Consider the following 72089-nt stretch of genomic DNA (forward strand, 5'->3'; position numbering starts at 1 on the left):
CCCTTTTTAATATAATCAGATTCCTGATTTTTAATGAGGATCGAAACATGAGGATGTTATAATTATCCTCACTGTTGAGCCTGCGCTGCCTCTGCCTGTGATGAACTGGACCCTCATGTTGTTGATTATGCTTTTGTGTTGCTTATAATTATGCTCATGTTATTATTATTATTATTATTATTATTATTATTATTATTATTGTTATTATTGTTATTTTTATTATTATTGTTATTTTTATTACTATTATTATTATTATTATTATTATTATTATTATTATTATTATTATTTTTATTATTATTATTATTATTACTATTATTGTTGTTGTTGTCGGTGTCGTCGCCGTTGTTGATGTTCTTCTTCTTCTTCTTCTTCTTGTTGTTGTTGTTGTTGTTGTTGTTGTTGTTGTTGTTGTTGTTGTTGTTGTTGTTGTTGTTGTTGTTATTGTTCTTCTTATTATTACTATTGTTAGTGTTATTGTTCTTGTTATTTATTATTATTATTAATTTCTCAAAAACAGACGAAGTCGTACAACCTATAAAAAATTAGTGAGAAGTCGAGATACAATCTGGGCCCCTACTCCTCTATCTATAGAAAATCCTACCCTAGTAATTATATGCGCAGAAGCACGCGCCCCAATGTCTTGCGTTGTTGAGAATTTATGAACCCGCTTAAGCAATGCAGCAACCTCCTTCTCTAATTCCCCAAGTGAAGAAAAGGAGAAGGGAATGAAACTATATCCAATTTCCTGATTACTGGATTAGTACTTGAGCCGCATCATCCATAATCCATTCAAGAGTAAAGTCAGATAGCCGAGATTGTGTGAAAGGAGAAAACCCTATCAAGTCAACACTAACATCGCGGCCATGATACCAGGAATAAAGTAATATATATGCAGGTCTGAGGGCCCCGTTATTCCCTCAGACAACCCAATGTCAACCTTCTTCTCACTGAAATCCCAGATCGATAGCAAAAATCAACAAGGGTATCCTGAATAACATTATGTCGATGCTTAATACCCACCATACCAGCACACGACATCGCGTGATCACCGAAAATATCCCCCAAAAAAACCCTTGAACAAGCTGAGCACGACGTCGATGCAGAGAACAATGGAACAGCCAACCGGTAGCATAACACACATCGGTAAGTCTTTGAGTTCATCGTCTGACACAACCCAGAAATATGGACCGCCTGAAGCTAAGCAGAGGTGTGATCTCCCTGCTGTGATTTCCGCAAGGCTAATTGTCGAGGAGATAAAGAAAAGGTGGATTATGCAGAAGCGGTAACCTTTGTGAAATATATATCTGCCAATTTCTTCATGAGTTTTGCGACAACGACCTCACTAGGATTACTCAATATGTCAGACTCCACCGTTCGATTAAATAGACTCAATGCATCCTCAAAAGCTCGACCAAGACCAACAATACCAACATGGCGTAGAAGCTTAGTCTACAACCTAGCAAACTAATCGAGATGCAAGAAAAGCATAATGACGAACAACTCATGCGGAATAAACACCAATCAAGGCCTCCAAATGCAAATGGTAAGGTGGTAAGCCACCACTGCCAATCGCCAAACCCAGGCCCCGAAGCAGTAATTATTATTATTATTATTATTATTATTATTATTATTATTATTATTATTATTATTATTATTATTATTATTATTATTATTATTATTATTATTATTATTATTATTATTATTATTACTACTACTATTATTATCATTACTATTATTTTATTTTTTTTTTAGAATAAGATTATTATTATTATTATTATTATTATTATTATTATTATTATTATTATTATTATTATTATTATATCTCAAAAACACACAAAGTCATACAACATATAAAAAATTAGTGGGGATCTGAGATACAATCTGGGCACACTTGTATTATTTTTCACACACCGCTAATAGTTGGGGTTATTTTAAACCATTTTTCCTTAAGAATATCAAATGCTAATAACTTGTGTGCATTGTACATCCTATTCGATTTGAAAACGTTTTCATGAAATATGATTTTTTTTTCCACTTTATTCTATTTTCCTTTGTTTGGTCTGTGAAGGAGTGGAAACAATTTTCCCAATGGTGGAAAATTGCATCCTTATGATGGAAGGCGTTTTCTCTTACAAGATATAGGAAGCCACATTTTCTTCCTTTTCCCTTATCTCCTCTATACTTTCACCTCATCCATCCTCATACTTTCACTTTTGTTTCAAATTCTGTATGACTTTTCTTGTAATGAATCAAACAAAAGAAAGTTAATTTGCAATTGTGATTTATTGGCCCTCCATGAAAACTTATTTTTCATTGTAAAGTACTTTTTTGTTCCAGAGCGATGTCTCAAATTGATTAAATTTTGAGACAAACTCTTTCATAAATTCTTATATGTGGCTGGCCACACAGTGTGGCTAGGCGGCCAACCATTAAAGGAGCAGTTATCTCGTTAGTCTAATAGTGGTTACTCGGTCTGTGTTATAGGGTTACTCGGTAAGTGTTATAGAGGTTACTCGATCAGTATTGCGCGAGTTACTCAGCTTAGTCGATGTTATAGGGATTACTTTGTTCTTTTATAAGTGGTTATCACACGTACGGTGCGGCCAGGCAGGCTAGCCACACAAAAGACAGGCTGAGACTTTTTGCAATTGAATGTTAAATTTTATCACATACGTAGTATAGGATATTTTAGACATATCATATCATTATAGACTCATAACAATATGAAGTACTTTAAAGAGGTAACTAATCTAATCCAATATATATATATCATATAACTAATATATAAAGCTAACTTTTATCCATGCGACGAGACAGCGATACTTGGCGTTTTAACTTTTTGCCAAGTGTCGCCACATGTAGGATAGAGTTATACATAATTCAATTTGTAGGATAAAAAGTTTGTTTAGAATTCTATTTTCAATCAAATTTAGATAGAATTTTAAGATAAAATTGTTAATTTAGACTTTTATTTTCGATAAAGTACCAATATTTACAAATTGAATTATAATTTTATTCAAAAAATAATTACATTATAACTCTCATAAATTATCACATAATTTTATTTTTTGTATCATAATATTTTTTTGGAGCGAAGGAATTAGTTCAAAATGTACCACATCTATTATTTATAATATATTCTAATCAATTAAAATAATAATACTTCAAAATCTAATATAATTTTATTACTGTGTGTAAACCTACCCGTCAATCGGGTCGGATCACGAGTCATTTCGGACAGGGTCATTATTTCAGGTTACGGGTCAAGAAATGTTTTCACCAATATTATTATTATTAGTCATTACATGCCTACTACATAGTTTAAATTGTCACAAAATTAAAACACATAATTTCCTAACTAAATTTGTATCAATGATATGTTTTAAAATTTGACTTATAGATTAAAAATTAATCTTAAAATTCAATAAACAACCCGGGCAACGCACGGGCACAAAACTAGTATATATAAAGAGGAGTTTTTTCCCGAGTTTTTAGAGAGCCACGTAGGATTTAATTTTCTTAGCGCGCCACGTAAGATTATAAATTTTTGTTGTAGCCAATAAAATAAGAGATTATTAATTTGTTTTAGAATTAAATAATTAAAATGCCACATACGCAAAATTGGCGAATGAAATTTTTAAGTTTTAATTAATTAAATATTATATATTATCTTTTAATATTAGGAATTTTATCTAAATATATAACAAAATTTAGCATCTTAATACAAAAAAAAATTATTTTAAAAAAATTAAACAAACCGTGCATTACACGGGCTTCATCTAGTTATTTATTATTGTGCTTATTTTTAATTTTTGTGTGCGTTAAGTTGGTAAATACTCGTATTTTTTTTTTTTGGACATTACATAACTATGGCTTATGCAAAGTTGAGTATTGTACATATATCAATATTCTATTTGGTTTAGGATTTTAACTTAGATGTATTAGTATCTAATCATGTTTAGAATTTTAAAGGTCGTAACAAATTTAGGTATATGTACGTAGTTAAAAATACATATATTACTTGGAATTTTAAAAATTATATTTATTTTAATAATTTTTATTTGTGTTTAATTAAAATAAAGTACTCATAAATGGTTAAGACATACCATAAATAGTCTTAGGTTGTTTAAAGCATTTTTAAAATGAATTTTAGGAAAAATTAGAAAATAACACCACCAAAAAAACTTTGATTATAACACCACCAAAAAACCAAAAATTTTGATTTCACCACCACCTGGTGGATGCCATCCAAAAAACCGTTTGTGGATCCCGCCAAGTACACATGTCATTTATATATTGGTTTTAAAAAAATTTAATAAAAAAAAAGAAAAAAAAAATAACTAGATCCTAAGGCAGCCACCAAGCCCACCACTAGCCCGCAACCCCCTAAACCCTAGCCACTACCAAAACTGGCCATTAACGGTTGAAATCGGCCGATTTAGGGCCTGAGAGGTCAAATTCGACACTAAATTGGCCGATCTCAACCGCGAGTAGAAGAAATATGGTGGTGGATGCGCTTTTGAGTGGAGAAAGGAGGGGAGTAATTTCGGTGGCTGGAGTGTGTCGAAGGAGGTTTTCGGGGGCTGGGGGTGTGTTAGAAGAGGGTTTCGGTGGCTGGAGAGGTGTCGAAAGGGGTTCGAAGTGGCGGGAACTCAAAGTCTGTAGTGGCGATGGTGGTTGCGGGGGTTGCTCGGCGCGAATTTGATGTTGTTGGAGCTGTAGGGCGGAGCTGGGGTGGTTTTCGGGGAGGGAGAAGGGAGGGTTTCGCCGGTTTTGGTGGGCAGGGGTACCGACGACCTGGGTAGGGTTGTCGGAGGTGGGGCACAGGTGGTGGCGGTGGTGGAATTGGGCTGTGTTTGGTTGTTTAGGGTTTTTTCTTTTTTCTTTTTAAATTTATCTTTTTTATTTTTTTTATTAAACCAATAGGTTAGTGACACATGTCTGTTTTGGGCCCCATTAACGGATTCTTGGATGGAATCCGTTAAGTGGTGGTGAAATCAAAATTTTGTATTTTTTGTGGTGTTATAATAAAAGTTTTCTTTTGGGGGGTGTTATTATCAAAATCGTGACAATTTTGTGGTATTATTTTCTAACTTTTCCTGAATTTATGATGCAAAAATTGCAATTTTACAAGCTATGTATTAAAAGGCTGTTTAAAAGCCATGTATTCTATTTTGTCCATTGTTTAAAAGTTACAATATGTATTAAAAGACGTTCAAATAAAGTATATGGGCCACATGGCGAATCTTCCATATGTTTTTCATTGCAAGTCAAATGTTATTGATGAATAAAAAAAATAGTTACCCACGATATTCGAACATGCAACATTTAATAATAAAACTATGATAATATTTTATGTATGTGAGAGATTAAAAGTTTATTGAATAAACAAACTTTTTATGCTTAAAAATCTGTTTGATATATCTTACCCAACATCAAATGTGGCTTGTTTATGCAAATTTATCATCTATATTTCGTGGAGGTGTTCCAAACAGAGGGTTGAGAGGGGTTTAGAAGTGTCTCGCAGGGGCTTAGTCATTTCATGCAGAATTTAAATTTTGTCATTGTAGATTCAGGGTACAAAATACACTCTCAGTGGTACAAGATATAATTTCAGTGGTATTTCAAAAAACTTTCAAATGTCTCATTAGACTGTCAAATAATACCGTAGAGCTCAGTGGTACAAAATACACTCATAGTGGCACTCAATACAGTTTATATGGTACTTACAAAAATCTCTAGTGATACAAAATATACTCTTAGTAGTTGTGGTCCCAATTTTTTTTGTCTTTTTTGCATGTAAAACTATTTCTGATAAAAAGGTGGGTCCCACCTCACCCTTTTTTCACTCTCTATTTTTCTTCCTTTCTCCCTCTTCTTAGTACATTTCTTATACTTTGTATTATGTTAACCTTCTAAATATACTTCCTCATATGACGCAACACTTGACAAAAAATTAAAACGTCAAGTGTCGGTGTCTCGTAGCCTGACGACAAAAGTAAACTTTATTTCATGATATGATATTAGATTAGTGGGCAAAGCTTACGTACAACTCATTATTTCATTAACCTCTTACGGAGTACTAGGTAGTAATTTTCTGTCAAAAACAGATTGTCCACCTACTTAACGAATTTACGCCTCGAACGAAATAAACATGTTAAGTTCAATTGTTCAAATCATATACTCTTTCTAGTTGACATGTATTCTTTTTTAGAAAGTTTTTTTTTTTGTAGTTGACACATTTCCTTTTAGGGTAAATTTTTTACCTTGCATTTACAAGGTACCCCACTTATTTTTTCACATCTCACTCTCTCTCCTCTCCTTAATATATATATATGTGACTAAATCAAACGCGTCTACTAAATAAAAACGGAAGAAGTATGTATTAATATGGAATCATGGTTTTAATGGGCTTAATTCACATTTTAATCAACTCTATATGAACAATTGTTACAAAAATTTCTCCTGTTTAAAACAGACCTAAAAAAACGAGATCAGCTGATCCAATAATTAATCTACAACAAGTATGCTACAAAATGTTAAGATTCAAGTGTAACTTGGGACTATATAACTGAGGAAGTCACTAATCTTTCTTTCTACGCTTCATTCTTTCAAGAGCACCTAGAGGAGCATCAGCCCCTTTCACCTCCTCCCCATCTTCAGCTTTCTCAGGGTCATCCCGCTTCTTAGCCAAGCCACCAAAAACAGCACTTGGCACATCCTTTTGAGCAATCTCGACCTTTTCCACATCTTCCTCATCATCATCACTCTCCTCCGGTAGTTCAATCTCCTCCTGGTTTACATTTCTTTTGCCAGTGTCACTTTGAGATTCAACTCCGGCACTGACAAAACCAACAGTCCTTGCTTTATCCTTAGCTAGAACATCATTGTCGACAGGAGCCAACTGCCTTTCAAGAGCAGCCATCTCATCAGCAGGAACCCCAGCTTTTTCAAGTGCATCAAGGCTGACCTCATCTTTTTGCATCAGTAATTCAGGAAGGATGAAATGGGTCTGCAGGGAATACAATGGTTAGAAATCCATCTCAGGCTCTCAGCAATGAAACTTACAGCAGATAATATAGCTCCAAATGAAAGAAAGGATGAAACTAACAGCAGATATAAAATAAAATTTGGTGTTTATTTTCATAAGAAACTACCAGCACTTCCTATTTTTAGTTTTCAAAAAAAAAAAAAAAACATCCAAGCCAAGATGAATGTTTTCACTTGATACGTAGCAGTCAAGAATTTTACAAATGCATAAATGTAAGGGGATTATTAATGTGGGAGAAAAGGAAGAAAAGACACAGAGGCAAAGGACTCATGTTTTGCTTTTATTAATTAAACCCTTGCAAAAAATTCATTGTTAGGATAAGGAAAGGACTCATGCTTTGCTTTTTTGGTGTTTGATCCATTGAGAATAAAACCAAACCCCACCCACAGTCCAAACCAACCTATCAGTAGCTTCTTTCCATCAATCGCCATTTTTCCCCAAGAGCTGCTCCCCAAACTTCCCACCCCCGAAAACACCAAGGTGGTGTAGTATCAATTTATTGTCCTAGAACATTATGTGATAACCATAAATATTGAAACTTAAAGCCCGTCAAGGAATGAATGGAAGATTAGAGAGTGATGAATCAGTACACCGAGTGGAGAGCTTGGGGCAATATCTAGAAGGATGTGGTAAAAGATTGAAATAAAGGTGAACCAAGCATGCAGTAATCAGCCAATGCAGACCGATATACTCAAAGGCTATACTAAATCAAATGAAGTGGGTAGCAAGTAAAATTATTGCACATTTGCACACGTGAACTACTTTACATGGGCTAAAGAAAATAATTGGTTTGGTCAATTGGCAAAGTAAAATGATTAAAGCACAGTAATGATGTGGAAACAAAAAGACACAGACAAAAACAAATTTACCATACTATACATTAACAGAGAAACAAGTGCTTATAATTTGGGAACTGACACAAATAGACTGAGCTATATAGGCCGTTACACAATAATAGATAGAACTAAAAAGTATAAACGGAGTACAAATAATCTTGAGCTAAATTAGAGGAAAACAATAACGAAGCATAACATTAGCAATATCAGACTTGAAATTTCAGAAATTTGAAAGAAAAAATTGCCAAATTTGATTCATTCGCCCAAAATAATCCCAACTTTTGATTATTTTTTAATAATCCGAACTTTAATGTGAATTGGCTTCTAATGGTCCAAAGTGACTAACAACTTGTTGAGTAGGTAAATTCTATTTAAAAGTTAAATTTACATGTGTCATCACATTATTGGTCAAAATTCAGTTTTAGTTTTATTTTTTTAAGAAATATTTATTAGTGTTACTAATTAACTAAGAGCAACTCCAATGACAAGCTAATTGTCAAATTAGCTAGCCATGCCACATAAACTTTTAAGCTAATTGTCATTTTAGCTACTTTGAGCTCCAATGGCTAGCAATTAGCTTACTATTTAAAACTAACCCCACCTCCTCAATTTACATTTTTATATTACAAAATATTTATTCTAATTTGTTGTATTTTGGCAAGTTCTTTTCCAAGCAAATTAGCTTGGCCAAGCTAATTGCATTTTTTTGCTCCAATGGCCAAGCTAGAAGCTAGGGATTATTTAATATTGCAAGCAACTCCCTAGCTACAACCATTGGAGTTGCTCTAATAACTTAAAACTAACTAATTTCATAAAAAAAAAATAATAATAACAAAATCAAATCAAATCAACCCCCGCCACCAACAGCAACCCAGCCACCTCCACCACCTTAACTCCCCTACCACAATCATCCGAAACACCAACCTCACCACAATCACCTGAACCGAAACATTATCCCCATTCCCGCCCTCTCAACCACCGAAACCTCACTATAATCACCAACCTGAACCGAAACCCTACCATAACCACCAGAAAACGGCAGAACTTCATACTTCTCTCTCCTCTCTCATGCGCCACAAGCCCACAACATGAACCGAAACCTCCCTCACTTGCCACCAGCTAAACCAAATCCACCCTCACCTGAAGCCCTAACCCCCCACCTAAACCAAAACCACCTTTACTTAGATCTAGGTAAGTGGGGTGGTTTCGAGTTTGATTGGGTGGAATCGAGACGAGGAAGGGGGTTTGTGATTCAGGTGAGGGAGGTCGGCACGACGCTAGTGCCGGCGCGGGCAAGTCTGGGTACGGCTAGAGGCGGGAGTCGGGCTAATGGAATGGGTGGCGGGAGAGTGTTTGGGATGGTGGGGTGGTTTTTCTAATTAATAGTTTTGTTTTATTTTTATTTTTTTAACCAATCACATGCCAACACGTGCTGACTGGTTAGAACCATTTGAAGCAGATACACATCAAAGTTTGGATTTTTATAATTATAAAAAAAAATAAAAAAAAAAAATAAAAAAAAAAAAAAAAAGGTTGGGATTATTTTGAGTTAATGAGGCAAAGTTCGGATTATTTAAAGCAATTTTCCAATTTAAAACACCAACATGAATAAAAATTAATTTCCTAGCAAAACCATAGGGAAAATATTACTCCCTCCGTCCCATAATACTTGGGACATTGGGGAAGACACGTAGTTTAAGAATATTACAAGAGGGTCTATTTATATATTACAAGAAAACAATAAGTGGGGTGGGAATGGGGTAGGTGATGAGAGAGAAAATGTGGGAAGATATTTTTTATTAGTGGTCCCCATTCCATATTTAGTAATGTGTCACAGTGTCAAGAATGGACAAAAATGAGAATTGTGTCAAGTATTATGAGGGAGTAAATTAGAAATATTCTTTTTAATTTTCTCCGGTTCTTTATAAGCTTGAATTTTAACACATCACAAAATCTTTTTTTTTTTTTTTTTTTTTGTTTAAGCATCCTCCAAAGTTTAATCACTTCTATACATTTCTCAAGTTCAAGCTATTTTAGTTTGATGGCCCATAATTAGGGATGTCAATGGGGCGGGGCGGGGCGGATGTTGGCCTTCCCATCCCCATCCCCACCTAATATTTTCATCCCCATCCCCATCCCCGCGGCGGGTCCAACTTTCATCCTCATCCCCGCCCCACCGGGTACAACTCCAAAACCATCCCCGCCCCCACCCTCACTTGGATATCCATCCCCACCTAATCCCCACCAAATACCCGCCTAATCCCCACCCAAGATCCACCTAATATCCGTATCTCAAATACACAATCTTATATAATTAATACGAATTATAAAATAAAACATTCTATACACATTTTTGTGTTATAATATAAGTGTCGTACAAAGTATTATAATTAATATTGTATTTCATGTAATTATTTAATAAATATAATAAAAGTATGTAATTTTGCTTTAAAAGATATATAGATGTGGGTATGAGGTGGGGATGGGGCGGGTACGAAGTGGGGGCGGGGATGGGGCGGGTACAACTTAAAATCCACCCTCGCCCCATCACCCATGGCGGGTATGGTTTTAATCCCCATCCCCGCCCCACCACCCGCCAAACCGAGACCCAATGGGGCGGGGATGGGGCGGGTCTCCTACTTGACCCGCCCCACTGACATCCCTACCCATAATTCATTCTACTCAATACAATTTTTCCTAAAAAAAACTCATAAGACATGTAAGTAGCTCTTCCTACATTAACAAAGATTTTTTTTTCTTTTTTCCTCTGTATTATTTATTATTTATTTTTGTTGTGAAAAAAAAAAGAATTGCTAGTGTTATACTTTCTTTTGTCTTATTATTCATGGCTATATAGATAACACTATGTTTGGATGACGGAAGGGAAAAGAAAGGGAAGGAAAAAGAGGGAAGAGAAAGGAAGGTGAGGGGGGAGGTGACCTTCCAATTTCCTTTCAAATTTCTCCACAATGGAGGGATTTGGTAAAAGGGAAGGAAAATGGATTCTCCCAATTCCCTCCCCTTCCCACCTTGCATTAGGTATCCAAACAAAGGATGATGTATCCTTTCTTTTCACTTCTCTTCCTTTCCCTCCATTTCTCACTATCCAAACATAGTGTAAATGAATTAAAGGTAAAAATATGGAAAGAAAGCAAAAGGAGGAAAAAAAAAAAACTCTTTTGCACAGTATAGGCGGGTCTAGTATGGGTTCAGAACCCATACGGGATCCCAAAAAACATAGATAAGTTTTTGTAAAAGTAAAAAAATTGTTTACAAGTATATATAAAATACAATGCTTCATATTTTGTTACTTATTGTAACAGCCAGCGGTTAAAACACTTCTTTCTAAATCAAAGGTTGCAAGTTTGAACGCGTCCAGCTACTTTTTTTATGTTTACTTTTTTCCCTTTTTCGAAAATTACTTGCCCAAAGACCCACAATACCCAATTACCCCCGACCTTCACACAATTCACATCATAGCTATTGTCTAATGAAGGTTTAAAACTTGTATAAAATTTCAAGGTTAAAAGACTAATATTTTTGGAGTTTTCTACATAGTAAGTAGTAACCCTGTGGTATATACTTTTGCTCTCCCCTTTTCAAACGTCCACGCTGAAACCTCAAGGTACATTAAATTAATTACGTTGTAGCCTTTAACCATCCGTTAGCTGTTGCATTTAGTGAGGCCCACTTTACACCTATGAAATTATTTTTTCTCGATTTACGTGCTAAAAAAATGTTCTGTTAGAGGTTTGAGGGGTCATTTTAACCATGAAGGATCCAAATTGAATAACATAGAAGCCCTGTTTTGTGAATTCGGATTTCCGTTATTAAAATTAGAATTCACAAAACGGGGCTTCTACATTTTGTTTTTGTCAAATCCGATCTCAATTTGGACCCTAAGGCCTTAAGGGTCAAAATGACCCCTAAAATCTTTCACGTGATATTTTTTTCAACACGCAAATTGAGAAAAAAATATTAAAAAGCACAAAGTGGGTCCCACTACCCGTTAACGATAGGATAATGGCAAAGTCACTATTGAGAAATAATTGCAAGTTAAAGGTAACAGTGTGTAATTTTCAAAAGAAGGGGGCACTGCTTGGAAAAGTCAATACTCGAAGGTTCTAGTGTAGAATTTCACAGTATTTTTTGTTTTTATCTAAGCAAAAATTGATTAAATATTATACTACGTACAAAGTATTTAATTTTATTATTTCAGATATTATCATTGTAGGGGTAGAACTAGAATGATAATTTACAATTTTACAAGTTTGTTGTCAATTTAGGAGACTAAGAGTTAAAATTTATATATATTTAAGTAAAATTGGTGTTTATTGAAATTAAGATATTGTTAATGTTGAATATGTTTACATTAGATTTAAGAATTTAATCAGTACATAATTAATGTGACCTATAATGATATGAATCAGAAATTTGTGTAGGTGAAGATAAATTAACATTTAGTGCAATCGAAATTTTTATAAACATGTGCACACCCAATTTATTATCTGTAATTTATTTATTTGATAGATTTATTATGTTATATACTTCCTCCGTTTTCTTTTTATTGCACTAGAAAGACTTTATACTATTATCTTATTTGACCATTTTTTGTGATTTATCTATAAGGATAAACATAATCATGTGGGATCTACTTAGATTTGCTCAAAATCTACTTTTCAAAAATCAACTTTTATAAATTTGTTTACAAAATTATAATTAAAGATATTAATAACCAAAGTAATGCATTGGCAAACGTGAAATCACTCATGGTGCAATAAATAAAAACCGGAGAAAGTATGTGTTTAGTGACTTTGAACCCTTACGGAGAAATTTTCTGGATCCGTTCCTGATGCACAGTCACTTGACCACTTCCCAATTCAAGCCTTCTTATGTCCAGTAAGAATTTCAAAACACCTATCTCCTTACATGTCCCATAACACCCCCCCTCCCTCTATCTCTCTCTTTTCTATCCATAAGAGGTGATTGAACGTCCCAAGATCTAAATAATTAATCCTCTATATTTGTTTCAACCCAAAATAAATGTTATAATTCTTGAGTTTATAAAAGAGAGTATGAGGTAAAGAGTTTGTTTGTACTTCTAAATTAGAGTCTCTCACCACTTGCATAATTTTTCAGATTGCAGCATTTGCAAATGAATGCGGGTAATTCTGACAGGTATAGTAGGCTTTTTTTTCGTCCATGGTCTACACATCTCTGCATAGGGAAGATGGATTTTGAAGTACTCCCGTTTCACAATGATATTCTCAGTAAATCTTTTTATTATTAAAAAATCTTCTTATTTTCTCTCATTCAATAATTTTTGATAGTGTGAGATTAAAGATATTTGCAATCAAATATTTGCAGCGATTTACGTAAACAGGAACATCATCATGAAACGGAGGGAGTAGTTCTTTTAATCTAAGGGTCTGTTATAGCTGAAGTGACTGGAGCTGAATAGAGCTGAAGTGAACTAAACTAAACTGACTGTAATGAATATTTTATGAGAGAAGGAAATAAGGAGGTGATTGGAGCTGAATTAAACTGAAAGAGAACATGGCCTAATACTTTGGATTTCTGAATTTCCGACTTTACATTTCTCAAGCAAAATTATGTGGGTGTATTATGTGAACCAACACACATGCCTTCTAACGGAAAATGGGGAACAAGCTTTGAGTTATCATTAATCAATTTAGTAGGTCTAACAATTTACTACTTGTATTTCTGAATTCTGACTTAACAATTCTCAAGCAAAATTATTTGGGTGTGTTCGTTAAGCTGACACACATGCCCGGGTCCAGATATTTCTAAAATTCAAATGGCTCACAGGCAAGCTTTGCGTTATCATTAATCAAGCTATATTTTTCAAGAATGGGCAATGGAAGATCTAAAGGATGCTGCATAGGAATAAGATATGATCACAATGCTTTGTTATCCTTCCAGCAAGATTTAATGCGATCTGAAATATTTACTTATAGGCTATGTGAGTGTCCGTGTCGACAAGACACAACGCGGATTCGGACACGAAATTTGTGTCAGATTCGGCATTGTGCACTCGGACACTTCAGAGAGAGGGGAAGGGGAGAAATAGAGCTGAATTTTAAAAAAAATGCCTAATTTTTCAAGCAAAGGAGAAATATAGCTATAGATAAGTAAGAAATCTGAGGGAGCGAGAGGTTGAAGAAGAAAGATAGTACAAAAAAAAAATCAGAAAGTCAAAGAGATAGTGCTTTACAGCTGTATTCCTCCCTTTTATTGGTTTTTATTAATTTTTAAAACCCCCTTTTTACTGTTGTGACAGTTGTGTCCATCACTTTTTTACCCCTTTATTTAATTTCTTGTGGTGAGTTACTAAGTTACTTAAGTACTTCATCTTTATCTTTATTTTTTAAAAAAAAAAACCCCAAATAATAAGTGTTATTATCATAGTTTTAGCATTATATGGTATAAATTTTTTGAATATTAATGAAATATTTAAATATTTTGTAATGTATAATTTTTTGCAAAAAATGAAAATGCCGTGTCCCCGCACCTGTGTCAAAATATAGGACAGAGTCCCCGTGTCCTAAAATTTTGGAAATTGGCGAATCGGACACTGTGTCCGACACACGTACCCGAGTCCACGTAACATAGCTTATAGGACAGGAAAATATATTCCTAATGCACCGTAAAACGAATACAACTACTAAAGCAAAACTTCTCTTTGATCAATGACTAAGTTCCAGGCTTGGAGAGGTCACGTTTAAGAGATCTTTAACCCAAAAACCGGAAAAAAAAACCCTTGAAATTCTTATACAATTAGATAACACTCGATAATATTTAACATTAGCAAGGAAACACACACACATACACCCTTGAGCTTCTTATGCAATTAGATCAATCAATCAATCAATCAATCAAAGCCTTAATCCCAAAAGTGGGGTCGGCTAACATGAACCAAATTTGATTATTCCGTGTAGTCATCAACATAAATCTTTCTCCTCCATCCCTTACGATCCAAAACTTCATCCTCACGTAAATCCATGCACTTCATATCCTTCCTCACTCCTTCCAACCAAGTCATCTTTGGTCTCCCTCTTCCTCGTTTAATCCCTCCATGGTCCCACTCTTCCACTCTTCGCACCGGTGCACCCTCGGGTCTCCGTCTTACATGTCCAAACCAACGCAGACGATTTTCCCTTAATTTATCTACAATGCCCGCCACACCTACTTTCTTGCGAATAACCTCATTTCTGATTCTATCTCTTAAAGTGTTTCCACACATCCACCTTAACATGCGCATTTCCGTAACCTCCATCTTTTTAATATGCTCTTTCTTAGAAGCCCAACATTCTGTACCATAGAGCAACACTGGTCTTATGGCAGTCCTGTAGAATTTTCCCTTCAACTTTAAGGGAATGCTGCGGTCGCATAACACTCCCGTGGCCGCTCTCCATTTAAGCCACCCTGACTTAATCCTGTGGGTCACGTCTTGATCAATGTCACCATTCTTCTGGATGATCGACCCTAGGTACTTAAAACATTCACTCATGGTCAGATCCTTTCCATCCAAACTCACCACTTCATTGCTTGTCCCCCTCTGAGTGCCAAAACGACATACCAAATATTCAGTCTTACTCCGACTTAGCTTAAACCCTCTAGATTCCAACCTTTGCCTCCATTGCTCCAACTTGACATTAACCCCATCCTTAGTCTCATCCACCAAAACGATATCATCTGCGAACAGCATACACCATGGAACCTCATCTTGAATTGGTCTAGTTAATTCATCTAGAACCGTTGCAAAAAGAAAAGGGCTTAATGCAGACCCTTGATGCAATCCGATTGTAATAGGGAAATCTTTTGTCAACCCTCCGCATGTCCTCACATTTGTTGACACATCCCGATACATATCCTTAACTAGGTCTACATACCTTCGTGGGATACCTTTCTTCAACATTGCCCACCAAAGTATCTCTCTTGGCACCTTGTCATATGCCTTCTCTAAATCAATAAAGACCATATGAAGATCTTTCTTCTTTACCCTATAAAACTCCATCATTTGTCTTATCAAATGGATTGCCTCCATAGTAGATCTCCCAGGCATAAAACCAAATTGGTTATCTGAAATGCTTGTGCATGCCCTCAACCTTTGTTCGATCACCCTTTCCCACAACTTCATAGTATGGCTCATAAGCTTAATTCCTCGATAGTTAGAACAATCTTGAGCGTCTCCTTTGTTTTTATAAACCGGGACCAAGGTGCTCTTCCTCCAATCTTGTGGGATCCTTGTAGCCGTCCATATCTTGTTGAAAAGGTTTGTTAACCAATCAATACCAATCTTACCCAAACACCTCCACACCTCTATCGGTACCCCATCAGGGCCAACCGCCTTCTTAGGTTTCATCTTCCTCAGTGCAATCTCCACCTCTACTCTCCTAATCCTTCGCACATACTCCATGTTGATTTCTTCATCACTCATAGATGTATCTCCTATCACAACTCCATTACTTCCATTAAATAATTCATCGAAGTACCCCTTCCACCTGTCCTTGATGCCCTCCTCTTGCACTAGGACCATTTGGTTCTTATCTTTGACACACTTCACCATGCCAATATCCTTCCTTGCCTCTTGTCTTCTCTTTGCCATCTTATAAATGATCCTTTCTCCCTCCTTGGAATCAAGCTTTTCATAAACCTCCTGATATGCCTTCTTATGCAATTAGATAAAACCCAATAATACTTAACATTGGTAAGGTCACACACACACACACACACACACACACACACACACACACACACACAAAAAGGTTAATAGCATCAATGGACACCAGCACTGCGCTACTACAAAATAACAATTATGGAGTTAGATTTAACACCAAATGAAGCGGGCTACAAGATGAACGTACCTGGCTGAAACTAGAAACAGCACTACGTTTTATGCGGAGCATTTCTCTGAAGGTGTCTTCATTTCCATGTTGGACCTCAAATTCATGCCACTGATTCCAGAAATCAGGAACAGTTCTTGGATCTGCAAAATTAGAGGCATATATGTAAACTGCACGAGCACGGTCAACTTCTCCGAGGCTTTTCTCAAGCTCAGCATACTTCATGCACATGGTTATCACATCTTTGTCAGGAAGACCAGATTGAATTGCTTGCTCATATATCTCCCTGGTTTTTGGCACACCAAACATTTCTGCTGCACGAGCTATGTAGATCTCGTACATGCTCAACTTCTCACTAGCTGGAACAGCTTTAGTAGCTTGATCATAAACCTTCATTGCACGCTTTGCTAAGCCATAGTCCTCCTCCAACTTAGCATATTGCAGGTATAAAGGCTTTACACATTCCCCAGGTGCCTAAAAAAATATCAAAAATGTCAGACAATCAAGCTTCAGTAAACGAAAATTTATGAGAACAAACATGAAAAATATCCATAATAGGAAAAACTGGACCAAACAACTTCCATCATGGGTATAAGCATTAGGAAACAGAAATGGGAGTAAAGAGTAAGAAAAGTAAAAAAGTTGAGTCCCTTAAATATAATTAAAAGTAATAATTTCCTTTCAAGCTGGATAAAAAAAAAAGGTTAGGATCTATCTCATTTCCTGAGAAGCCACACATCACATGTTTCGAGCTAGAGGCAACACAAAGAATAAATGAGATCCATCGAATCGTAGATTTCCAAGGAATAGAATCTCATGAAAGCATACCCTGAAAACACTTTTAGAGAAAGGCTATTCGAAACAATTTAAGAGATTACATAAATTAATACTAGGTGTTCATAATATAAACTCAGGCTATTTCAAAACAAAATCCTGTGTTTAAAAAATGAGGAATAGAATATAGGCTATCAGGTAGCACTGTTCCATAACAGATATCAATTGGTGTGCTGAACTAATAACATGGGCATACCGTTTCAACAGCATTCTCAAAGAGTTCTCTGGCTCGTTCCAACTTTGTCTTTCCATATCTCTTAACAAACTTGGATAAATATGTAACCCATATCTCTTTCACATGAGGATATTTAAAGATCTTCACACCTCTTTCATACACCCTAAAAGCATCTTCAAAATATTTATGCTCCTACAGCCACCAAAAAAAACGTAAAAAATCAGAACACAAAAACAGCAACAATAATAATAACAACATGGTGTCTTCAAATTATTTACAGAATGCCATACCTCTAGAAGCATTGCATAGTTTATAATAATTTGGGGAGTAGCAATTCTTATATCCAATATGCTCTCATACACAGCACGGGTGGACTCCAAAGTACCAAGGCTTTCCTCCAAATCTACATAGAATGTCCACAATTTTAATGATTTGTGCAGCTTCATCTGCACAGGTTCATAACCATCCGCAGCAACTGAATAAGAGAACAAAAAGTTAGCTCATAGTCCCCTTGGACAAGAAGAAAACAAACATCAGAATACTACACCTAATTAAGTGTCTGGTGAGTCTACAAAAAAAAGCAATTCAGCGTACTCTCCATGAACATAGCCCAACCACCCACCCTCTTCCCCACCTCCCACCCCAACAAGAGTGGGAGAGAGAGAGAAATCAAACTATAATTTATTCATACCAAGTGTAACACCACTCTGATGCCCAAAGATATAGCAAAAATCACAAATGCAAAGATATTCAGCCAAATTTCAATTACAGCCTTTCTAAACCGAATACATTTCTATCTGGTTAAGACTTCAGGGCAGCATAGGGTAGTTAGCATCTTAGTGATAATTTCACTGATACAATACATCAGAATGTCATACATTCCTTTTATGACAAGAAAATTTGCAAAAGTCAAGATACATGTACCATAGTAAGAAATTCAAGCTTCATAGAGGTAGCAGGAATCTCAAAAGAAAATACTACGTAACTAAATTAGAATGGAAACCTGCTACAAGTTGCAATGGCAAGACAGGCAAAATAAAGTACCAAATATAGGGAATAAAAATTACTACCTCGTCGCTTTACTTCGACAGAGGGCACTGCTGTTGCACGCCGCATCAGGTCCAGTGCTCCTTTAAAGTTTTTGTGCCTTAACTCCATCTCAGCCCATTCACACCAAATACTAGCAAGATGATCCACTGCTTTATAATTCACTTGTACTGCTTTGTCAAATATAACCCTAGCATTAGCAAGATCTTTGTGACTTTCATACAGCTTAGCAAAAGCTACCCACAAAGTGTGAGGCTTTCCTACTGCCTTCATAGGATCCACAGTCCTGACCGCCTCAGTGTAGGTCAGTATCTGCCTAGTTGGATTGCCCTCAAAGAGCTTGACTCTCCGATGCCATTGCTCCACATTATGTGGGTTTTGACGTAGAAGAACACTATTAGCTAGCTCAGGACGTCTATCCATCAAATGCTCCAACCTAGCGAGCCGCAAATCCACATCATTATCATCGTGCAGCCAAAAACCCTTTAAGATCTTCTTCTCAAACTTTCCCATAGAGAGGTCAACATCCCCCCTAATGTCAACCTCCTCCTCTTCCTCATCCCCACCACCATCCTCTCCTTCTTCATCACTCAAATCCAAACTCTCCATCTTATACGCCAGCATACTCTCCTCAAACTGTGAATACGCATCAAAAATCACACTAAAATCCCTGACAGTGACCACCGTCATCATACCCTCCTCAAACACATCCCTAGCCTTCTCCGGCAACTTCCTCCTGATATAATAATCCGCCAACGAAGTCCACAACCGCCCCACCTCATCCGTAAACTTCCTAATCCCACCCCTAATTATCGCATCCACATTCAACCCAGAAACCTCAGTAGCATGCTTAGTCAACAAATCACACAACTCAAGCCAAAGCCTATGCTTCGTCTTCCCCTTAATCGAAAAGAACTGATCATCATTCAAAACCCCAGCCAACCTCTCAGACGCCTCCTGCCACCGCTCCGAATTCACCAAAAACTCAATAAAATCCTCAATGTGAGATGGGTCATACTTCAAATACCTCCTATAAACCCTAAGCGAAGTCTCGATCGGAATCCCCTTCTGACTCACAAAAATCAAATAGGGTTCCCAAATTCGATCATGCTGAGTAACAGGCAAAGCACAAAGAGCCCGATCGAAAGTACGACGAGTACGAGTAACCAATTTCTGAACAATTAGGGTTTGCAAATACATAATCCAAATTCTGGGCATCTTATGCATAGTAACCAAAGCACGTTCAAAAGTATTATCTAGGGTTTCATACTGAGAATGTGTAATAGGAAGATTACGAACAAGTTCAAGGCGTTCACGAAGATAAGCATACCAGAGCTTGTAGCTTCCAGGTAAAGCTTTGAGAGCTCGTTCGTAGATGATTGCGCGTTTCTTGAATGGAGAAGAGGTTCTTGCGACGAGGTAGCGCCACCATAGACGGAGGCTGAAGGGGTTGCGCAGGATTTCTTCTTCGTATGGAAGGTCGTCTTCTGAAGGGTACAATTCTCGAGCTATAGCCATGGCAGAGCACTGCTTTACTCGCCGAGAATACGAGAAAAAGAGAAGGTGGAAACAAAGAGATGGGTGAGACTGTGAGAGTAGCCGCTAGTTGGGGGTCGAACGCCGCGTATCTTATAAAATGAAAGGGGTTATAAACTATTCCTCTCAATTTTGGTAAATGGAAAAGAAAAATCCAATCTTTGCACTTTTTCCTAATTAAAAATCCAACCTTCATTTTATTCCTCAAAAATCCAACATTTATATCCCTCTAAATTTAAAGGTACATTACCTGCCGATGACCGATTTCTTTAAGTTAGATGCCACATGTCAGCTATTAATAGGTTAATTCTTTTTTTATTATTATTAAAAAACAAAAATAATTTTTAAAAAAAAATAAAAATAAAAAAATAAAAAAAAAGATTTTTCGGCCACCATCCTCACCACCTCCATTAAATCCGGCCACCATTCCTCACCACCCTCATTAAATCGGCCACCATTCCTCACCACCTCCCTTTGCGACCATCCTCCCTTTCTAGCCACCCTGGTTTTCCAGCCACAACCAGCTACAGTTCTTTCCTCAACCCAAACAAACCACACCACCATTACCACCACCCTAAACCTTTAGCCGTAGCACCGACCCATCTCCACCTCAAATTGAACAAACTAAGTAGGAGAACGATGAACACCAAGAGACATCGGCGAAACCCTTGAACCCGAAATCGGCGGAAGTGTGGCGGCGGCAGAGCTAGGGAGTTGCGATAACCGAAATCAATGCTGATGATCAACATCAACATCATGAATATTATGATGATTATGATTATGATGATGGTAATGATTAGGAGGGATTACCCGAGTGGGAGATCGAAACCCATCTCGAGGGTCGTCTTCTAGAATACGACATGATGAAGATGAGGCTGTTGGTGAGGTGGGGAGTTGATGACGAAATTGAAGGGGGTTCAATGGAGGAATGGTGAGAAGGTGGTGGGGGTGGGGGTGGGGGTGGCGAGGAGAGAAAGGGTGGTGATAATGGTGGTGAGGTGGAGGAGGAGGAAGGAAGAGATGACGGTGTACTAGTGATACGGTTTTCAGGTGGTGTTGGTGGCGTATTGGTTGTACTGGTGGTATTGGTGGGTAATTGCAATAAGTTTCCATTTTTTAGGAGAAAGGAGAGAGAAAGAGGAGGAGTGAGAAGAAATTGAGAGAATTAAATAAAAAATATATATATATTTTTAACCTGTTTAACAGGTTAAAGGTAAAATGGATCTTTCAGAGAAGGAGGGGTATAAAGGTTGGATTTTTAGGAGGAAAAAGTGCATAGGTTGGATTTTTTTTTTCCATTAAAAAAAAAAAAAAAAAAAAAAAAAAAAAAAAAACTTTCATCCAAAGAAAAAGAATCTATCTATCTATCTATTTATTCTATAAATAAACTAAAGTAACAACCGCTGACGTCATTTTTCCCCCAAACCTGTACACGTGTCAACTTATTATGAAAAAATTTCCCGCCCAATTGTATGGGAAGATTTCCCTAAAAATTGTTGAAATGTAAAGTAGTTCCCTATTTACGTTGGTTTAAAAACTTATTCCCATAATATTGTCCACGTAGGTTTGGTAGATTATTATTGTTATTTTTTTTTTTGCAAAGAACCGCTAACGGTGATAGCGGTTCTATAATTATAAAACCGTTAATGTCGTTAACGGTTCTTGTATTAGGTTCTTGTATAAGAAAACATCACAAGTTAAAACTTAATATAAGAGCCGCTAACGACGTTAGCGGTTTTATAACAAGTATAGAACCGCTATCACCGTTAGCGGTTCTTTGTTAAAAAAAAAAAAAAATCAAACCTTTTTCCAATCCTACGTGGACAATATTGTGGGAATAAGTTTTTAAACCGACGTAAATAGGGAATTAATTTACAATTCAACAATTTTTATGGAAATCGTTCCAATTGTATGACTTATTTTAGAAAGAAAATAATAATAAAAAAATTATCATTTAAATTTACAGCGGTAAATTATTATTATTTCCTAAAATAATGGGATTTGAATAAGTGTAGAGATATTAACGGATAGTTGTTGATTAATCATATTGCTGGGGTTGCTTCCTAATACAAGAATTTGGAATTTTTTTTTTTTTTCAAATCAGAATATTTTCTTAATACAAAAATTGAAGGAGTTGTGTTTTCGATAAGTGCAATTACTAGATATATCAAGGATCACTATTATGGAGATAATAAGTTCGTTCTCTTGGGGCGTCATCATCTGTAGCTAGACTATGAGAGATGATCTTTGGGCTAGTCAAATGGTCCAAAGCCCGCTAGAATGGATCCTATGAGGTCACACACAAGGGTATTGGGTTAAGCAAGTTAGAGGCCCATTAATGGGCCTCATGAGCAATTAACTAATCATGAAATGGATTGGGCTAGCATAGTTAGATTGGAAATAAGTTTTGGGCTTTTAACATGGGCTCTTATTTAGAGATGAGATCTATAAATAAGATCCATGCCTAGGGTTGCAAGAAGCAGTCATAATTCACACACAGTGAATTTTGACATCAAGGCAACCAATTCCAAAACCCTTATTCCCTCTCTAATTCACGGCTCTCTCTCCTTCCCCTTTGGACTCACAGTCGGCCACCCTTGGTGGCGCGTGTGGTGGTTCGTGGTGGTTTATGGTGGTTCGTTGCTCGCACTTCTCCATAGAAGGTCAATTGAAGGGTTCAATTGCAACTAACTAGCATTAGTGGAGATCTTAATCTGTGCCCGTGGACCAAGTAGAGGAATCACGTTTGAGGTTCTTTGTCTCCCTTGTTCTTGCTCGATTGCTAGTGGAATCACGCTTCAAAGGTATAATTCTTACTCTTTATGTGTTATGCATGAGATCCTTGATTAGGTGCTATATGAATATGATTCATTATTATTTCCGCTGCGTAGTACCTATAATTCCCTACAGTGGTATCAGTTAGCCTATTGCATTTACGCATATTGACTATAATTCTTTGATAGTCCACAATTTTAATTCAATTAGGAGGGAGAATAATTAATTATGGTTCAATCTTTATATTAAATGGAGATTTAATTTTTGGGATATGATTAAATATGATTTAATTGCTCAATTGTTCTAGCAAAATCTGAATTTAGCCCTAGTTTTTTCGAAAATTTTTAATTGAAATAAAGCCCTAAATTTTGATTTTTGTGCTTAAATTTGATGATTTTTGAATAATTTATGCTTCATAATTTTAATTAGATTGATTTAATACATAAAATATGATTTTATTATAATCAATATTTTAATTTAAGAGTTAAATTAAAATTGAATTAATTTTGTGAAGAACCCTAGATTTGAAATTGAATTGTGAATTTGATTTCAAAATTGAATTAGGCATAAATGTTATGTTTTAATTCAATAGACCTAATTTAATTTAATTTTGCAAAAGTTGTTTAATTATATTAAACTCTAAAAAAAAAAAAAAAAAAAAGGAAAAGTTTTGTTGTTGGGAGGGGGCAGCCGTGGCTGGGTGGACGAACCACCGTCAGGTGGCCACGGCGGCTGCCCAGGTGGTCGAAGAGAAGGGCAAGGAGGGCGTGGCTGGAGGACAGACGGCAGCAGTGAGCCGCGGACTGACAGCAGCAACGAAGTGCAACGGTTGCACACTCAATTGATGGAAGTTGCGGTCTGCTCGTGGCTAGGCTCCGGCCTAGCTGCGGCGACGCGCGGCAGTCCTCAGATAGCAGCACCAACATTCGACTGGAATTTCCAGCTAGAGTGCTAGTGGCGCCGTGGCTGGGCTTTGCCTCTGGCTACGGCTGTGCGTTGGTTGGGGTTATCCCTGGCTGACGCACTCTGCTGTTCTGTTGCTGCGTTGGCTGGGTCTTCCTGGCTGACGTGGCAGCAGACCTCAATTAAAAAAAAAAAAATTTAAAAAATGTTTTGTTTTAAAGATATTTCAAAATAAAATCTGATTTTATTTTGGGATAAAATCAAATTCAAAAGTTGTTTTTTTTTATAATTATCCTTAATTAAAGTTGTTAATTTTGGATAGAGTTTGTTAGAATATTTTGAGCATATTCCAAAAGGATAAAGATTGATTTAAATAATGTGATTATCCCATAATTAATATTGGATATAATTGATTTAAAATTTTGTGATTGGCTAGTAATTAGGATAGAATTTCCTAACTTTGTTAGGATAATCTTTGAGGATAAATATGATTTATCTTTTAAGATTAAAATAAGATTTGATTCTATCTCATGACTAATTTAGAATATATGATATTTTATAATTGGTTATGAATAATATATGATATTATCTAATTACAGTAATTAATTAAATATGAGATATTTAGGAGCCATGTTTCCTTTACTGTGAACATTCGATGTTGTAGTTTAGGAAAGCATGATGAGTGATTTATTATATGGCATTTTATAATATATGATGTTATATATTGCTATATAGACTAGTATGGCCCATAGATTCTAAATACGATCTACGCATCGTTTCGTATTTTTGTAATCTAAATACGGTCTGCGTACCGTTAAGTATTTTTGTAATTTATTTTATTTTATTTAAGTAGTAGATAGAATAGAATAGTATTACAGGTTGCAGTTAATCCAAGAATCCATGGAGTGGAGGCCCAAAGGAGCAAGATGGATGAGATCCATGAAGGTTCAAGTGGGAGCTTTTTGCTTTATTAGTTTCTTAGGATTAGGGGTCATGCTATGTCTTGTTTATGCATTCAGTTTATTATGCATGTTAGATTTTATTGATGTTTTGTGATGATGCGTTAGAGTTCACTATTTAATCACAACATAATAAATCTAGGTCCCAGTAATATTGAGGTTGCTTTTCCAATTAAAAACCCGATGAAACCTTCGATATTTATGATAGGTCATGCCTCAGCTGGGTGTCATATTATATCTTAGGGGAGTGGGGGTAAATTACGTTTTACACTTTTAATTGGTTATGCTCAACAAGGTTACCTAAAGAGTTTAGAACCTTGAAGCTAAGGGTAATAATTAAACATGTGATGGTTAATTATTCAACCAAGAATTACAAAGAGTTGTAATCAGTAAAGAGTTTACTCACCTTGAAAATGCAATACTTGATGGTAGGGCTTCAGTCCGGTCAATTATTGCACAAATAAAGGATCTTGGAATCATTCTATTCAATAGGGATCAATTACAATTGAATAAATGCTTTAAAGTTGCCAATTTAATTCGCTTATGGCACTTTAAATTTTTATTAAACATAATTGAATTTTGCGTTTATTTACAAGTAACATGTCGTTCTAATTTTATTATTGTATATAATCTCCTCGATTGAAAAAATAAAGTTGAGAAACATTCTCAAAAGGTTAAAAGATAATCCATAAACATATATTCCAATTTTGCTAAGATGGTTCTAAAAGACAAGTTTTAGAAATCCATGTCACATGTCTAAGGTTGGTTTTATTCAAAATGTTTGAGTAAAATGCCAACACATCTTCATTTTGAAAAGTGTTTCAAGGGATATAATGAGATGGGAGGTACAAACTCTCTAAAAGACAAGTATAGAAGTTCAATAACATCTCTTATCTTCAATATGATTGAATATAAGAAAGTGATTGGAAATTTCTATGATCAAAAGTTGATCAAATGACGCTATTCTTCATCCACTTTATATAAGAGTTAAATAGTTGATTAAACTCTAATATGAATGATGATTGAATAGACTTAGCAAAATCATGAAATGTGCTTAAAGTAGTTAAGCAAAGCATCATTTTGAACCTAAGAGAAGTGTTCTAAATGGCTCAAATGGGAAAGGTTTAGGCATATATGAGGATTGCATTAAGAAGTTATAGGCCAAGAAATGCAAACAAGTTGCTACTTCTCAAACCTAGAACCGCTTACATGCTAAAAGTTGTTATGAACAGCAAATGTTTCAAATTAAATGGACCAATTCCAATTGATTAGAAACTACCTCATATAGTTGGAAGGTAAAAGAATGGAAATGTTCCAATTTATTAAGAAGTATATTATAGAAATTAATTTAGCACATTGCTACTTCTTGGACATATGATGTCTTGTTTAGTTCTCTCTTATTGAGAATGAGGTTAAACTAAATGAAGAAGTATGGCTAAAGGAGAAATAAATCTACAAGTTTAGAAGCAAATGTTGCTACTTCACAAGTAGAATTTACGAGTCTGGAAGCAAAAGTTGCAACTTTACAAGTAGAACCTATATTTCGTCTTACCTTGTTATTGGCTAGAATTAAATAAATGTTATTCATTCTTGCCATCATCAAAACACCATTCAATGTTAGTAATGACTAAGCATCGAAGATTCAAAAACATGGAATAAATGTTATTCTAAGCTTCATTGAGTCATAATGTGTTTTGAAATTACTAAACAGGTTTAAAGTTCTATATGATAGAAATAATTAAACCATTTCTATATATAAAAATTATCTCTAATATGTCAATTAATTCGAATGAAAAATGAACATTGCATGCGAAAGATCCAAAGGGATGGACTTTCAATATCATTAGATTATGAATCCATTGATATATGTAATTATCATTCTAATTTGAAATTTTGACAAAATCACCATTTAGAGAAATGATGATGTGAACTCAAGGTCGAATACATATTGATGTAAAAAAACCAAAGGTTCAAAGACTAGAGACGCACAATAAAACTTCATTTGTGATATGATCACATGTGCTTAGTTGAAGCATAAGAGTGAAAATTTTGAAAAGTTCAAAATGTTCAGTATGAAGTTCAGTATCAACTTGACAAGATAATTATTACAGTACAATATGATTGTAATTGTGAAAATTTAAGTCAAGACATGTACTTGGCAACACATTCAAAATATTGCGATATGATCGTAATAATGAGAATTTAATCCAAGACCTTGATAAACATCCAAGAGTTGTGAAATCGTTTTACAACAAACTTCGAAAGAAAACCTTGTGAAGTGTTTGTGAAAGGAGCTATCAATCTATATGAGATATATTTTGATAATGGATGAAAATTACCTATCTTCCAACCATTGTTCAAGGGATATACTTTTAAGATAAGCTACAAAACTAAACAAAGAAACATAGGTCAAATCAAATTGTAGCAAAGGTTTCATATGTGATATGGATAAGAAGAGTTCTTATAAAGTCTTTCTACAAAGCAAGGAATAAAAGTTGTATTAAATCGTTTAATGCACGATCAATTCCTATACAGAGCACGGGGTACTACTACACAAATCACACTTAGCACAAAATGTTTGTTGCTCAAATAGGTGCCCTTATGGAAATTGTTCCAAAAGGTCAAGTGGGAGTAGTATAAATCTCGAAAGAGTTTGAGAAAAGCAACAAACAAACATGGTTCAAACCATGGTTGGTTCACCCTATGCTAAAAGTGCCTCCTCAAAAAGGCAAGTGGGAGTATAAGAATCTCGAAAAGTTCGAGAGCCTTGAAAGAGTTCAAGAAAAGTGATTTTGAAAATCTTGAAGAAATTTGAGAAGTAATCGAATCAAAGCAACAATATGAGCATGATTCACCTCATGTTACAAGTGACAACGCATGGTCTCATTAAGTGTAATGGGAATAATAACCATATGTCGAAGGTAGTACATTCCAAGTGCACATCCTCTATTGTCGTTTCTCATTGAAAACTAAACAAAGTTGTTGTATGAGTTTCAATTGTTGCATCAAACCCACAACAATGACTAGCATATGTAAAACTTAGTCAAAGAAATATGATTTCATATTAACTAAGAGTTCTAAAATATTTATTTTGGAACATGATGATTATGCGAGTAACAAAGATGATTTGACAAGTTATAACTCCAAGTGGTTTAAAAACCAGGAAATCTGAAATAGATTCTAAATCTGTAAGCAAGTGTATGACACTTGAATAATTTGCCTAATTGGGTGAGACCCATTATAAGCAAAACAGACAAGAAAGAAATTTTTTTTCTAAGTAAGCAAAGACTTGTTAAAGGATTCAACTAATTCATAGTATGACTATGACTACGACGAAAACTTTACATTAGTCATGTTGCAAAGATCTATTAAAGATATTTTGGTGATTACTATCTTATGAGATTTGGTAGATGGATTTCAAAACACTTTCTTGAAATTGTTCATGAAAGAAGATTTGTATATGATACAATCAAAAGTTTGAAGATCCAATAATCCTAGGGATGCATAGCATCATGGAGTTAGTGTTCTTAATTTTGTGAGTAAATCAAATCATTTGATGTTCTCGTAAAATGAAGAAAAGGACTTGTGTGTACAAGATGTTTAGTGGGAGCTATGAAGTCTTCTTGGTCTAGTATAAAAAGAAATTATTCATTTCTTGAAGGGTCAAGTGATGGCTAATGCATTTTGTATGAAAATCTTGAAGAAGAAGATGAGTACATTTGGGATTCAAGATCTATAGAGATAGGTCTCGAAGGATGTTTGAGCTTGGTTAAGAAACTTATATTGATAAGATTCTTATAAGGTTCAACATTATATTGAAAGGAGTTTCAATCCCATGTAAAATGGCACATTGCTTAATGATTCAATACTTTGAGAAAGGTTGATGAAACTAAGGTTTTGAGTGATGATCCTTATGAAATTCGCAAAGGATGCATCGTGCATGCCATGGACTATACTCGTCTATTTGATTCACGTGTTTTTAGAACAAGTGATGATAGATTTCAATCAAAATCCAATATAACGTTGGAATACAAATTAGAAATTCCAGAGTTCCTTGCGAAAGGGCAAAGGAAAATTCTTAGTGTATGGAGATGAAAATGATTATAAGATTTAGAAATTGCAAAGTTCATGTTTATGAGAATGTCTCATGAACTCTACTTAATTAACCCCTTCCATTTCCAAAGCATAGGAAACATGCTAATGAAACTGGATTGAGACAAATAATGAAATTAGAAGTTGTATTTGTTTTTGGAGAAAAACAAGTTACATATGTAATACATTCATTTGCAGAATTATGTTTATCAATTGAAACAAAGTTTTAATCTTATTTAATCGTGGTTTCAAGATTAAATAAAATGTCCAAAATAATTATGAATTGATGGGCTCATCAGGTTGATGACCTGGTGAATGGAACCCCACAGGTGAAATAAATTCATATATTATTTAAGTTCCTAATTCGAAATCATTAAAGTGGACATAAATGATTTCAATTAATGGACTAGCATGTAAGATTGATTGGATAGCGCAGTTTCATGGGCTATACGAGCGTAGTGAAGCTCGGTCAATCACATGGATATGCATGAATGATGCATGATCGAACTATAGATGTAACACCCCCAAATTACTCTCTAATAATCCAACTTTAGGGAGTAACATGAGAGTATTACCGCCACGTGATTACATAAGGCTTAACAGAGTTTTGCAGCGGAAAATAGTACTTAACTTTCATTAATGATAATAATAGTAGTAATAATAGTTTGATACATTTTCAAAGTAACTACACCACTAATATTATGTCTACTAAATTAAACTAGGTGATCACCGCCCATCATTCCCAATGCAGCATATAGTTCACGTTGTCCGATCGCCATCACCTATCTACTTATCAAAATGATAAGTAGGGCCAAGCCAAAACAAAACAAATACGTATTAGCCAAAATGCTAAGTACATACAAATGCTAGACATGTAAAATCAATTTAATTAATTAAACCTGCTTTCGAAAAGATTTAACTTTAATAAATCATAATTTATCCAACCATTCTTGAATATAAATTCATGTATAAAAACTTGTCAAAAGAACCAATTTCCGAAATAACCAACTTTCCAAAGATAATTCCGAATAGGATGGATCACTCCATATTTTCAAAAATCATTTTACCACCTAAGTGTGCACACCCCCCAAGCTAGTAACTCCTTTACATAGTGCTATCAAGGGGAAAGACTAGGTCATACAAAGTCCATAGTCTTCAACTTACTCCGCATAGTGGGAGTTAAAAATCCAAAGATCCAATAAATCCTGATAAATAACTTTCCAATATACCATACTCAGGAAAACAATAAAACTTCCTTGAATATCAATACAAGTTTATAATCAACCATATAAAATATTTTAACATTTGAGGTTAAACGATTAAAACATGCTTCACCGAAATATATTTCATAATTATTTAAACATGGTTCGAAATCACTTAACATGTAAAACACGTTGCATATAAAAGCCACTTTTTAAAAGATCTAGCCACGTGTACGTACCTTGATCCTTGCACACAAGTACGGAACTCCTAATTTCGAACCCGAAATTCCTCCTATAACAAACCAACAATCCTAATCAAATACTTTTCAACTCATAGACACAAGGACTTAGACTATCGACTTTTGACTAGTTGTGCATGAACAACTTATTATTATAACCCTTTTATAAAATTAACACTTGTATTTATAAAATAATCTTTAATAATTCATAATAATAATAATAATAATAATAATAATAATAATAATAATAATAATAATAATAATAATAATAATAATAATAATAATAATAATAATAATAATAATAATAATAATAATAAGGTAGTAGTAATGCTACGTAAGTAGTAGTAGCAAAGCACCAACAATATAATGATAATAATACTTATAACATCATGAATAGTAGTAGTACTTATTTTAGTATGTAGTAGTAGTAATATGTATAGTGTAGTTGTTTGATGTGATTTAATCAAGATAATAACAATTAACAATACTTTATAATGGTAAATTATCATTAGTATATATGTGTACTAGTAGTGTACAGTAGTAGTAGTAATAATATGACCCAAAATGAAGAACAATAACAACAGCAATAATGTAGTATCGAAACAAGGTTGGAAGCTTAGATAATCAAGCAATGAAGGAAGGTGGAGGGACTACCTATGGGTGGCAGCGACGGCAACGGTAAGAGGGCTGCAGTACGGTTGTCGGAGAGGTGGTGGTCGTGGTGCTCACGGCCAAAGAGGAAGAAAGAGGAAACAAGGAAAGATTTAGAAAGGAGAAAATGGAGGATGAAGAGAGTAGTTTGGGAAGATGAATGTGGGAAGTGTGACTGATTTTCATGGATATTTATAGCCTTAATTAGGCACTATTTCAGCTGTCTCCATTTATGAAAGAACAAGTGGGAACCTTGGTTCCATTTTTGCCGACATGAAGATGTTCTAGAAGCAAGAAAACGAGTTTCTGTTCAAAAGCCATAACTTTTTATCTATAGTACCAAACAACAATCACACCGTTGAATCTGAAGATTGGAATGTCTCAAACAAGCTGTCAAAATTTCAGCCAAATCGGACCACGGATGGACCTTGATCGGAGGTGTTTTCCGAGACTGCTCAAGCTTGGAACGAAAATGAGGATGAATGGTGGAGAAGGGAGCTACGTGGAGCAATTTGTGTGGTGTTTTAGAGTTGACTTTAGCAAAGAGGATACTAAATACTTTTGGCACTTGTAGTATGACTCGGGAACAAAATATTTGGCTCGGGAACAAAGGATTTAAGGTAGAAAATTCGGTTTTCGGGCATGATAATTTTAACTTGATTAGTATAATCAAACTCATTATAAAATTGTCATTTGTATATAATGACTTAAATAAATTATTTTGTATAATAACATAATATTTGAAATATCTCGGAAAAATCCATAGTTGATAATTAGTAAACGAGTTTTAAAAAAAAATACAAGGTATTACAATAGACCTACTTTGAAGTTCAAGTATAGAGCTTCCGGATATATTAGTGGATTCCTTTGACATGAGTGGAACATTGATTTCATTCAATGGATTTTATGGCTGTGGTACACTCAAACGTCTGCCCGTAACTGGAGATTATAAAGGGTGTTTCCCGGTTATTTCAGAAGTTGAGTGGGAGCTTTGGTTGCCACAAGATTGGATAGAGTCTACCTATTTAACTAGGAATGTGTCTTGGCCCCTTGAAGAGGGAGAATTCAGAAAATGCATGGCCGTGCTCAAATGGATTACATAGTAACCATTTGTTTTGTAATTCTCACTCAGTTTTCAAGAAAAGATTTGTAGACTAATATGATCACGACATGAGATGCAATCATATTATCAAATCGACACACATTGACTTAAGGAATTTGAATATTGCGCACTCGTCTCAGACAAGTGGGAGATTGAAGGAGTTGTGTCTTCGATAAGTGCAATTACTAGATATATCAAGGATCACTATTATGGAGATAATAAGTTCGTTCTCTTGGGGCGTCATAATCTGTAGCTAGACTATGAGAGATGATCTTTGGGCTAGTCAAATGGTCCAAAGCCCGCTAGAATGGATCCTATGAGGTCACACACAAGGGTATTGGGTTAAGCAAGTTAGAGGCCCATTAATGGGCCTCATGAGCAATTAACTAATCATGAAATGGATTGGGCTAGCATAGTTAGATTGGAAATAAGTTTTGGGCTTTTAACATGGGCTCTTATTTAGAGATGAGATCTATAAATAAGATCCATGCCTAGGGTTGCAAGAAGCAGTCATAATTCACACACAGTGAATTTTGACATCAAGGCAACCAATCCCAAAACCCTTATTCCCTCTCTAATTCACGGCTCCCTCTCCTTCCCCTTTGGACTCACAGCCGGCCACCCTTAGTGGCGCGTGTGGTGGTTCGTGGTGGTTTATGGTGGTTCGTTGCTCGCACTTCTCCATAGAAGGTCAATTGAAGGGTTCAATTGCAACTAACTAGCATTAGTGGAGGTCTTAATCTGTGCCCGTGGACCAAGTAGAGGAATCACGTTTGAGGTTCTTTGTCTCCCTTGTTCTTGCTCAATTGCTAGTGGAATCACGCTTCAAAGGTATAATTCTTACTCTTTATGTGTTATGCATGAGATCCTTGGTTAGGTGCTATATGAATATGATTCATTATTATTTCCGCTGCGTAGTACCTATAATTCCCTACAAAAATTTTGTTTTTGTGTGTGTGTGTGTGTTTTTTTTTAGAATTTAGAAATCATCCACCTTAATATTTTGACATACTATTGAACATGTTGTTGATAATACTTCTTTTTTTCTTTCAAAGATTGATAAATTGAACTTTGTAGTATCTCTATATTTGATAATTTGGGTGTAGTTTCATTTAATTCTAAGTTGGCCACTACAGGTTATATTGAAAGAGTTGATTGTATTATTAGTAATATATCACTTAACAACATAGGCTTATGATTTTATCTATGGCAAAAATGTGGAAATGTTAGAGTAAAATTAACATTAATTATCCGATTGATGTGTGATTTTGTCATGCATTACAAACTTAATACAGAGTACTATTTTAAGTAATATATTAATTGGTTATCTAACGCCGCCTCACTTGAGAAGATTATTTGTATAGTTGACAGGGTAAAGTCGTATCCCCAAATCAAAAGTAATTCCTAAATCCTCTAACTAATGTAGATAGGGAAGTAGGGTCGAATCCACAGAGAAACGAGTCTTTCTATTTCTAATTAATTAATATAATCCAGATTATAAAGTAACCAATATATTGTAATCAAAGGAAACTAAACTACAAAGATTAAGAGTAGGGAGAAAACAATGAATAAAAGGATTTAGGGCATAGGTTCACCAATAAATAATACTCCAGGGTAAAACATAGTAATCAATCGTTGACATTACATAAATAACACGATTAACAGGCTCTCGCAATTTATTAATCAACATAAATCTAACAGGCTCTCGCAATTTACTAGATCTAAGTTCTTATTGAAAATAACCTTTAATATCAAATTAACATATGCTCGATTCATCAATTCAATATTGCTATACTTTTACAAGCCGCAATTGTAAAACGTTAAAACAATTCAATAAGAAATTATCATGCAATACCAATAATCAATAATAGTCAATCATCAATGCATCAATTAACCAGATTGTAAAGGGCTTTCGCTACGTATTACAATCACACAATTAATTTACCGGTATTAAATCTCATCTCTCGAATCTCGACTTAACCATTTATAAATTAATCTGCCTATTGAAACTAGACCTAAACATTAATTCTCATCTATCGAATCTCGAATCAATGTTGTTAAACTCATGCATAAAAGATCTGCGCAAACCTAGTCACAGAGCATTAAATCAATCAATAGGAAATTAATCTAGCATTGACAATTAACAACAACAATTTACCCCTTCATATTATTTATGGATCCCCACAAACCCTAGAAATAAAACTACTCACACATAATTAAATCTAAACTAATCAAAGTAATAGAGTAAATCATGATGAAGGGAAATAAGATTAAGAGAAGAGAAATCGTTACCAAACTAATCTGTATTAATGGAATTAATCAAGAACAAGAGTTGAGAGAAGAGTTAAGAGAGAGAAAAGATCCTAAGTAGAGAGAGAAAGTCTAAGGAAGAAGGTCTACTAATAATTCCGTACAAAATCGTATTTAAACGTTTCCTAAAACAAGAATTAAAACTAAACATCATCAGGTCTTCTAAAAACGCCTTTTTCTTCGCGTTCTTCCCAAGCAGCCTCGCCCGATCGTGCTAGAACCTCGCACGATCGGGCGCGCCTCAGCACGCTCAGCCTAATAATCCTGCCGCGCCCGATCGTGCTAGATGTAATCCCCCGTATTTTTAAATATTTTATAAATGAAAATTTATTTTATTTATAATATTTATTTGTTATTTTTTATAATTTAATTTCAAAAGTTTCAAATTATTAATCTGGGTCGAAATTTATTTGAACAAATTATTTTATGCACCTTTATTCTACAATTTATGTCCAATCACACAAGCCTAACCCATTTGTTTACTTAATCGACCCATTATTTTTATGAGGCCCAATATTATTATTTACCCTACAATTCTCTCCTATAAATACCCCATGAATCCCCAAAAAAATTTATCACACAAAAAGGTTAGTCTTATTTTCTTTCTCCTTAGTTTTATTAATTTGTGTAATTATAATTATTGATTTATGGGTTTTGATTTTATTGTTTGAAAATAATTTAATTAGTATCAAATTGTATTTTGATGATTAAACTTTATAATTTCAGATTTTAAAATTGTCATAATTCTCAGAGTTTGTAAATTTTATAACCTAGGGTTTTTAATTAGTGAAAATCATGATTTTAGGGTTTTTATGAACAATTGATTTAGGGCTTTTATAGTAATAATGTTTTGAAATTTTGGTGATTATAACTACTGATTATTTTAACTTAATTCCAGATTATTTTAAACACTTAAATTCGTGTTTTAATTTTAAGATTTCCGTTCATTAATATTAATCCCGATCAGCATTTGAACTCATCCAATTTTGACAAAAAAGTAGTGTTTTCCATGTGGAAACAACGTTTTAAGAAAGAAACACTACCTTTGGTAGTGAGCACCACCCTCTCGTGGCCAAATTCAGCCTCTAAATATGATTTTCGGGCAGTTTTTGATTTTAACGAAGTTTTTTTATACTTAAAATATTATCCTTGAGTTTGATTAATAAAATTAATTATGTTTAAAGTTAATTAAGCATAAATATATGTTTTTATTGAATTTTTAAGTGTTGGAAATAGTTTCTAAGTACTACTTTTGATGTTTTATAAAGAGGGTTTAATCACCCATTAAAAAGGGAGATTATTAGGGGTTTTAAAATAATTTTCAGATTTTTATTAGACTTTAAACTTGCTGTAATTTCATGTATAAGAGTGTATTTTAAGGTTTTTATGAATAAAATTTAAAGAACTATATATAAGCCTTTAATTTTAAACTAAAGGGAAGGTTTTAAAGTGTTGTTTGATTTGGATTTTGAAGGTTTAAAGTAAGTTAGTATTGTTGTAAATTTGATTGATTGGGTATTGATTGAGATGTTATTATTTGGCTTAGGAGAGGAGTTTATTGAAGGTGATTTCTAGTTAGTAAAGTGGCATACCAATTTGTTTGCTCAAGGTACGTACAAGTTACGAAACCTTTCTTTTAGGTGCATGTTTAAGGACGACGGATCGAGAACTTAGTATCATGCATAGGGATGACTGAGTTAAATTGTTTGGTTATACATTGTGAATTCCGTATGACGTGCACTATTTTATATTGCAAGTATTATTTGTGCTCTAATTATGCAAGGTGCGCTTAGAGGCAAAGGTATATGATTGGTGTAATGATTAATTTATTACTTATTCATGATTATGCAAGCAGAATGAGTAAAGGAAGAATTTAAGTCTTCTAAGACGAGGTTAAGGTTTTGGGGTGCCTTATGCACTCAAGGTGTTTATACACCGAGGTAGTAAAGGAATAAATAATAAATGTTGCTTGCTACTAATAAATCAAGAATTGAAATTGAAAAGTTGTTTTACTTGATTGAATTGATATTGGATTGATTGTATTGTTATGCATATGAGTCATCACCAAGTCTAAACCTGTAAATCACGTAAAGTGCAAGATGGATGAGCAATAAAACTCTGGATTGGTGCACTTCTGGAGTAATGACAATCAGGGGTTGGGGTACATGGGGTATTAGCCGTGTACTTTTCTCGAGGCCGTCTGATCTACGAGTCTCTTATTTCAAATATTTTTCAAAACTAGGAGTTAGGTGAGATCTCATACTAACTACGGTCACGGAGTCGCGCCCGTGGTCGTTGGATGTTTATTGATGTTTCCGAAAGGAGGCATGGGGTTTTTCTTTTATTGATGTTCAAAATGGAGCATGGGTTGGACAACCTTATTGCGTAATCCAATGAATAAAAATAATGATTTACCTATTATTAATTAATGGAGTCATAGTAATATAAATAGTTGAGTCGCGTGTTGAGTCTATAATTTAATGGTGCATGATGATTGATTATTAGTAGCATGTTATGGATTTCTTAATTTATTTTGCAGCTTGTATGTACTCCTTGAGGCTTGGACTTCGATTGGGCTAGATTTCTCGGCCCAATCCGGATTTCCTCTCGAATCTCGAATACTTGGTCCAAATGCCTCGGGATCCCAATTACCGAGCCCTTAATCACCGGCTCTCACCGATCCTGGGCTCCAAAAGTGGTCGCGTCCTTCTAGCTTCCGTAGTTGATCCATAAAGCCCGGGAAAATGCTCCAAGAGTGCAATTTCCTGTAAAATACAACTAAAACTACGAAAACACTAGAACACACAAATTAGTAATAAAAGTGGTCCGAAAGAGCCAAAAACACTACTAATAACGACCAAGGGACGGGGGTAAAACACTATATAAAATGGACATATCAATAGTATATGCGAGTTCAACATTAAGGAGTACAATTTTATTTGTTAAAACCGTGCATCGCACGGGGCTAATCTAGTTGAGCCTAACAAATATTCACAGACACGAATTTTCATGTGTCGCTTAGCTTGTTTAATTAATTAGAGGTGTCAATCCGGATTTTTGGGTCAAATTCAGTGAAGTCGGGTTGGCGAGGTTTTTTTAGAATTTGAGTCATGTTAAATTAGTATTTTTTTTTTAGAACCGCCGTGGGAAAAATATATTAAATCAAGGTCCGGCAAAGCTTGTAGATTTTGGGGAAATGTTAAATTAGTGTATTTAAATCAGGCTTTTGTTTAATTTACATTAAAAAAATATATATATATTTCATAAAAATAATTTTAGTTCATTAAACACAATTTCATTTCAGTAAATTTTATTTCAGTTCGTAAAAATAAATTCAATTAAGTAAAAATAAAGTTTATTCAATAATAATAATTTATACGAAGTATTTAGTAAAAATCAATAGTTTTATAGATTCGGTAAAAAAAACTAAAAATAATTTCAGTCAGTCTAAAAAGTATTATCAGTTCAGTAAAAAATTAAAGTTCAGTAAAAATAATTTCAATGTAGCCAAAATAAGATGAAGTTAATAGGGCCTAAGTAGATATTTGAATTTAATTTTTTTCGGGTTGGTATAGGTTGGTTCAATCTATAGGTTTTTTTTACGGGTATCCGTAGGTATTTCTTGTTTTAGTAATTTGATAATTATTACCTATTTAAAGGGTCCGTTTGGCATTTTTATGGTTTTTTTTTTAATTCTTTTGTTGTCTTTTATCTATCAAATTCAAATGATAGATGTCATATAATGAATAAAAAATTGGTCAAACTTATTAAAATCATAATAATTTTAAAAACTAGTATAACAGACAAGTATAAACATTTTTTTCTTGTTTTTGGTTTTTTGTTTTTTTTTTTTTAAAAAAAATAAAAATAAAAACGATCACAAATAAGCCAACAACCTAATATTGATACTACATTTTATGTGGGATCAACCCTAAATTACCCGGAGTATAAGTTAGGTTTTTATTATTTTTGTTAGGTACGTGACCGACTATCAAAAGTCCAAATAATTAGCATCGGGGGCAAGGTGCACCATAGGATAATTTTTGCCCATTTAATATTATTTGCTCAATTTTTTTTTTTAAAAAAAATCTCTATTATTTTAACAAGAGTTTTTTATTAGCTTTTTATTGATAAGTTTCGTTTTAAATATTATATCAAATTCAATGTAAATTAGTAATTTCATGAGCAGGTAAGTTATTAATAAAAAAAACCCTTCAAAAAAAAAGTTATTAATAAAAAGCTAACCATAAATTAAGGAGTATATCTTTTCCCTCCATCCTCTTTTGCATCACCAACGATAGTTGACCAAGAACCACTAGCATCGGCTTGGCACTAAAAGAATAGGTTTTAGTCTCACTGGAAGATGAAGGAAAAAAGACTAACCCATTGAATCAGATGTTTTCAACTACTAGTGTTTAAAAAGAAAAAAAAAAAGGGCTCCGGTGTACAAAAATATAAGCTCCAAACAATTTGCAAGATTCCGTTTTCATTGAGAATTGAATTTAGGTAAAAAAATGTGCCTTAACACTCTAGGAGATATTCTTTCTTCCATAACCTTTAAATAATAATTCAACCCCTTGATTAAATAAGGAAGAAATCTTTTTGAATTTTTTTTCTCATGTACTTAAGTACGCAAAAGGTTCTTTATGCGTTTATTTATTTATTTATTTTTTATATAACCCATGCGCATTATATATGATACAAACGTGTATGATGAAGTTTCACCTAGGTGTATATAAAGGCGTTGTGAAGTGTTCCGATTAAAATCTATTCCAATTAAAAGCATTCTAATTTAGGGCCTATTCACATTTACTGAACTGAGCTGAAAATGAACTGAACTGAGCTGAACTGAACTTGATTGGAGCTGAATTGAACTGAGTTGAAATGAATATTTTACGAGAGAGGGAAATTAGGAGGAACTGAACTGATTGGAGCTGAAGTGAACCGAACCGAAATTAAGTAATGTGAACACGCCCTTAGTTTTTTTTTTTTTTTGAGGAAACATTCTAATTTATTTATTTATTTATTTATTTTTGACAAGAATTTAGTTTTACCATTATTATTATTATTATTATTATTATTATTATTATTATTATTATTATGATCACAATAAGTTTTAGATAAAAATTAGGAAATTATAATTTTGTATTTTGTAGAAAGTTTTATGTTAGATAAAACTAGATGAAGCCCGTGCGATGCACGGTTTGTTAGTATTTTTTTAAAAAAATATTTTTCATATTTATGTGATTTTTGTTATTATATTAGCTTTAAAATATTAGATAAAATTTCTAATCTCAAAAGATAATATTTTGTATTCAATTAGTTTAAACTTTAAAATTTCATTCGTCAATTTTGCTAACGTGGCATTTGAATTATTTAATTGTAAAATAAATTAATAATCTCTTATTAATTGGGTACAACTTAAATTCATAATGCTACATGGCGCGCTAAGAAAAATAAATCCTATATGGCTCTCTAAAAACTTGGGGGAAAAACTCCCCTTTATATATATATATATTAGATTTAGATATTAAGTACGTAGTATTTACTTTTCCTTTTCAACTTAGGAAATTATTTATTTGCATTTTTTTAGAAAGTTTTACTCGAAATTTAGATAAGAGTTTGGAAAATTTTGATAAATCCTTTTCCTTTTCAAATTAGTACTATCCCAACCTCCCTATAAATCCTTTATCAACCTTGTTATATATACTGGAGTTTTCCTACGCTGCAAGCATCATTGTTCTTAATTTTTATTTTTTCAACCAATTTTATTTTTCCACCTCACAACAATTTTCCTACTTCAACAATCATCAAATTCAGTCAAAACCCTCTTAATTTTCCCCAATTTCCTTCCTTTTTCTCAATCAAATCCCTAGTTTTTAACGAATTTCATCTTCTACTAGTATAATTCAGCACTAATACACTCAATTTTTGATTCGATCATATAATCATGGCTACCCAGAAACCCCAGAGATCGCCAGCAGAAATTGAAGACATAATTCTTCGGAAAATATTTCTTGTATCTTTGATTGATTCAATGGAATCTGATTCTCGAGTAGTTTATCTTGAATTAACAGCTGCTGAAATTCTTAGCGAAGGTAAGGAATTGCTTTTATCTAGGGATTTAATGGAAAGGGTTTTGATTGATCGGCTTTCCAATGAATTCCCAAATGCCGAACCGCCTTTTTCGTATTTAGTTGGGTGTTATAGACGTGCTTATGATGAAGAGAAGAAGATTATGAACATGAAAGATAAAAATTTGAGGTCTGAAATTGAGTTAGTTGTTAAGCAAGCGAAAAAATTGGCAGTTTCATATTGTAGGATTCATTTAGGTAACCCTGATATGTTTCCTGGTTTAGATGATACTGCTGTTAGTGACAATGCTAATTTGATGAGGAAGAAGCAATCGCCATTGTTGCCATTGATTTATTCGAATGTCGGTGGCGGGGCCGTAATTGATAGCTATGGAGGGTCTGGGAGTAGTGGTGGGATAACTTGCCCACCTGGGTTTTTGGATGAGTTCTTTGGGGAGGGAGATTTTGATAGTTTGGACCCGATTTTTAAGTGTTTGTATGATAATTTGAGGGAGAAAGTGGTGAGAGAATCAGCATTGGGGAATTTTCAGCAGCCCTTGAGAGCTTTGCTGTATTTGGTTAGTTTACCAGCTGGGGCTAAGTCTTTAGTCACTCATAGATGGTGGATGCCATCGGGTTCGTATTTGAACGGTCGCGCTATGGAGGTTGCTAGCATCTTGGGTCCTTTCTTTCATATTAGTGCCTTACCTGATACTGGTTTTTTCAAGAGTCAACCTGAAGTTGGGTGAGTTTCCTTCATCTGCTTTGATGGGTTGCCTAAGTTTTGTTATTTTCTTCTGCTTGTTGCTGAAATTCTGTTTGTATGTGTTTAGTGAGATTGTATGGAACTTGTTTGAGGTTAATTGGATGATTTATTTGGTTTCAATGAATGCATAATACTGCATTACTACAATATTATGTTTAATGATGGTATGGTGCTTAAAGAACTGTGGTATTAGTTAGTGGTGGGGGTAGATGTAAAGACTTTATCTTTTTGTCAAACTATGTTGTTAGAATGGTAAGGTGTTTGTCTGCTTTAATTCTAAGATGGATAGCTTGTCGTTGTTTGTTATCGATCGGAGATATTTACAGCATTTGCCCTTGTTGGCTCGTTGTGTTGCCTCATGCTTATGTGCTTTCTTACATGATTTGTTTACCTATGTCCTGTTAAGGATCAATTTTACACATACAAGTATGCTAAAACAATTGATAAGCACAATGAATGAACAAACAGAAGATTTATGTGTCATCCTCTAATCCTCTTTGTAGACTTTAATACATCAGTTTGCAATATAGGCTTCTTATTAATGTGCTCAAGCTACCTACATTAATGAAAGTTTCAGTTTTATTTCTTTATTCTCTATTTGCTCCGCGAAGTTTGATATCTGAAGTTGGCCTCTAACCCATTTCATAATCGGGCAATCAGAAGTGAACGTCTAAATTTGGTCAATTAGATGTTTTGTTCTGGCTCAGGACACAAATGTTATTGTAAATATTCAGTTCAAATCTTGTTATTTAGACACAGGTCATATTCAGATGTGTTGTAAAATGTTAATCTGTACGCATCCTATATTTTTTTGGGTCATTTTTGTTTGAGTCGAAATTGGTTGGTTGGAGAATTGAGGATAAAAAAGGCATTTTCCACTCATAAATTACCAAAAGTTGTATTTTTGAAAGTATTGTGACATTTAAGTGTTGCAAATTATTAAGTAAAAATGGAGGAAAGCTTTCCACAAATATCACATAAGACTACATTTATTGCTGAATCTTGTGTTTTGCTTGGATGCTTTGCTGCACATATCATACTAATGAACAAATTGTTTTTATTTTGTTTATTTCTAGTGAGCAGTGCTTCTCTCAATCATCCTCTCGTCGTCCAGCTGATCTACTATCATCATTCGCTACCATAAAGACTGTGATGAATAACTTATATGATGGTCTGCATGAGGTTCTTCTTTGTCTTCTGAAAAAACCAGATACTCGAGAAAATGTTTTAGAATTTCTAGCAGCCGTGATCAATAACAATTCCTCGAGGGCGCATTTGCAGGTAAGTGTCATTTGTAATATGCCATTGCTGCATTGTCATATATGATAAATTGATAGCTAATACAACAAATGCTTGCTAACTTTGGCAGTTTTTCCTTATTGTTTTTTTTTTGCACATTATGTGCCGGCATGCCCTATTGCCGTTTAAGAGTGTATTAAGAACCTCAAGAATTCCAACCGCAACTCTCTCTGGGGATTACTCTGATTGTTTTATTTATGAATTTATATACAGATTGATCCTATGACTTGTGCAAGCTCTGGAATGTTTGTCAATCTCAGCGCTGTTATGCTCAGGCTTTGTGAACCATTTTTAGATGCTAATCTCTCAAAACGGGATAAGATCGATCCAAACTATGTGTTTTATAGCAATCGTATGGACTTAAAGTGAGAACCATCATTTTGCAAAGTTCTCCCTTTATTTTATCAAAAGTTAATTTCTTAAGAAATCATTCTTACAGTTTTTGTGCTAACAATTTTCAGAGGACTTACAGCACTGCATGCTTCATCAGAAGAGGTCTCTGCATACATCTCTGAGCTTAATGTCGGAAGATCTGATGGTTCTACTGTCAATAATGTTACAGATAATCGCTTGTTGACATCTTTGGAAGCTACTGGCTCTGGCATTAATTCTGGTGCACCCCTTGCTCAGGATGTTCGATCAGTTTCGAGTGGTGATAAGACTAAATATCCATTCATATGTGAATGCTTCTTTATGACAGCAAGGGTTCTAAACTTAGGGTTATTAAAAGCATTTTCTGACTTCAAGCATCTAGTCCAGGTAGGAGTTTAAGAGGTGGTGACTGATATATATAGATTTATTGCTCAGCAGCCTGAATTTTAATCTCTTGGATTTATATATGTTTGTATGCTTTATCCTGTGGATGATTTAATTTTATCCTACATTTTCTTTGCATTGATTTTCTCTGTTCTTGTGGAGTTCATATTGTTTGCTACTCTTACAGGATATGTCGAGATCAGAAGATTCGCTGGCTACCCTTAAGGCCATGCAAGAACAAGCTCCCACGCCTCAGTTGAAGCAAGATATAGATCGTCTTGAAAAAGAAATTGAATCCTATACACGAGAAAAATTGTGTTATGAAGCACAAATACTTAGGGTATGCCTTCCTCTCATTTTCTTTGTCAGGTCTGCATATTGTTGGTGGGCAGTTTATTGGGTACTTGGTTTTAATTGATAAAGCTTTAGTGAAATTGGTTTCTTTGGGGAGTCCGGGAGTACAAGAGAAATAACTGCTCCACATAAGTGGTCCTCATTGCCATCATGGTTGAAGTGAGGAATGGTATACTGTTTTTCCTTGCAGTGATTTAAGTTGATGATACTTCAAGGAGTTGTTTATGCATCACTACAAAATATTAGCTTCTTCTGTGCCTTTATAATGCTAGCTCTTCAACCAAACTATGACAATGTTCCCGTTATATTTCATTCTGTGTTCAGTTTCTTTATTATGGTGGCATTACAAGCATCTGTATGAAACTGGTTCTATATATTTCGATTTGCAGTTTTATACTTACTGGAATACTTGCTTTGTAGGATGGGGACCTTATCCAGCGTGCTTTAGCTTTTTGCCGGTTAATGGTGGTCTGGTTGGTTGGCTTAGTTGGTGGTTTCAACCTGCCCCTGCCTTCACCTTGCCCTATGGAATTTGCTTGTATGCCAGAACATTTTGTGGAGGATGCCATGGAGTTGCTGATGTTTGCATCTCGAATCCCAAAAGCTTTGGATGGTGTCATATTGGTAAGGAGCGGGTGGATTTATTTCCCTAATGATTCCTTTGTTCTCTTTATTTTCTCTGACCTGTTCCCTGTTTGTCTGTTTCCAGGACGATTTCATGAACTTTATCATCATGTTTATGGCTAGCCCTGAGTATATTAGAAATCCTTATTTAAGAGCAAAAATGGTCGAAGTGCTAAATGGTTGGATGCCTCGTAGGAGGTATCACCTGAGCCTAACTAGATTTTTAGCCCTGCATGTTTTGATTTTGTTGCGTAACATTACTTTTAATTGTCATTTTTAATAACATGTCTCCTGCATTTGTAGTGGTTCTTCTGCAACCGCTAGTCTATTTGAAGGGCATCAATTATCTTTGCAATACCTTGTCAAGAATCTTCTAAAGCTGTACGTTGACATTGAATTTACGGGCTCTCACACACAGGTAAAATTGCAATATTTGCTGGCATCTGCCTTTTTCTTTTGCTAATTGCTCTGCTTATCTCCTCACTTGATCCAAACAAAAAAACTTTATCTGTGTGGGCATTGTAACATTATAGAATTAACTTCCATCTTATATTCACCATCACCAAGGCACACAAATATCTGAATGCCTAAGTGCCATATGTGCAAACGTGATCATGCATTCACAGAGAAATATAGAGACACAAAGAGAAGGGAAACAATGAGAAGGGGGGGGGGGGGGGGGATGAATGGCATGGAGGAGCCAATCTTTATGATCTGTTCCCCCCCTCCTCCAAATTTCAGCTTTCTCTGAAGATCTTAATAAAATCAGTGTCACAGAATGTATGCATCAAACCTTATCTGAATGAATCGGAAAAACTGTTTAGGGATAGGCCACTGTCTATACTTCATAAGAGAACAGTATTATATCCTATACGTGGTGTGGTTATCTGTCCGTGTATAAACTTGTATGGGCTTGTTATCTGTCCTTGTGTAAACTTGTAAGGGCTTGTTTAGGCTCAACCCCAAAACCAAACTATAGAAGAAAATATAGCAACACAATTTTCTTAACAATATGACTAAAAACCCTGGTATAAATGTTTTATTGATTATGAGACTTCAATTTTGTGAAGGAAACTCACAAAGACATTTTGTTTGTGTTTGCATACAGTTCTACGATAAATTTAATATCCGTCACAATATTGCCGAGCTTCTGGAATACCTTTGGCAGGTTCCTAGTCATCGTAATGTTTGGAGACAGGTAGAGACAGTTCCTCAGTTATACAAGGAATTAGTTGTCCTCTTTCACCTTTACTTACATTTTCACTAATGTATGCTTCTTTCAGATTGCAAAGGAGGAAGAAAAGGGTGTTTACCTAAATTTCTTAAACTTCCTGATTAACGACAGTATCTACCTTCTTGACGAAAGTCTAAATAAAATCCTTGAACTCAAAGCACTGGAAGCTGAGATGTCCAATACTGCTGAATGGGAGCGAAGACCTGCTCAAGAGAGACAGGAGAGAACTCGTCTTTTCCATTCCCAAGAGAATGTCAGTTTCATTTATATTACAAAATTTCTTTCTCCATCTTTCCCTTCTCCTTTATAATTGTATATATATCTCAGCTACCTAACCAAATTAAGATGTTTGGTGCTTCAGATAATTAGAATTGATATGAAATTGGCAAATGAAGATGTTAGTCTGCTGGCTTTCACTTCAGAACAGATTACTTCACCTTTGCTTCTTCCGGAAATGGTATATATTTTTTTATTGTTATTGTTTATAGTTTACCATCTTCTTGTGTTCATCACTCTCTATAGTTTGAAGCCACGACTTTTTAAATAGTAAATATTTAATTTCGTGGATTACGTTTTGCACCCAGGTTGAAAGAGTTTCCAGCATGCTTAATTACTTCTTGCTACAACTTGTGGGTCCCCAAAGGAAATCCTTAAGCTTGAAGGATCCTGAGAAGTATGAGTTCCGCCCAAAACATCTGCTTAAACAGGTTAGCTGTTTTTCTATCTCCTTCAATTAAATACTACTTCTTTTTTTTAAATTGTACCATTTGGAGATTTAAGCTTGCCATTGCAAAACTTTGACCATTAACAAAAGTTTGATATTTGGAAAGCATAAATCAAGACGAATATAACAAGATCCCACAGTATTACTGTTTTCCTTGCGTATAAAACATAAAAGATGGTCAAACCGTCAAAAAGGAATGTGTGGAATTGTGGCAAAGTCCAAATGGTGAATTAAAATTAAAAAAAAAAAAAAATAACCCAGAGGAATTATTATATTTCCAGTCTGGATTAGGTTAGCTATGTACAGGATGAGGTTATCACTTTTCACTTTTCAGTGTGTCCGAAAGAGCGAGAAGCTTACAACAAGCACATCTTATAAATCTTAAGGATTGCTTTGCAAGTATATAGTTATTATATCCGCCATTGTGGGAAATCCTCACTTTGTTCTGGACAGTGTCCTTTACGTGTATACAAATTGTTTAAATTTGCAATTCAGTAATTACTTCCTACGTCTCATGTTTTATATATGTAGTAGTTGATAATACTTTAAAAGTACAATTACAAAAAATTTATTAACTGCTCACATAATTAGTACCTATGTGTGGCTCCAATGCAATAATCAATACTTGGGCGCACTAAAGTTGATTTTATTTATTTATTTTTTTGATGGGATGAGGAATTAGTCAATTTCTCACACTTATTATATGGCCTTAATCCCTGCTTGATTTATTTTGTCTAGATTGTCAACATCTATGTTAATCTGGCAAGAGGAGATGAGACAAATGTTTTTCCTGCTGCAATTTCCAGGGATGGGCGGTCTTACAATGAACAGGTGCTTCTTAAAAGAATTATTTTGCCTGTTCACTTTTAATGATGCCTGTGCTCTATTGTCTATCTATAAATTGGCTCACTCTCTGTCTCTCTTTTCCAGTTGTTTAGTGCTGCAGCTGATGTTCTTATAAGAATAGGAGAAGATGGAAGGATCATACAGGAATTTGTTGAACTTGGTGCAAAAGCTAAAGCCGCAGCTGTTGAAGCCTTGGATGCCGAGAATGCTCTCGGTGATATACCCGATGAATTCTTGGACCCAATTCAGGTAATGTTTGCTGGAAGATGTTAGAAAATTCCTCCCGCTGTCTAGAATTAATAGTCACATATACTATTGATAAAAATTAAGTGAGATGAAGGTGTTGGGAAAGAAGTTAGATTATAGAGGCCCATTTTCTACTTTACCCTGCTCCCCTCCCCCTTTCAAAATTCTATTATCCAAAAACACTTAAAAGGAGAATTGGAATTGTATAACTTGGACTTCTCTTTAAATTTGCCACATCCATGATGAGTTTAGACGGCGTGTATTTATATTGGACACCAGGTAGTGCTTATGATTACACATGATTTTACTGATATCTATTTCTCGATGCAGTACACGCTGATGAAGGATCCAGTTATATTGCCTTCTTCAAGAGTTACTGTTGATCGTCCGGTCATCTTGAGGCATCTACTGAGTGACAGTGTAATTATTCTTTATCTTTGTTTTGTACGTAACTGCTTAACTGTATTGAGCTCTTTCTGAATTCATGTATTTTGTTGCAGACTGATCCATTCAACCGTTCCCCGCTCAATCCAGACATGTTAATTTCTGATCTTGAGCTTAAGGCAAAAATCGAGGAATTTGTCAGGAGTCATTCAACTAGGAACCGAGATGATGATGTACTCCTGCAAAGCACCAAGGGAACGATACAAAACCCAACATCTGATATGCAGTTGATTTGACTAGCTAATAAAATTTAGGGTACACCAAAGCTTGATAAGTTAAGCTCGAATATAAGATTTAAAGCCATTTCTCGAGGTATCTTTTTGGCGCTTGTAAAGGTATCAGTAGGATCATTTTCGGCTGTCAAATCCTAGAAAACAAATTATATACTTGAAAGAAATGTAGTTTGATCAATGATGACAATGTAAATATGTATGAAGCAAATAGGTAGCCGGAGTTTTTCATTCTTAGGTAGCCTTGTTTATTGGATATGCACGATGTCTTAATGCTTTTCTGAACTCTTATTTTTATTCATAATTTCAAATTGAAGATTTGACGGGCTCGATTGTGAAGGTTATTTCTTTCTTTCATTTTCAATATCAGAGCTCACATTAGGGATGACAACGGGTCGGACTCGGAGCGGATTATGCTAAATCCGACTCAAACCCGACAAGAAGTCGGAGGTTAAATCCGATATCCGACTCCGACTCCGACATCCAACTCCGACATCCGACTCCGACTCCAATATCCGACCTCCGACTCCGACTCCGAGTTTTTTTTTTCATTATTCAATATACTTTGAGATGTTGGGCTATTTGGGCCTTTACAACCCACACCCAATGCCACCATGACCCACACAAAAATCCACTATCTATTAGAGTCGGAGTCGGATAATCCGTTAAAGTCGGACATTTGTCGGAGTCGGATTTTTTTCTCGGATTTTTTTTAGGATCCAACTCCGACCCTCCTCCGACTCGGAGTCGGGTTATTTTAACGGAGTCGAACTCGGATTACTTTTTTCTCGGACTCGGAGCGGATATTTTACCTCGGATCGGGGCGGAGTAGGGTCAGATCCGGACTAGATTGCCATCCCTAGCTCACATAGCTCTCAAAATGGAGTGAGCCTTAGTGAGAGAAAAACAGAGAAAAAATGTCAAAAAATAAAATAAAAATCTAGAACCTAAGATTGTACCTGATTTCCTGTTAGTGGTGGCTACTTCCTCTGGCTCAGAGGCTCTAGCATATTTTCCCAGGTTGTCATTAAATAAAGAAACTTACTTGGTTGTGCCAAAGGTTATCTCACTCCCGTGTTCGATCCCCCGCAACAACAATTGGGAGGGGATTGGAACCTAACCACCCAGAACTGATCCCCGAATCCGGATTAGCCCAAAGGGTGAATCAGGTAGAACACCAAAAAAAAAAAAAATGACAATGACTCAGTTCCAATATTGACCAGATTCTGTGAGAGCCTCACCAATGGGTGAAAAAATGTCCGTGAAAAAAAAAGTGTTTGTTTCTTATTATTATGTGCAACAAAGGAATATTTTATATCTCACAAATACTCTCTCCGTTTTTTATTTATTCGCATCACTTGTGTTTACACGAGTTTTAGGAGAATGAATTATGTATAATATAATAATGTGAGTGAAGGAATAATTTATTATGGTAAAAGTAATGTGGGGACCAAGAAAGTAAAAGTATGTGACAGAGAGTATTGGAGATCATGAGAGAGAAATGATAAATTATTTGAGTGAAGTTTAAAGTAAGGGAGAGAAATAATAAAATAGAGTATAAAGTTACTCTATATAGAAGTGGTGCATTGATGCAAATAAAAATAAAAAAAACATCCATAAAAGGCAAGTGATGCAAATAAAAAAAAAACAGAAGGAGTAATACCCCTTTGTTGTACATAATAAGAAACAAAGGTAATATAACACTATGTCAATGGGCAAAGGAAGATTTCTTCATGGGGAAATCTTTTGCTCCTCATGGCTTGGGCAAAATGAAGGTAACAAGGGGACCAACCTAAATTGAAATGTCACATCTAAATAGGGAGTTATATGTCTTTTTTAGTGGTTTGTTTTATTATGTATTGATGAGTCATATCTTAAATAAGAGATCATATCCCTTTTAGCTATTTGTTTTATTATGCATTGTACCGTTATGTCTCTTTTCAGTAGTTTGTTTTATTATGCATTGATGAGTCATATCTTAAATAAAGTGATCAAGCATTTATGCCCATTTCAGTAATTTGTTTTATTACACATTGAAAAATCTTACTCCGTAGCTTAAATAAATAAGTAATCATGTCCCTTTTTAGTTGTTTGTTTTATTATGCATTGAAGAGTCAATTCATAATCAAAACCATACATTGATTTTCATGACTATACATAGATCTTTCACCCAAACTTAAAGAACCACATGAAAAGCATTCAAATATCAAACACTTGGGAGCACCCATTAATATGGGTGGCGGCCTGGCGGGAAGAAAGCTTCCTTCCAATATTTGGTGGATAAGATGTCAAAAAATATTCTCCTTCGGTACAAGAAATATGGAGAAAACATGGGTGAATAAAGCTGATAGGATAATCTGGATTCACTCTTCAAGGGATTCTTTTGGGCGTCTAAGGGCAAAGACAGATCCATCCATTGGAAAAACAAGAACTTGCTAGAGCTTCCCCGAGGCAAAGGTGGATTGGGAATAAGACATATGGGTTTCTTCAACAGGGTCCTCTTGTATAAGTATGCATGGAGATGCCAGAGGGATCAGTCTAGCCTGCTTAGCACGATATATAGGGACAAATACAAACATCTTTCGCTTGAGGCCGCAAAAAGAAAAGAGGAAAAAGGGAACTGGTCGTGGGGATATAAAGGGATTGTTCGTGTAGCGAGACAGATGAGGAAGCACACTTGCTGGAAACTGGGCAATGGGACTTGAATTAAATGTTTCGAGGATGATTGGGTACAGGGGAAGAAGGCGACAGTCAGGGGTAAGATTGGGCCAACAGATAGGGGGAGTATTCAGATAGCTTAGCACTTGATGAATCCAACAATGAGGAGCTGGAATGCGAGCTTAATTGGGAAACTGTTTGAGTTCAGTGACGCAAGGGCAATTCGCACATCCCAGAGAGTATTGTGGATGATCAGAGAGTGTGGAATCACACGTCTTCGGGAACCTACACTGTGAAGTCAGGGTACAACACCTTACACTCGGACAGCCCAAAACACTCTTGTGTGGAGAGCCATTCTTCCTTTTGGAGGAAATTCTGGGCTATACCATTGATGCCAAAGATTAAACTGCTCGTTTGGAGAAGTGCAATAATGCTCTACCGGATAAACCAAATCTGGAGAAAAGAGGGGTGCATCTTGACCCCGTCTGTGTGTTATGTAAGAAGGAGAATGAGTCCCGGGAACACCTGTTTAGGGATTGCGAGTGGGCTTCCAGGATGTGGGCGACGTCAACTCTGGGCTTAAACACGAGGGCAAGCATGGGGATTCCCATTGATTAGTGGATCCAGTCTTGGGTGCATGTTCTGTTAAAAGATGATAGACCGAGATGCGACAGAGTTAGTTCTTTTTTTGCAGGATTGTGGGCGATATGGATGTACAGGAACAAAGTCATCTACAGAGAAGAGGAGGTGGAGCCTAGCATCCTTATGGAGAGTTTGCGATAGATGGTGGGAACAAGCATGTATGGCAGCTAACTCTAATAGGCTGGAATGCACAGGATCAAAGACCAAGAGGAAAGCTTCTTCCCCGCGTGTCATTGAGCTAGGCCAGAAGACCTCTGGGAGTGTGCATGCGATTGTTAATGTAGATGGAGCATGGAAGAAGGATAAAACTGGCAAAGGGGTTCCTAGATGTGGCATTGGGTGGACATGTAGAGACTCAGTGGCAGGAGAGATTATTGGACATGGAAAGCAGGTGGTTTTATGTGAATCATCGCTTCACACAGAGCCGAGGACTACTACATGTACTGGAATGGTGCCTATCACATCATCTTAAGGAAATTCTGGTGAGAACAGACTGCCAGACAACGATTCAGTTGCTCCACTCCTCGTCCTCAGGGCCGGTCCACCTACAACATCTTCTTGAGGACATACGACAAAAGGGCAGTTTATTTCTGTTTTGTAATATTAGCTGTGTTTCTAGACAGGTTATTCGGGAAGCCCATGACCTAGCTGTTCAAGCTAGGAATAGGGACACCATATGACCTTAGGTTCTTGCTTAGTGCCTGTCAAAAAAAAAAAAAAGATTATTAATCAGGGGACGCTAAGGCATTGGGTTAACCGAAAAACTTTGCATTGTCGAAAGGAATGGGAGGTCTAGGCATTAAGTCGATGAAAGTTTTGAATGAGGCGCTCTTGCTTAAACAAGTTTATAGAATGCATTGCAACCCGCAGCTTTTACTGGCAAGAGCTTATGAACTTAATCAAACATATTCTATATGTACAGGGGGACCTATTTGAGGCATAGAAGCAATGCCTCATGGGGCAGACGCCAGACGGGGTCTTCATCAAGTAGCTAACAGATTTATTGCAGGTTTTGCTTAACCTAACCCAGCCCAAACCCAACAGATTGACCGGACTTAACCCAATCTGAGTATATACTTCCATCTTTATTTTTATTTCAATTATTACTAACATTTGTAGCCGTGTCGGATGCAAATTTTGAATTTCTTGATTTTATATGTTCTATTCATGTACATATTTGTTGTAATTTTCGTGTATAGATTAAAAAGATGAGTTGAGGTGTAAAACACAGACAAAATTGCTCTCATGTCTTCTAGTAATAAAGGAATACTAATAGTCACAGCTTTCATTAATCTAACACAGCTGCAGAGTACTTTACACGTTAACTGTGAAAACATATACCTCTTGAGTCTTGACTATGACAAGTCCTACAAATTTGAAAACTATATAAACTGGACGGACTGGGTGAGGATTATTAATAGCATAGTAATGCATCAAAGCTTTGACAGCGGATTGGAGGACTTCCTTTTAGCGTACTCATGGGCCATGCTGATCGCACTCTTACTGTGACGCAGAAAAAACTCTGCTAGTAAGATTTGACTTTCATCTGATGTTAGATCACCATGAGACCCCTGCAAATGTCAATTGGGATACCATCTCAGCAAATAAATAAACAGAAGAACCAATTGTATGCAGATGATTTTTCTATAATCAGATATAAAGCTTTGAGCACTGTCATCAAATTCTTCTCTTGAAAGGCACTTTTGTCTGACATGTTAGGATATAAAAAGCAACTACCACATTCAGTAACACAGTAGCAACAAAAGGTCGGGATAAAATGAGACCTTAAATTTTATTTTCAATTAATCTTCAGAAAATCTACATGGCCAACATGGGATAGCAACACCATTTGACAGTGAATTCCTCTAGTTAGCAACTAAAGTCACAACGACAACATGATTGATGTCAAGCACCTTCAAACAAAGCGTGCAAGGATTAAGCAGACTTAACATATTGTTTAGAGGATGAAGAGGGAAAAAAAAAAAGAAAAAAAAAAAAGAAAAGAAAAGAAAACTAGACTACACATAACAACTAATAATTATCAGGACTTCTTTCAGCATATTAGTTTTATATCTTCCCAAATTTCTGTATCTAAATACAAAGCAAAACAGGGGCAACTAGAACATGATATTCTTTTGAATTGAGCCAAGCAATGAAAGCAGCCATTAAAAAGCAAAGGTGATTATAGGCTTCACACTTAACTTTAGAAACACTTATATGCAGAACTATCTAAAAATTGAAGCTGTGTCATCTCACCATGCGTGATGTTCTGTCAAAAACAGCATGATGCATCAGTATCCCAGCAGCAACAGAAACATTAAAAGAATCAACCATGCCGTTCATAGGAATACTGCAGTGCAAGTCTGACAACTCTAAAGCTTCTTCACTAATCCCCCTGTAAGAATGCATATATTATCAGCATACTTTTTTCCATAATCCTCCCCCAAGCCATTCACAAATGCCAAGTGATGAAGTGAATGCTCTCTTTCGCATAACAAAATTGTTTTAAAGCCAGTATTTAATTTCTTTTTCTCCCTCTGACACAAGAACAAAGATAAATATAATAAACTAAGAAAATCAAGATAATGTATCATAAATTCAGAGTATAAATCATGAAGCTCTAGAGCCTAGAGTTGCAAGCAGATGCGAACATCAGATGTATGATCAATTGCAGCCCTTAGATCCTCCTATTACATCAATTAACAGTTTTCATATTGTTGTACACACGCAATGTACATTACATTCTACTGCTAAATCTAAAGCAAGCAATACTCAAGTTTAATAGATTATAATATTTAAGTAAATTAACTATAAAGCACGAGCCTAAATTTTAAAAAGAGTTAAAAGATTGAAAATCCTTGAGACATGCAACAGGCAAATCTGCAAGTTACCAATTATTGACGGATTGATCTTGTCAGAACAGGCAGCCTACCCCTAAAATTAACTAAAATACCTTATTATCTCCCAAATCTTTTGGAAATACTACCAGATGAAGGCCACACACTTTAAACTCTACAACTTTACAGTACATATTACATACTCAAGAGCTAGGCTTTGATCCCATTTGCCTTGAGTGTGAGAAAAACCAAGTTGATCTCGGTGATAAATAATCCAAGTTTATCTCATGGCAAAATTGTAATTAAAATGCATTGATTTGCGTGCTCAGCCAATAAAAAATATTTTTATTCAACAAAAGTTCTGTCACATTGCAAGTGTGCTAGAAAAGCAAAGAAGATGGAAAAGATGGAGATAACACCCGTTATCTCGTCTTTTTCTTTTTCTTTATTTGGCTGCTCTGAATCTTGAACTTTGGCTATGCCTATGCTCTTCCTTCTCTCTCGTCTACAAATCCACTAACCCAGTCTTCATCTTCCTTAAGATCGACCACACTCCTGCTACCAGACGACCCACCACTGCTACCGGACGGACCACCGCACAACAATTAGCAGTCTACCATACCGCCCTTCGTCTTCAAGAGGCCGACCACGATAGCGGCGATTAACCACCTCCCTCTTTGCAAAGTTGCATTGAAACGGATACGGGTACAAAAATGGGTATGGATACAGGGACGGGATACAACCAAATTAAAATTCCAGAAAACGGATACGACATGGATACGCCAAAAAAAAAAAAAAAAAAAAAAACAGCAAAATATAAATCGATATATATTTTTAAAATATTCACAAAATTAACAATATAACAACATTAATGATTAAAATCACATTTAAAATATAAAAAAATTAAAACTATACGAAGCTAAAGAACAACAATTACCTGTTCTCGTTCCCAACAACAATGGCAGTTGGGCATGACCAATCCATGTCATATATAGAAACCTGATTGTAATGGAGGAAAGTATATAAAGCACTACTAAATCAAAGAGTAATCCACAATATGCAACAGAAAGATGACTGAGAGGCGGAGAAGATCCTGTAAAGTAATAGCTAAAATAAATTATCAAGAAGTCAGATTATTACTGTATCTTTTCCGAGATGTGTAGTGGCTATTCTGTAACCACGTGACTTCAGAACATTAAAGCAATCTCGAGTAGAGTTCCAGACCTCTAAATCTAACCACTTTTCAGAACCCATGCTGACATGTCGATTATCTCTAAACCTGTGTTCACAATCAAAAACTGTAATTAATAATTTCAGTCTAGAAAGCAAAAAAAGAAGCATTAAAAATTAAGAAAGTAACAACCAGCTATTAGTATTTGATACACAGACTTGCCATGTCATTTCATATCAAAGCCATCTCTTATTCACTCTTGAATTAGCAACTCACATTCGATTAACATCCTAATCACAAAGATTAAAATAAAATCTGACATTTCCATACTTTTCCTCGTTGGGTGATAAGAAAGTTGTACGAGATCTGTTATCCATTAAATTTGTCTACCAACATGTGCTTCAAAGACTCAAAGCCTTTAGATGGTAAGATTCATATCAGCTCAACCTGAGGTCTGGAATGCATCAACACTTGTTAGGAAAGCTTCCCTCCAACCAATTTTGTCTCAGTTTGAATCCGAATTTATCAGTCTAGTAGAAAGTGGATTACTTTGTGAGGTAACCTTACAAATCAATTCTATTTAACCGCTGACTAGCTTCTTGCATCCAATCCCATAACTTCTAAAAACAGATGACATACAAATAAAATTGGGACCAATGTATCATATCTTAATTGTCAGTACTTCTTATTGCAATACATGGGTTTTGCACCTGCCCCCGGACAATCGAACAAGCAATCGTTATCATATATACTATTATAGCAGCAAAGTTCTATACATTGATCAAAATATTCACTATATGCAGGTTCAAATTGAAAATTTCAGACCACAAAACAGCAAAAGAACATAAAATCAAAACAAATGTAGTAAAACAAAAACAAGAGGCAAAAGAAAGAAAAACTCTTTCACCTCAAAAAGTGTTGATCCACCACCTTTTCGAGCTATCGCAAGAAACAACATGAACAGACTGGAAGCCGAGAGCATCAGCAGACCGGCACGCAGCCGAAACGTTTCCGAAATCAGACAATCCTTCAACAACAAGACAAACACTGAAACTCCGATTCTTCACCACATTCCTAAACCTCTCTTTCCTCACTTCCAATATTAAAGGATCAATCGCCTCCAATACTTCAGCACTACTCAAATAATCATCATTAACCCTAAATTTATCAAGATATGGAAACCATTTGCCATTATTATCCTGCAAATTTGCATTACAGCTAGATTTTCTCTCCATTTTCATCATTTTTGAGACGATTTCGTTGCTTTGAGGAGCGAGTAATTGCTCAACAGTATCTTCCGCCAAATCTACTGATGGTTCGAGGATTAATGGTTCGGAAATTGCAACAGAATTTGGGATTGATAACTCTGGAATGCATCGAATTCTTCGGCAATTTTGCTGGAACCCTAAAAATTGAAACAAAAATTAAATTAAATTAAATTGGGGATTAGTGAGAGAAAATGCAGAATTAGAAATAGAGAAAGAGAGTATTACCATTGCGAAAAGGAAGAGATGGAATGGAGAAATGAGAAGATAAGAGTGAAGTTCGAGCTAGGGTTTGTGAGAAGTTCATTGTGTAGGAAGTAGAATTGAAGACTGGTGCCTTAACTGCTAATTATGCTTCTGGCGCCAAACCAAAGCATGGAGAATATATGTGGGGCATTTAAAGGTTTACGGTTTTATCCGTATCCACTAGACCACTACTCCATCCGTCCCTTAAGAGGGTGTTTGTTTAGAGAGATAAAGTGAGGGGGATAGGATAAAAGAGGAGGGATTAAATATGTCCTTTGTTTGTTAAAAATTAGGAGAGCGTTTTTAAAAAGAAAAATCGGGAAAAAAATCAGTCAAAATGGTCAAATTAAGCGTTAAGTGGGGCCCATAGATGGAAAATCCACCAGATTTTTGAAATGAGTGATAATCTGAGCATTTATTTAATTTAAGGGGTGGTAATTTAAATAAAAAATTAAACGGGTGGTTAGTTCGAAAATGGTTACATTATTGGGTGGTAATTTAAAATTTTTCCTAAAATTTATTTTAATTAAAAAAGAAAAATCATTTTGGTAGCATACTTTGTATTAATCTTAAAATTATACATAACGTTTATAAGAAAAAATTAATTTTGTAATAGTATACTTTATACATAACATATATTGGAAAATTAAACCTAATTATTCTAAATATTTTAAAACCTCGGCCTACTACTCACTAAAACATATTTAAAAAGTTGATTATTGAATACTAATTATCCTAAAGTAAAATGAACTCAACTTAGTTTTCATATTATGTTGATTAATGTATGTCAACAATTTAAAAACAAATGTATATGAGTTCGTATATGGGTAGTAATCTAAATTTATTTTTTAATTTTCTTATATAAAATTTTTTAGCTTCTAATTTTCTATTACTATATTTATTTATTTATACAATTCAATTTAATGACCTTTACGTATTTAGTATTGGTATAAACTAATTAAAATTCAAGTTATTTATTTACAAATAATTTTTTTTGGATAAATTATGGTTGAATTAAACCATTATTTTGCTGTAAAATTTAATTATGACCGTGCATGACACGAGACTTAACCTAGTTAATAATTAAGGGGGCGTGGTATAAGGGATGGAGATTATATTTAATGGGTAAAAGACATTTCTACCCTTAATCAAATAAAAAAAAAGAGAGTGAAGAAAGGATAGTAAGGGTAATTTTGTATTTTTATTTGTTATTCCAATCTAATCCCAACCCATATCAAACAATGGAATACACTATTTTTATCCTTATCCCATTTATTAATCCGCCTTCTTATCCCACCTTCTTATCTCACTCAATCCCATCCCTCCCATCAAACACCTTGTAAGAGTAACTACAATTCTAGCTATTTGTTGCTCCAATGGTTAAGCTATTTATAAATGGGAAAATGTAATCTAATAATCCCACCTTTAGTCGGTCTTCCAGAAACAATCTCATCTTTTGAAATTCCATAAACAATCCCACCTTTGGCCCCCATCTTCCATTAACAACCCCTGACCGGTTGTAATGTTTTGGTAACCGATTTTCTTAGGTTATATAAGACACGTGCCGGATTTTAATAGGTTTAGTCTAATTAAAAAAAAAAAAAAAAAAACCAGCCTCGCCACTAGCCAAGCCCCGCCACTGTACTCCTCTCTTCATCCCCGCCCTTGCATTCCCCGACAACCCCTGAAACCACCACCCTCATGCCCAGAAACACCACCAATCGCACACCCCATCCACGACCATCAAATTTCAATGATAATATAATTCGAATACCCAATCTAGGCAATTGCAACTAGAAATTGGCGACTGCAGAGTGGGGATTTGGTCAGGGTTGGGACTTGAGTTTTGAGATTTTTATGGGGGTGGGATCTCGTCGGGGTGGTGCTTGGGTTTCGTGGGGCTATAGGGCCGAGTTTCGTGGGGGTAGTATAGGTGGGTTTCATGGGTGAATTTTGTGGAGGTGGTGGCTTGGTTTTCATGAGGGGTGATTTTCTTGAAGATGGTAGGTTTTCGCGGGGGTCTTGGTGGTGGTGAAGGCGGTGTAAGTGGTGTTGCCTAGTCTAGCTGTCTAGGTGGTGAACGCGGTGTGAGTGGTGTTCCTGGTCTTGGTGGTGACGCTGGGTGGTTGGTTGGTCTTCGTGTTAGATCGGGGCAAAGTGGTGTTTTTCAAGGCTGGGTGGTGTTTTTTCGTGGCTTGGGTGGTTTTTTTCGAGGCTGGGTGGGGTTTTGCTGGTGAGTTTCGTGGTGGGTGGGTGGGGTGGGGGTGGGGATGAGGGTGGCCATGGCAGGGGTTGCAATTCAGGGCGTGTTATGGTGGTGGATGGGTGGCCCAAGGAGAGATTTTGAAAAAAATAAAAAGAAAATGATAAAAAATTAACCTATTTAATAGGTTGTAGGTAAATATGATTGTTAATGGAAGATGGGGGTCAAAAGTGAGATTATTTTTGGAATTTCAAAAGGTGGGATTGTTTATGAAAGACCGACCAAAATGTAGGATTATTAATTACATTTTTTCTTTATAAATTAACTAGCCTTTTGGCCCATGTAATACGAGCTGTTCACAAAAAATTGCATTGAAAGATGAGTGAGAAAATATCAATAAGTCATTATAGGTATAATGTGTAATCGAAAATATGATTTAAAAATTAAATTGTTGGAATTTTAATTGAAAATGGGGCTTAAATAAAGGAGGTGGAAGGGATAAAATTAAAAAGAGAAAAGGAAAAGGTTGAATTGAAGAGGGGAGATGAAGATGAAGTGCGCATGAAAGATGAAGTATAAGTTTAATGAAATAATTAAAGAAAGACTTAAAACACTAAAAATGTAAGAAGACATGTGACACTTAAATTATAGAATAAGATTGAGAAGTGTAATAGGATGGGAACATGTGTCTTTTGTGGTCAGAGTTTTTAAATACTACGGGTATGTTTTGATTGAATGTGCTGAGCTGAGCTGAACTGAACTGGATATTTTATGAGAGAAGGAAATTAAGATAAGAACTGAACTTATAAGAGCTGAACTGAACTGAACTTATTGGAGCTGAGCTGAACTGAAAATAAGCTGAAGAGAACATGTCTAAAATATAGATATATATTTATTTTTAAATTAATAATAATTTTTAGGGAAATTCTCTTTGGTAACATATTTTTTAATTTTTAATTTTTTTTAGTAGATATTAGTAGCTTTTTCTCTCCCAAAACCCTACCCTTCTCGCAAAAAATCTTCTCCGTCCATGAGGCTCGCCGGCGGGCGTGTGGCTCACTGCCCATGCCACATCGTCGGCGAGCCTCCGATCTACTTTTTAGGGTGTTTTTTCGTTTTTCTTGTTGGTTTTTTGTCCGGTCGGCCTAGCAACAAGCGCCGCTGCCCCTTTTGGCCGCCTCTTATCCTCACCGGCCTTGAAGCCGGCATGCCGCCGATCTTCTATTCTGCTTCCCCGCCGTTTCTCTACTCCACCGCCTCGCCCGTCGTCGCGACATTTTGTATGAGAATGGAGAGGGAGAGTTATCTCCCTCTGAGTCCCTCGCGTAGGGCCGTTCTCAGTCTGGTGCTTCCAGCCGTCGCTGCCGCGGTTCAGGGGTTTGTGGGGTTTGGGCCTATCGGGCGGGTCTCTGCGGTTCGGGCCTTACTGCCCGGCGGTGTGTGGTTTGGGTTGGAGAATCTCGGAGAATTGGTGGTGGTGCTCGCATGGGATGCGGGGTCGGTTGTTATGTTTACGTTCTTAGTTTTCTTTTTTAGTTTTTGTAGACACCCATTTGTGTCTCCCCAAAACCAAACCCGGTGATGAGTGCCTTTCACGTCGAATCATAATCGAATGAAACGAAGTGTGGAAAGATCTAGTGTAGCGGAAAGTTTTATTTCTTTTCTCTTCTCCCTGATTTTGAAAACTTTATTTTAAGAAAACAACCAATCCAGTTTGGTTGGTCCATGATATGGGTCCAATAGTGGTGTAGTTGGATGGGGCTTGCAAAGACCTTTCCAACGATATGTTATAAGCCCAATTCCGATGAATATTGAGGAAGTTATGGCCAATTTACTAAACTGGGCCCGGTTTGAGCTTTATGTACGACCTGATGATCTAGGGGAGGGCCTAATATAATTTATCATTCCTAATGCAATTAGGAATGTTTTTAGTCTTCTAGAACATTCTAGAAGGTTCTTATCATTCCTAATTCAATTAGGACTTTTCAGAGTTTTAATCAAGATCAAATAGCATTTTCGATGGAATTATATTATTTTATCTTCCAGTACGGGAAATTTATCATATTTTTGAAAACGCGTTGAAAATCAGTTTGGCGTCCAACCCCAGGCCTTGGCGCTTGGAACCAGGATTGGCGCCAGGCGCTAGCCATTGGCGCCTGGCGCTAGCCACTGGTGCTGGCGCCAACTAGCCAAGGCTGGCGCCAATGCTGTTTTTCGATCTTCAGACTCTGTTTTGTTAAATTATCTTTTTTGGATGATTTTCTCTATAAATATCGTACAAAAACTCCGTTTTCATTCACCAATTATCAATCATCACCAATTATCACCAACTCTCATCAAGATTTTCTTGATTATTCTCTCTCTCTTTTCTAAACTAGCATTTTCTCAAATAAATAATTCCGCATTCACAAGATCTAGAAACACCTAGCCATATTCGAAGTTGCCTTTGCCCTAGACGTGAAAGGTTTTAATTTCTGAGGGTTTGGTCCCAAATCTCTCTTTCAATTATTTAATTTAATTGTTTTGATTATTTATTTTCCTTGAAGTTACTAACGTGTGTATTTTGTTATTAGAAAGAGGTACGAAGCATCAAAGTAAGTACTTTAATTGATTTGATTGATATTATGATGTAGAAATCATGTTTAAATTGTTATTATGATATTCCTAGTATCATGTCTAGGTTATATTTAATATTAAATATGTTTATTATGATTCTTGCGATGCTTCCTATGTTCTTCCTAATTTTTATGATTGTTAGTATCATGTTAGGGCTAAAGATTTGATTTTTATCGTTTAGTGACATGCTAGGGTTTGTTATTAATCTTGTTAGTATCATGCCTAGGATCTTGCTATTTTTATTATGCTTTAATATTAACATGAACATGATTATGATTATATTGTTATAATCTATGATGATTGTGAATATTATTGTTATTATTATTTTGATGATGATTATTTTATTTATGATGATATTATAATTTGTTATAATAATTGTTCATGATTATTATTTATGTTTATTATTATGTTGCTTGATTATTTATTGTTATTGCTTGATCACACTTTTTATGCATGTTAAAGGGAATTGGTACTTGCAATCATGCTTAATAAGATAATTAATAATCTTGTTTAGGGTTAATGTGATTATAATTCAAGTGATCGCCAATAATAGTTTATTTGTGCATTATATTCAACCAACATAGATTAAACAGGTTTAGGGTTAATCCTATTGATTGTATGTTAGTCAGAAAGCGCACATGAATACGAGCAGAATAAAGTAGAGGCCTATTATTAGGGCAGGTTCAATCTCTTTTAGGTTGGATTTGTACCTTCATCCCCGGACCCTTATTTGGTTCATGACCTTATGGAGTTGACGATCTCTTGGATCGTTAAGGGGTGAAACCTTCACCTCGTGAACGGTTTACAAGTTCCTTAAAAACTTGTTGGCGACTCTTTTACTCTATCTTTTTCCCTTTTGGACGCCACCGTACTTTAGTGTATGATCACAGTGGGGTTCAAGCTAGTGGGATTAAAGGCTTGAAATTTGGTGTATGAAGATGGCGAAGGTGATTTTGATTGCGGTGATACAACTCACCTAGAAGCGGCTGATTTCTAACCTATTCCCGAGGAAAACAATTGAATAAATTATGATCCACTGACGAATAAACTCTATTAATTAGTTTGCATTTATTTTATTATATAATTTATTGTAGTACTATGACTTTATGCTTTATGAGACATTTCATGTTTTTTGGAAAATTTATGTTTTCAGATATTTCATATTATCATTATTTAGTCATTTATTGATTTAAGTTATTTGATTTGATTTTGTGAATCTTATTTTAATTCCTTTAATTCTATTAGAATATGAATCCCTTTGGAGCTCAATCATCAATCAATAGTGAAGATTTATGTCTAGTTGATAGTGCTACCACTCATACCATACTTAAGAATAAGAAATATTTTTCGCAATTGATGATGAAAGAAATAAATGTGAATACTATATCAGGTAGTACAAAAATTATAGAAGGCTCCGGAAGAGCAAATGTTTTATTGCCTAGGGGAACAAAATTGGAAATTATTGATGCATTATACTCCCCTAAGTCTCAAAGAAATTTACTAAGTTTTAAAGATATTCGAAAAAATGGATACCTCATTGAGACAATTAGTGAAGGAAATAATGAATTCCTTCAAATCACGAGTGTAACTCAAGGAAATAAACTTATTATGGAGAAATTACCTACATTCTCCACTGGTTTGTACTATACAAAAATCAATACAATTGAATCACATGCTATAGTAAACCAGAAGTTTACTGATGACTTTAAAGTTTGGCATGACCGGTTAGGCCATCCCGGTTCAATAATGATGCGAAAGATAATTGAAAATTCATGTGGACACTCATTAAAGAGCCAGCAGATTCTTCATAATAGTTTTTCATGTGCTGCTTGCTCAATAGGCAAGTTAATACTTCGGCCATCACCAGCTAAAATAAATTCCGAATCTATTACTTTCCTAGAACATATACAAGGGTATATATGTGGATCAATTCATCCCCCGTGTGGGCCATTTAGATATTTAATGGTTTTAATAGATGCATCAACTAGATGGTCACACGTATCATTGTTATCAACTCGCAACCTAGCGTTTGCGAGACTACTTGCTAAGTTGATCAGATTACGAGCACATTTTCCAGATTTTCCTATTAAGGCTATTCGTCTTGATAACGCTGGTGAATTCACATCCCAGGCATTTGATGAATATTGCATGTCAATTGGGATCAGTGTTGAACATCCTGTAGCACATGTTCACACACAAAATGGTCTTGCGGAATCATTAATTAAACGTTTGCAATTGATTGCTAGACCATTACTTATGAAATCTAAGCTCCCAATTTCTGCTTGGGGGCATGCTATATTACATGCAGCAACACTAATTCGCATCAGGCCAACAAGTCATCATAAGTTCTCCCCATCACAATTGGTTTTTGGTCAGGAACCAAATGTATCCCATTTGAGAATATTTGGATGTGCAGTATATGTTCCAATTGTTCCACCACAACGCACTAAAATGGGCCCTCAAAGAAGACTAGGGATATATGTTGGATATGAATATCCATCGATAATTAAGTACTTAGAGCCAACTACAGGAGATTTATTTACGGCTCGTTATGCAGATTGCCATTTTGATGAATCAGTTTTTCCAACATTAGGGGGAGAAAACAAACAGCTGGAAAAGGAAATTAGTTGGAATGAATTATCATTATCTCATCTAGATCCTCGTACTAAACAATGTGAGTTGGAAGTCCAAAAGATAATTCATTTACAGAACTTATCAAATCAATTGCCAGACTCATTTACTGACCCAAAGAAAGTTCGGTTCCAAAGATAAAAATCCTCGAAAGAGAAAAGGAGAAACAATTGACAATGGCCAGACCGAGGAAGCTATTAATTTTGAAGGATATCCAAAAGAGACCTTAGACATGATGGAAAAGGATATTCAGGTACATGACAATGAAGAAATTTCAACAAATTTTATCATGTCTGGAATTACATGGAACCGAAACCAAATCGACGTCGATGATGTTTTTGCATGCAATGTAGCATTAGATGTCATGAATGATGATGAGGATCATGATCCAAAATCCATTGATGAATGTAGACAAAGAAGCGATTGGCCAAAATGGAAAGAAGCAATTGAAACTGAATTGAAATCTCTCGAAAAAAGAGGAGTATTCGGACCTGTAGTCAATACACCTGAAGGTGTAATACTAGTGGGATATAAATGGGTCTTTGTACGAAAAAGAAATGAAAATGGTATTATTGTAAGATATAAGGCCTGATTTGTTGCACAAGGATTCTCACAAAGACCCGGTATTGATTATGAGGAGACATACTCTCCTATGGTGGATGCAACTACTTTTAGATTTCTAATCAGTCTGACAATAAGAGAAGGACTTGATTTACGCTTAATGGATGTAGTCACAGCTTACTTATATGGCCCACTGGATAATGACATTTACATGAAACTACCAGAAGGATTTAAACTGCCAGAAGCAGCAAATTCAGGTTCTCGAGAACAGTACTCAATAAAGTTGAATATATCTCTATATGGATTGAAACAATCAGGGCGCATGTGGTATAATCGACTAAGTGAGTACTTGTTGAAGGAAGGGTATAAGAATGACCCTATATGCCTGTTTAGGGTAAAAATACCCTAGACAGGGAACCAATGAGAGGAGGCCACGTGGTGAGCTCAGGATGGCTCAAGTGCCCCAATATCCTCTTGACACGTGGCCCCCTCAGATAGGCTTCTGAAATGGCGGCCTTCAAGGGACCAAATCCCTAGAAGCGCTGTAAAACGGCGCAGCCGACTAAAATCTAGGTCAAGTGACCTAGATAGGGGCACATTCTCCAATGACCCTATAAATAGGGAGATATTTCCCAATTTTGGGGACCATTCAATCATTTATTACACCTACATTCTCTCTCATCAGAAAAACACCTGAGCTTGGAATCCAAGCAGATCCCCACCTAAATTTCCGCACTCTTTATTCTCTTTCAAGTTACTAACTTGATCTTCGGAGGCGGAGCTCCAACCACCCGGAGTCTCCGTTGTTTTGCAGGTAAAACTCAGCCGGACCAATCTTTGTGACGTAACTCTCCCGAGGGACAAAAACACCCAAAACATTTGGCGCCGTTTGTGGGGATAGTACCTCAAGGATGGTTCAAGAGTCTATACCACCTCCTAAGCGTCCGGTCGACGACCTGGAAGTTTTCACGGACCAAGAGGATGAAGATCCTCAAGTCGAAACTTATATAGCCGAGGATGGCTCCTTGATAACCAAGCGCATTCGGCATAGAGATACTCTGGAGCGGGGTGCCAACTAGGCGGGTACAAATCGACCCCCTGAGCAGCCGAAAGGGGAAACCCATACGGCCAGCGGATCAGCTCCCGTCACTCGAGATGAACTCATGAAGTTCATGACAAGTTTCAAAGGTGAAATAGATCTGATCTCTAAGAGCCGGGCTGGCCCAAGTAGGGGTCAGTCGGAAAAAAAGACTCCTCTGGAGAAGGGGAAGTCAGTCAGAGATCGACAACCAACTCCTCATCCAAAGGAGAAGGCAGTCGGGACCATTGATTGGTCCAAAATTCTTTTGCCTAAGAGGAATGCCAACTATCCCCGCCGGACTCAACAGCCGATGGGAAGCAAAAAGTCAACTCTTGACGCCCGGGAGATCATCACTCGCAAGAGAAATAAGCAGTTGTCTGAGTCGGCTTCTACGTCGAACTTTCCAGACAGCTTCAACAACACCTCTGCAGGGAATGTACTTTCCTTGCATGAGAGCCAAACAGGCGGTAATACCGTCCATTCTGGTCCTCAGATGATTGGGACTGCACCGTATGTACCTTCTTAGGTCTACGGTCAGTATTCTCCCTATTTCATGCAGCCGACCCTCTTTGGAGGTCAGGCGGCATACAACAACGTCCAGCCACTGGACTGGCAGCTTCGTCTGCTCCACCTGGGTGAACAACCTTCTGCTTTCACTCGGGAGATAACCGACGCGGCACAGCCGACCAAGGTTAAAAATGTGTTGGTAGGCACCTATGACAGTACCTCCAACCCGGAAGATCACCTCATGGCTTACACCAACCTCATGTACTTACAAGGGTTGGATGATGCCACTTGGTGTCGATGCTTCCCGGCTACATTGAAGGGCATTGCCCAACAATGGTTTGGCAACCTGCCAGGTGGGTCCATTGATAGTTTCAGGAAGCTTGCCTCCCTGTTTTCTTCCAACTTCTTGATGAACATTCCTGCGAAGAAAACAAGTCTTGACTTGAGCACCATTAAGCAGGGGGAGAGAGAAGGATTGCGCTCCTATGTCAGGCGGTTCAATCTGATCAGAGTTCAGATTCAAGGACTGTCTGACAAGGTAGCTTTTACAGACTTTTTCAAGGGTTTGAGAGACGGTCGACTTTTAAGTTCGACCTAGTTACAAAAGGGGCTTTCACTTTACAGGCGGCCCTGAGGGAGGCGGAAAGCTATATTCAAGCAACTGACCTCTGCTCGCCTAGTAACCAGTCGGACTCTAAGAAGTCTGACAAACAGAAAGACAGCCGGCCTGCACAACCGGCCAAGAAAAAAGAAGAGAGCAAGAAAAGAAAAGAAGTCTAGTGATTCTGACCAGCCGTCTCAGAAGAAGAAGAAAGAATTTAAACCGTACGTTCCTAAGTACGAGTTTAACAAGAAATGCAACTCCATCCTCATGGAGATCAAGGACCGGCTGTCTCTGGAGAAGCCGAATCCAATGAAAAGTTCCATTCAATCAAGGAACAAAAATAAATTATGCCAATACCATGAGGAAGTTGGCCATGACACCAACGACTGCTTCAGCCTTCAACGGGCGTTGAACCGTTTGGCTGACAAGGGGATGTTAAAGTCCTATATCTCTAAGTCCAAAGGGACTAATAAGAAGAACCCAGGGCAGTCGTCTAAGACAAACCATCCTGCTAGTAGTTCGGACACTGATAAGGAGCCGGTCTACACCATAGCAGGCGGGTTCTCATGCGGTGACCCTACCATCTGAGGCACCAAGAGCCATCTTCGGAAGATGGACAACGATGATGATGATCAAGCGTCTGCTAGCTCCTCCTTCCCAGACGTTCTGATCACTGAGAAGGACAGGGGCAGCGTTCGCCGTCCGCATGACGACCCGGTTGTCATTGAATGTAAGGTTGCCAACCAGCTGGTTGGACGAATCCTTATTGACACTGGCAGCTCATCGGACATCATCAGTCTCCGGTGCCTGCAAAAGCTGAAATACAATGTCAGCAGCATGCATCCGGTTACACACCCCCTGGTTGGCTTTGGGGGTGGAATGGTTTACCCAGTCGGAAGGGTTGATTTACCAATCCGGTTGGGTGAAAAAGGAAAAGGACGACACCTGGTCGCCAAGTTCTTGGTCGTTGAGGAGCTGACCGCCTATAACATTATTCTAGGCCGGCCAACCCTCAACGAAGCCAAGGCTGTAATCATCCCTTCTCTCATGCTCATCAAGTATGAAAGGGATGACGGCTCTATTGGTTCCTTGAATGGGGATCAAAAGACGGCCCAGGAGTGCTACCTCTCAGCCGTCAAAGATATTGTGACCCCAGGCGACCAAGGCCCAAAACCAATAGACCTTGACAATGTCAAGGATGCCGCCCCAGCCCTAGCCCCACCAGCAGCCGGGAAGAAAAGAAAGGCCCCTCTGCTGGTGGAAGTGAAGAAAAAGAAAAAATAGCAATCACTGACCGGGGAACGGTCAGATGAGCTCCGTCCCCAACCGGCTGGAGAACATATTGATATACCTCTGGACGACAGTCGTCCAGAGTGTATTTTAAAGGTTGGGACGGTTGCTCATGCTAATTTGGGTGCAGATTTGCACCTCCTACTAAAAGAATTCAAAGACATTTTTGCCTTTGAAGTGGAAGAGATGCCAGGCGTCAGCCTGGATCTTACTGTCCACAAACTCGCCGTGGATCCTAAAAAGAAGCCCATCCGGCAAAAGAAAAGAAATCACGGCGAGGAGAGAAGTCAGGCGGCAGCTGCCAAAGTAAAAAAGTTGTTGGACACTAGGTTCATTCGGTCATGTAATTTTCCCGACTGGGTGGCGAATGTTGTGTTTGTAAAGAAGCCGAATGGTACCTGGCGTATGTGTATTGATTACACAGACCTGAACAAGGCATGTCCCAAGGACAGTTACCCACTTCCAAAGATCGACAGTCTGGTCGATTCGACAGCCGGGCATGCCTTGATGAGTTTCATGGATGCCTACTCCGGCTTCCATCAGATATCCCTGTGGAAAAAAGATCAAGAGAAGACGGCCTTCGTCAATTATCAGGGGTTATTCTGTTACACTGTGATGCCGTTTGGCTTGAAAAATGCGCCGGCTACATTCAAACGGATGATTAATACGGTCTTCATTAATCAAATTGGGAGGAATGTGGAGGCGTACATTGATGACATGATAGTCAAATCCAAGCAGCAGGCGGATCACCTTGTTGATCTCCAAGAAACCTTCACCACACTCAGGCAGCATAAGGTTATGTTAAATCCTAAGAAATGCGTCTTTGGTGTTGAGTCTAGGAAGTTTCTCGGATTCCTGATTGATCAAAGGGGGATAGAGGCTAACTCTTAGAAGATACAGGCAGTAATTGACATGAAGTCACCCCGCACTGTCAAGGAAGTGCAAAGACTAACCGGGTGCCTGGCGGCTTTGGGGAGGTTCCTCAGCCGGTCAGGTGACAAATGCCTTTACTTCTTCCAAGCAATCAGGAAGAAGACCAGATTTGAATGGGGGGATGATGCCGAGGAGGCCTTCCAAAAGTTGAAAGAGCATTTGCACTCTTTGCCAAGGCTTGTTAGCCCTCTACCCAAAGAGTCGTTACATATATACCTAGCCGTCTCAGATCATGCTCTTAGTGCTGTTCTCCTTGCTGAGAGAGACGACATTCAGCTCCCGGTCTATTTCATTAGCCATGTTCTAAAAAATGCTGAGCTCCGGTATCCCATGGTTGAAAAATTTGGCCTTTCCCTATATATGGCCTTCAAGAAATTGAAGCCGTATCTTCTGGCCCATCCGATGGTAATTTACACCGATCAGCCCCTCAAGCGGCCAATGTCTACCTTGGAATCATCCGGCAGAATGCTGAAATGGGCTATTGAAATGCAAAGTCTTGAAATCACTTTTGAACCTAGAAAGGCAGTGAAAGGTCAGGCGTTTGCCGACTTCATTGTTGAAATGACACGACCGGTTCAACCAGATAACATTGATCCGGTTTGGAAAGTGTATGTAGACGGGAGCTCAACGAAGAACGGCTGCGGTGCATGAATTATATATGAGTCACCTGAGGGGGATAGATTTGAATATGCACTGCGGTTTAAGTTTCAAGCCTCAAATAACGAGGCGGAATATGAAGCCCTGCTAGCCGGAATTCGCATGTGTAAAGCAGCAGGGGCAACTAAAATTTGCGCCTACTCTGATTCACAGTTGGTTGTAAGCCAGTATGAGGGAAAAATATGAGGCAACTCATCCGGCTATGATCAAGTACCTTCAGGCAGTCAAAGAAGAGGCCGGGGCACTTGAGGAATTCTGTTTGAGTCAAGTGCCCGGGTCAGATAACAACCAGGCGGATACGTTGTCCAAATTAGCTTCATCCGCCTGTTGTGATACGCCTCGGTCAGCCTTTTGGGAAGTTCTTGAAAAGAGAAGTATATATGAAGAGCCCATTGGAATCCTGGACCGAAGCTCTACCTGGATGGATGGCATCCGGGCATATTTAGCAGACGACATACTTCCTGATTCACCACAAGAAGCAGCCGTTATGAAGAAGCGAGCAACAAACTTCGAGTTGAGAAACGGAGAGCTCTTCAAGGCGGGTTTCCTTAAACCTCTAATGAAGCGTGTTACCTCAGAAAAGGGAAAAGAAGTTCTTGAAGAATTGTATGCTGGATACTGTGCCTCTCATATAGGCGGCAGGTCCCTAGCCGTCAGAGCCAGGCGGCATTACTTTTGGCCTACTCTTGAAGCAGACGCTAAAGAGCTGGTGAAGAGATGTGACAAATGCCAGAGGTTTGGCAAGCTTATTCACCGCCCGGCTACTGATCTGACGGCAATCCACAACCTAGTCCCGTTTACAAAATGGGGCATGGATATCCTGGGCGTCCTTATACGCCTGCTCCAGGCGGAAAGCGCTATATTTTGGTGGCTGTGGATTATTTTACCAAATGAGTAGAAGCTGAGCCGGTCAAGAACATCAAGACAAAGGATGTCATCTTTTTCATTTGGAAGAATGTCATCACCCGGTTCGGGGTACCTATGTCTATGGTGTTTGATAATGGCCCTCAGTTTGAAACACCTCACCTTAAGACTTGGTTGGGAGATCAGGGTATCTCAAATTGTTTTGCATCAGTCGGCCGACCCCAAGCAAACGGCCAAGTTGAAGCCTTCAACAAGCTCATCTCAGACGGCATAAAAAAGAAAATTGAAAAAGCCAGTGGCTTATAGGCAGAAGAGCTAATTCATGTCCTATGGGCCATCAGGATGACTGCCAAAGGGGCAACCGGTGAAATCCTATTTCTTATGGTATACGGTGCTGAAGCCGTCTTGCCCATTGACATTACGAGCCGACTCTCAGAGTCATGCTTTATGATGAAGAGGCAAATTAGGAGGCCATGCGGCTAGCATTGGACTCCCTCCCGGAACGCAGAGGCAATGCTGCCCTGCGCCATGAGATATACTGTCTGAGAATGACAAGAGCCTACAACAAGAAAGTACGCAAGCGTCCTTTGAAAGTTGACGACTTTGTGTTACGTAAAATGGAGGCAACCGGTAGGGCCAATTAAGCTGGAAAGCTAACTCCTAATTGGGAAGGCCCCTACCGGATTTATGAAGATTCAGGGATGGCACTTACCGTCTGGAAACTCCAGGCGGCCGCCGTCTACATCGAACTTGGAATGTAGATAACTTAAAAAAGTACTACTTCTGAGAAATGTAAATCTTTTGTAAACAGTGAGTCCATCAAATAGAAATCAGACTTTGTTTGCAAAATTATTTTGCTATCTTTACAATTTCTTATCCGCCTTGGTTATTCTCAGACGGAAATTTTTGCTTAACTATCTAAGTTTGACACTTAGTGTAGTTTCAATGATATAATTACTTATCCGCCTGGGTAATACTCAGACGGACTACTTGTTTAACAACCAACTAAGTTTGATACTTAGTGTAATTTAATGTTATAATTACCATTCCGTCTGGGTAATACCTAGACGGACTAATTGCTTAACCAACTAAAATTGACATTTAGTGTAAATATGATATCGCGTGGCCAATGGCCAGCTTGAAAAAA

At 36.4% G+C, this 72089-nt stretch overlaps 3 protein-coding genes and 1 long non-coding RNA gene across 4 annotated transcripts; 1 reads left to right on the top strand and 3 right to left on the bottom strand.

Moving 5' to 3' along the window:
- Nucleotides 1–6360: 6360 nt before the first annotated feature.
- LOC145641771 (uncharacterized) lies at nucleotides 6361–20445 on the bottom strand. The gene is made up of 5 exons (XM_081692719.1): nucleotides 18834–20445; nucleotides 18054–18238; nucleotides 17785–17955; nucleotides 16776–17228; nucleotides 6361–7012 (listed from the first exon to the last, which is right to left on the bottom strand). Exons 1-5 carry the CDS (start codon nucleotides 20326–20328, stop codon nucleotides 6584–6586), a joined length of 2733 nt encoding a protein of 910 aa, XP_081548845.1. The 5' UTR covers nucleotides 20329–20445; the 3' UTR covers nucleotides 6361–6583.
- A 9235-nt stretch (nucleotides 20446–29680) lies between these two features.
- LOC145555928 (uncharacterized) lies at nucleotides 29681–31457 on the bottom strand. Its single transcript, XR_014091626.1, has 3 exons — nucleotides 31171–31457; nucleotides 30517–30569; nucleotides 29681–29861 (listed from the first exon to the last, which is right to left on the bottom strand). It is a non-coding gene; the product is annotated as an uncharacterized LOC145555928 (long non-coding RNA).
- Nucleotides 31458–40265: 8808 nt separating this feature from the next.
- LOC145641773 (putative ubiquitin conjugation factor E4) lies at nucleotides 40266–48499 on the top strand. The gene is made up of 16 exons (XM_081692720.1): nucleotides 40266–41398; nucleotides 42496–42700; nucleotides 42932–43083; nucleotides 43180–43477; nucleotides 43662–43814; nucleotides 44249–44452; nucleotides 44538–44650; nucleotides 44756–44870; nucleotides 45561–45650; nucleotides 45736–45939; nucleotides 46048–46143; nucleotides 46271–46393; nucleotides 47149–47241; nucleotides 47341–47505; nucleotides 47833–47922; nucleotides 48003–48499. Exons 1-16 carry the CDS (start codon nucleotides 40530–40532, stop codon nucleotides 48180–48182), a joined length of 3150 nt encoding a protein of 1049 aa, XP_081548846.1. The 5' UTR covers nucleotides 40266–40529; the 3' UTR covers nucleotides 48183–48499.
- Nucleotides 48500–52735: 4236 nt separating this feature from the next.
- Nucleotides 52736–57139, bottom strand: LOC145555929 (uncharacterized). Its single transcript, XM_081617643.1, has 6 exons — nucleotides 56978–57139; nucleotides 56415–56889; nucleotides 55454–55592; nucleotides 55251–55312; nucleotides 53733–53871; nucleotides 52736–53047 (listed from the first exon to the last, which is right to left on the bottom strand). Exons 1-6 carry the CDS (start codon nucleotides 57054–57056, stop codon nucleotides 52910–52912), a joined length of 1032 nt encoding a protein of 343 aa, XP_081473769.1. The 5' UTR covers nucleotides 57057–57139; the 3' UTR covers nucleotides 52736–52909.
- Nucleotides 57140–72089: the final 14950 nt, after the last annotated feature.

Source organism: Chenopodium album, chromosome 8 (assembly GCF_948465745.1).
Source record: "Chenopodium album chromosome 8, dcCheAlbu1.1, whole genome shotgun sequence".
NCBI lineage: Eukaryota > Viridiplantae > Streptophyta > Magnoliopsida > Caryophyllales > Amaranthaceae > Chenopodium > Chenopodium album.

What these genes read in the sequence shown, in the direction of transcription:
- LOC145641773 (XM_081692720.1), top strand. Translation starts at nt 40,530, where the DNA reads ATGGCTACCCAGAAACCCCAGAGATCGCCAGCAGAAATTGAAGACATA. An exon ending in GGTTGGATGCCTCGTAGGAG is followed by an intron (nt 44,651 to 44,755) that starts GTATCACCTGAG and finishes CTGCATTTGTAG; the next exon opens with TGGTTCTTCTGCAACCGCTA. An exon ending in GGCATCTACTGAGTGACAGT is followed by an intron (nt 47,923 to 48,002) that starts GTAATTATTCTT and finishes ATTTTGTTGCAG; the next exon opens with ACTGATCCATTCAACCGTTC.
- LOC145641771 (XM_081692719.1), bottom strand. Translation starts at nt 20,328, where the DNA reads ATGGCTATAGCTCGAGAATTGTACCCTTCAGAAGACGACCTTCCATAC. An exon ending in ACTATGCAATGCTTCTAGAG is followed by an intron (nt 17,956 to 18,053) that starts GTATGGCATTCT and finishes TGGTGGCTGTAG; the next exon opens with GAGCATAAATATTTTGAAGA. An exon ending in CTGTTTCTAGTTTCAGCCAG is followed by an intron (nt 7,013 to 16,775) that starts GTACGTTCATCT and finishes TATTCCCTGCAG; the next exon opens with ACCCATTTCATCCTTCCTGA.
- LOC145555929 (XM_081617643.1), bottom strand. Translation starts at nt 57,056, where the DNA reads ATGAACTTCTCACAAACCCTAGCTCGAACTTCACTCTTATCTTCTCAT. An exon ending in CACATCTCGGAAAAGATACA is followed by an intron (nt 55,313 to 55,453) that starts GTAATAATCTGA and finishes CATTACAATCAG; the next exon opens with GTTTCTATATATGACATGGA. An exon ending in GTTGTTGGGAACGAGAACAG is followed by an intron (nt 53,872 to 55,250) that starts GTAATTGTTGTT and finishes GCATTCTTACAG; the next exon opens with GGGGATTAGTGAAGAAGCTT.